The sequence below is a fragment of the Lolium perenne genome, chromosome 3 (assembly GCF_019359855.2).
Source record: "Lolium perenne isolate Kyuss_39 chromosome 3, Kyuss_2.0, whole genome shotgun sequence".
Lineage (NCBI taxonomy): Eukaryota > Viridiplantae > Streptophyta > Magnoliopsida > Poales > Poaceae > Lolium > Lolium perenne.
The window spans coordinates 122,636,723-122,708,811 of NC_067246.2; the positions used below are offsets into that span (position 1 = coordinate 122,636,723).

The window sequence follows — 72,089 nt, forward strand, 5'->3', positions numbered from 1 at the left end:
AGGAGTTAATGGCACATCATTAGGATCAAGAGGAATTTCTAAATGTGTTAAAATGCGCAATGCAATAGTTCCTCCAAAAATAGGCCCCCTGTTAGACAGGCGACGAGCAATAAGAGACCCAAGATGATAAGGTGTCTCTCCAGTAAGTGCAGCAATTAAGAAAGCAAGATGGTAGCTAGAAATATTGCTAGTGTTCTCCCTACCAAGAATGCTAGTAGTGATGTAATAGGCAAAATACTTAATGGCGGGGAGTTGGATATTCCTTATCTTGCCACGCTGAATGGTGCGACAATCATCATTGGTGATTCCTCGATAGAGCTCCAACAAGACCCTGGGATTGTCCTCAATCTTCCTTGCTGTACCTACAGGGGCAATACCCAATGCAACACAAAAGTCTTCCAATGTCATAGTAATAGCATTACCATAAATCTTGAATGCAACTGTCGGGCCATAGTGCTTGTTGTGGAACTTGAAGCTTTTGACGAAGATTTTGGTGAGCATGTAGTATTGCTCCCTTTCATCTCCCACGTAGGCGGCTAAGCCCGCCCTGTTGACGAGGGTAAAGAAATCATCCAACAACCCTGCATTACTCAAAAAAATCATAACATGGGAAAGATGAAGCGTTAGGAACTCCATTTTCTTCTTCGGGCTCGAAGCTTGGCGCGATGACATCCTCATTGTAGGATCGCCCAAATCGGGTGGCGGTCCTAGAGGGCCTTCCTGTACTGGTTGTCTCTCTCTCAAACACTTCTCCAAAGTTGAAATTATCCATCTTCCTTTTCTGAAATTTTTCAACAAACATTATAAAATTTGATTTGGTGACATATAATTGAGGGGAACTACTATAGGAACTTGCTAGAGTACTAATCATGCATCAAAACTAGTTTATACAACTTAGAACAAGCATGCAAGCTCACTAAACATGTTACCTACAACAGCAAAATATTCAAGATATACTCAACCAAACAAAATTCTACTTGGATAATCGGAGGAGTCACATACCGGAGAGTAAATGTGCCAAATTTCAGACAGAAATCTGGGCTGAGCAAAGAGATCGAAAAATCCTGAGCTCTTGAGCAAAAATGCGAGTGAGAGAAAGCTGGTGCTGATTTTTTCGGGAGAGAGAAGAGTGTGGGAGGAAAAGATGCTGAAGTGGGGCAAAGGGGGACCCACACAACAGGGTGGCACGCCCCCCTTGCTGGCCGCACCGGCCTGTGGGGTGCCACCCTGGGGTGCCCCACTGATCATCCCCAGGTGCTCCCGGGTGCATTTTCGAAAAATAGGACCAACGGTATAATTTTTGTGAATTTTTGAAAACTTTGAAAAATGCACATTTCTGGGCATTAAGTTTATTATCACTGGACAGGAAATTTTTTGAAATCTCTAATTAACTAAGGAACTTTGCAAATCAAAAGTGCTACAACAATTAAGACAAGTGGAGGAAGAAAGAGATGTTGTTTACCCCCTCTATGCATATAAAAAGTATTTGTTAACAAGGTTGATCAAGTCTTGCCACCAAATAAATTTTACATAGCATAAGAAGAAATCAACCTCAAATCAATCATGTTACCTTGAATTGTATTGATATGGATCCGATCATAAGACTTTGATAACCTTCTTTAGGCTCATATATAGGACAATCGATAGTTCCAACTTTGATAGTTCTCACATTAGAAATAGTATTAACTCCACATACTTTATCAATCCTCTTGGGGAAATAAACAGTATGCTCCTTATCATCAATATTGAAAGTAACTTTTCCTTTATTGCAATCAATAACAGCCCCTGCGGTGTTAAGAAAAGGTCTCCCAAGAATAATAGACATATTATCATCTTCAGGCATTTCCAACACAACAAAATCAGTTAATATCAAGCAGTTATTAGTAACTTGAACAGGAACATCCTCACATATACCAACAGGAATAGCAGTAGATTTATCAGCCATTTGCAAAGATATATCAGTAGGTATCAACTTATCTAAGTAAAGTCTCTTATAAAGAGAAAAAGGCATAACACTAACACCGGCTCCCAAGTCACATAGAGCAGTTTTAACATAATTATTCTTAATAGAACAAGGAATAGTAGGTATACCTGGGTCGCCCAACTTCTTTGGAACTTTGCCATTGAAAGAGTAATTAGCAAGCATAGTGGAAATCTCCTCATTGGGGATTTTCCTTTTGTTAGTAACAATATCTTTCATATACTTTGAATAAGGAGGCAATTTAATAGCATCAGTCAAAGGGATTTGCAAGAATAAAGGTTTCATCCAATCGCAAAATTTATTATAGTGTTCTTCTTCCTTTGATTTTAGTTTCTTAGCAGGAAAAGGCATTTGCTTTTGTACCCAAGGTTCCCTTTCATTACCATGTTTCTTAGCAATAAAATATTCTTTAGTATACTTTTTATTTTTAGCATGCTTTTCAGGTTCATCTTCAACTTCTTCTTTATCAGAAGCATCATTCTTATCATTATCATTACCATTATCATGTTCATTACCACTTTCAGTTTCAGCATCGGAAATAGAAATACTATTAGGATCATTAACAGGTTCAGAGGATTCTACAACCTTTTTATGTTTCTTCTTCTTTTTCTTAGAAGGAGCACTAGTTTCAATTCGTTGAGAATCTTGTTCAACTCTTTTGGGATGCCCTTCAGGATATAGAGGATCCTGGGTAGAGACACCACCTCTAGTTGTTACTTCATAAGCATGTTTCTCTTTAGTATTATTTTTTAATAAGTCATTTTGCACTTTAGTGAGTTGATCAATTTGAGTTTGAACCATTTGAAAATGTTTAACAAGCATCTTAACATCATTGGAGGTTCTCTCCACAATATCATGCAAATTGCTAATAGCTTGAGAATTTTCCATTAGATGATTCTCTACTCTCATATTAAAATTTTCTTGCTTAACAATATAATTATCAAACTCATCTAAGCATTGAGCAGGAGGTTTTGAATACGGAATATCTTCCCTAGTAAAGCGTTGAAGGGAGTTTACCTCAATCATGGATGAAGGGGGAATTATCTCGCATATATCTTCTATGGGAGGTAGATTCTTCACATCTTTGGATTTAATACCTTTCTCCTTGAGAGACTTCTTGGCTTCCCTCATATCTTCATCATTCAATTTAATTAAACCCCTCTTCTTCAATATTGGCGTTGGAGTTGGTTCAGGTGTATTCCAATCATCATGATTCCGGCCTATTTTAGCCAATAATTTTTCAGCTTAAATGCAGGAGTTCTTTTCCTGAAAACACAACCAGCACAACTATCCAAATATGCTCTAGACTCAATGGTTAGTCCACTATAAAATATATCAAGTAAATCATGCTTTTCCAAATCATGTCCAGGTCGAGCTCTGATAAGAGAGCAAAATCTTGCCCAAGCTTCTGGCAATTTCTCTCCATCTTCCTGGTCAAAGCTATAAATTTTCTCTAAAGCAGCATGTTGAGCACTAGCAGGAAAGTATTTCCGAAAGAAAACATCACGCAAATCAGTTGGACTTTTAATAGAACCAGAGGGCAAATTATTATACCAAGTTTTAGCATCATCCTTTAATGAGAAAGGAAAAAATTTAGCGACAAAGTAAGTACGCATCTTGACATCATCAGAAAACAAGCTACTCATAGAAGAAAGTTCAATCATGTGTTCTACAACACTTTCTTTTTCAGTACCACAAAAGGGTGCTTTCTCTACAATAGCTATATGAGATAGATCAAGAGAAAAATCATAATCTTTATCCTTAATGCATATAGGAGATGTGGCAAATTTAGGATCAGGAGATAGCTTATGTCTAACAGTATATTGTGCGAGAAACTTTTTATTTTTTCTTGCATCAGCAGTAGCATTGCATCTATTAATAAAGTCATCATTAAGCTCCACATAATCCTCATCAGGATCATCACTAGAATAATCAAGTTCAGGTGAATTAACAGGTGTAGTAGCATTTTCATTACGAGTTTCAGCATTTTCAATTTATCTAGACCTAGCAATTGTAGCATCTAGAAAGGATCCCAATGAACCACTATCATCAAGCACAGCAGAAACATTATCAATATTATGAGAATTTTCAGATTCAACAGATGTACCAGCAAGTGAAGCTTGCGGCGTGAAACAAGTTGACTTATCACAGATGGTGAATCAAGAGTAGCAGAGGTACTCAGAGTTGTACCTTTTCTTGTAGTGGATGGTAATATGGCGACTTTAGGATCGCGAGTTTTACCCATGATGGAGAATTTGCAGCGAACAATATCAATCCAAGTGAACTTCCAAATAAAGCTATGCTGCCCGGCAACGGCGCCAGAAAACAGTCTTGATAACCCACAAGTATAGGGGATCGCAGCAGTCTTCGCGGGTAGTAAAACCCAATTTATTGATTCGACACAAGGGGAGACAAAGAATACTTGAAAGCCTTAACAGTGGAGTTGTCAATTCAGATGCACCTGGAAACAGACTTGCTCGCAAGAGTTTATCAGTAGTAACAGTTTTATGGCAGTAGCAGTAGTGAAATAACAGCAGCAGAGTAACACAGACAGCAGTAGTTATTATAGTAAACAGCAGGATTAAAATACTGTAGGCACGGGGACGGATAACGGGCGTTGCATGGATGAGAGAAACTCATGTAACAATCATAGCAGGGCATTTGCAGATAATAATAAAACGGTGTCCAAGTACAAAGCAATCAATAGGCATGTGTTCCATATATAGTCGTACGTGCTCGCAATGAGAAACTTGCACAACATCTTTTGTCCTACCAGCCGGTGGCAGCCGGGCCTCAAGGGAATCTACTGGATATTAAGGTACTCCTTTTAATAGAGTACCAGAGCAAAGCATTAACACTCCGTGAACACATGTGATCCTCACATCACTACCATCCCCTCCGGTTGTCCCAATTTCTGTCACTTCGGGGCCATTGGTTCCGGACAGCGACATGTGTATACAACTTGCAGGTAAGATCATAAAACAATGAATATCATGATGAAACAATAACATGTTCAGAACTAAATCATGGCACTCGGGCCCTAGTGACAAGCATTAAGCATAACAAGTTGCAACAATATCATCAAAGTACCAATTACGGACACTAGGCACTATGCCCTAACAATCTTATGCTATTACATGACCAATCTCATCCAATCCCTACCATCCCCTTCGGCCTACAGCGGGGGAATTACTCACACATGGATGGGGGAAACATGGCTGGTCGATGGAGAGGCGTCGGTGGTGATGATAGCGGTGATCTCCTCCAATTCCCCGTCCCGGCGGAGTGCCAGAACGGAGACTTCTGGCTCCCGAGACGGAGTTTCGCAATGTGGCGGCGTTCTGGAGGGTTTCTGGCGACTTCCACTTCTTGGTCGCGATTTTTAGATCGAACCCTTTAAGTAGTCCAGAGGAGGGCGTCGGAGGCCGGCCGAGGGGGCCACACGCTAGGGCCGTGCGCCCCCCTCCTGGGCCGCGCCGCCCTAGGGTGTGGGGCCCTCGGGCCTCCACCTGCATTGCCCTTCTGGCTCCGTGAGTCTTCTGGAAAAATAGGACCTTTCGCGTAAATTCCGAGGATTTTCCTGAAAGTTGGATTTCTGCACAAAAACGAGACACCAGAACAGTTCTGCTGAAAACAGCGTTAGTCCGTGTTAGTTGCATCCAAAATACACAAATTAGAGGCAAAACAATAGCAAAAGTGTTCGGGAAAGTAGATACGTTTTGGACGTATCAGGGAGTCGAGGGACGAAGAAAGGATTGATTTCATTGTCAACACAACCCTAGTTTCTTAGCAGTCGAGTACTTTTCCGGCTGAACCCTCGAGATCTACTTGCCCTCTACTTCCAACTAAACCCTAGTCTACAATCCGTAGGCATTGACAAGTCGATACCTTGTCAGCGGATGCTCCAACCCTGGCTCCGGTGGCCATATCTCTACGGGCAATGACGACACAAAAGGTGGCTTCGGCGAAGGTCGGCGATATTAAGGGCATCTCCAGCAGCCCGACACAAATGACCGCAAAGGACACATTTGGTAGCCTGCCTCGCCCGAGCGCGAAATAGGCTCCAACCGCCCAATTATCTATGCGTGGGGAACCGCGGGAGACAGTGCAAAAAAAACCTCGCACGTTCATCACTCTCTCACTCCACTGTCGCCGCCTCTCTCTCCACTCACCTTCTGGATCTCTCTCTGGGAACGTCACATCGGAAAGACCGATGGCCTCATCGCCTCCTCCACCACCCCATCCCCCATCAGATCAAGCAAAGAAGCTCGCGTTGCGCCGTTCGGCCTTTCACCACGGCATCCCGAACATAGATGCGACCGATTTGAGGCAGACGGCACCCGCCATTGACCCCACGGTCGCACCGGCGATTAGGCGTCCATCGCCTATTTCGCACCGTCCCAGGCAACCGACAAGGGCCGCTGCGACCGCCGCCATGGGAACAACTAGATAGACATATCTATTTAATTAGCAGAAACTGTAATTTAAACACTGCATGATTATAATTGGCAAAGTTGAAGATGAAGTTTGGTAAACATTGTCACATAAACAAGAAAGAACACAAGGCACTACATGAGCATATGGTTCAGTTAATCAAATAGATGAACTATAGAGCACAAGAGATCAAGGCAGAGCACTAGGAGTCTATACGATGGAGCTACAAAGAGGATTGCCGAGAAAAATTATGTAGTAGAGGTAATCAGAGAAGAGTTCTAGACGGAGATGAGCGCTATACGAGCACAAGGACAAGCTAGAGGTATCATAGTAGTAGGAATGACTTGCCCTAGCAGAGCGCAGCTGAAATCAGCGACAGAGGTAGCACGACGGCTCCGTTCGTGGTGGGGCATCACAAGTCCACCGGTCACGACCAGCACCACATCGAGGGCTACCATGAGCAGCTACGCGACCACCACCACCAGGGAGAAGCCCAGACCACGGCAAGCAACACCGCCGCAAAACCTAGTTAGGGTAAGGGTTGGGATGAGCGCGAGTGATCGAGAGAAACAAATCTTGCGCAGATAAGAAGATGGCACGGAGCGAGACGCGTCGATTAAGACTGGCAGCAGCGGAGGAGATCGTCGGAGCTCGTCAAAATCAAGCGACAATGCAGCTGGCGACTCAGGAGTTGCATGAGCTGAGGGGCGAGGCGAGCGAGCAAGTAAGGGGCAGAGAGTGGCACACGACCGACCGACTGGATCGGTCTGGTTCAGCCAGACCTGGTCATTGGTCTGACCGGTGGGCCAGGATATTCAAAGGATGTTGCTAGGCCCCGATCCAGCATCCCACTTGGAGGCACGGGGGAAGAGGACGAAACCCCAACACCACAGCTAGCCCTTCCCTGTCCTCCCTCCCCACCAAAGTCTGAAAATCTTTTTTTGTAAAACGACTTTGCAAGCACATAGAACATTCAGATATACGCGCCACAATTTAGTAGTTGTTTTAAAATTTCAAAATGAGTTTAAAATACATTTCAAAAACCAGGATAATATGCTCTTGGGCGCAAAAACACCTTGCCCTAAGGGATTAATTAGTTATACATCGTGTTTAATTAATAGTTAATTTCTTGCCTCTCTACATGAAATCCCTAAATGTTCTCATTGATTTTGAGCATGTTTTTTTAGAAAACAAATAGAATTATTGTATGCACGAGATGAAACCAAGCGGCACTGCGAGCATATGAAAATAATCAGATCGTATATGCTCAAAAATAGAATCATTCTCAATTTAATGTTCTTGGATGGTTTGAGGGTCTATGACCAGGGCCGGCCCTTACATGTTTGGGGGCCCAGGTGCAAAACAATAAAATGCGCCTTTTATACACAAATAATTATAGAAAAAATCACTTGTTCATAATTCAATATGAAATTATAAAATCAACCTTACAATAGAAGTATTAGCTCCCCCATTATAATGATGCGCTGGAGGCAGAAATAATGATGCGCTGGGTGGTAGTACTGTATCTTACAGCTATTGTTAGCTGATTGTAACAATTTCATTAAGCAGTAAAATCTCGGCGTTTCTCCCGCAAAAAAAAGAACACAAAACATACATTAAGAACACAAAGTACGCATCTTCTTATTGCTGGCAATGCTCAATTTAATAAAAAAACTTTCGGTGAGCTTGTAATGGAAAGAAAAGCACCTGGAGGTAGTTGGATAGTCGGATAGAGCAGCAGAGCCAGAAGCTGAGCTGCTTGCTTCCTGTGTTTTATGACGCAAGATTGCCGATCTGCTCTGAGACAGCCCGGCTGGGCGCTGCCTGTTGGCTTCCGGCAGTCTGCAAATCCCCTTGTCCTTGCCATTGCATCGAGTTGAAAGGAAAATCAAAGCCTATGGAGAATTTGGGAAGAGCACCGGATGAACTCAAATCAGGGCCTCCTCCTCCATTAATTCGGGAAACGGACAGAAATCATAACGGGTGGACGGGGCGCCGTGTTTGGGAAGGAAACGAGGAGGCGCCAACCGAGAGGCGATCAGGGGAGAGTAGAAGACGAAGGAGGAGACATGGAGAAGAAATCGTAATTTTGGATCAGAGGACCGTATTGTGCGTAGCTAGCAATGGACTAATGGGCTACTTTCATTTGCCGCCTTGGTAAACAATACCTGGGTTGGGGCCCCTAGCACTGGGGGCCCAGTGCGGGTGCACCGGTTGCACTTGCTCAGCGCTGGGCCTGTCTATGACTCCGACGTGCCAAAGACGGTGCTGCGTTGCATCGTGTGCCATGGCTCCCTAAAGCCCCCTGTTTCCCAGGTAAACGGAACAAAAGAACCAACAAAACTTCCCATTTCATGCCGTACGCGATGTTATTTCAATATCAAACATAAACATAAGTATGCACATGTTGTCAACTTATTACTAAATCTTACTTGCAAGACACATTTGCAAACACTTCAATTTAATTATGCTCTAGAAGCTTCCATGACTATACATGTCTAATAATATGCGAGAATTACTCCTAATTAAGATATTTGTTCAAGCCTAGGTTTTAAAGATTTGTATCATGATATTTAATGGTATTAAAAAATATAAACACATAGGTACATAGACAAACTCGTACGCATTCACTGCATAGTTTATGCAACTGTAAATTAATTCAAAGAAAACTTTGTTGCAATATAAAAATTAAATTTAGCATAAGAAAACTTTGGAGTGATATGCATTACACATGAATTAAAAAAAGCAATAAAGCTATTTTTATAAACATTTATGTTGTTATTACATCCAACTAAATGAATTGTACTCACTAATGCTGTATTAAGAAACATAAGTTCAAACAAGTATAAAATTTTAGTATAAAAGTATTATTTACCCTGGGTCGAATTGGCTTCGTGTCGGGTTGTAGATATGCATGAGGACGACATGGCAGGTCGAGCAGCTTCTCCATGGTCAAGATCTTGATCCCAATCCCCTTGAAAAAATCAGTATCAACACCTGACGGCCCTTGTATGTAGCAGCGATCTCCTTGGCCTTGGTGGTCATCTCCGGTGATAGCAAGACCGCACAAAACTGTTCCATGTCAATCCCGATGGAGAGGATCTTGATTACCATCGTGCGACCGTTGTAGTTGTTGCCAATGAACTCGCGGCTAATGCAATAGTCGATGTCGTGTGTAATCCAAGGTGTGGAACCCCCACAAGGTCGACATTTAGGAGGGAGCGCAGGAGGTCCTCGCGGACGAGCTTGTCGCGAAAAAGATCTGAGGGAGGAAGGGGGAGTGAAGTACGAAGCCTATGTGAGCGTGTCGCACTTGTGGTGTAGGATGGCGGGCAACGCCGGGAGGTGATAACTGTGGATGAAGACGGGGTCCATGTCGGGATTGAGGACCTCGAATATGCGGTCGGCGAACTATGTGTTGGCTAAAAGCGCGGTACATCCCCTCGTCAAAGGGGAGGGCGCTGCCGCTCCTATCGAAGCACGTGAGAGGTAGGAGGTAGTTGAGGATTGGCCACATGTAATGCTTGCAGAAGTCGTCGTAAAAGTCGGCGTGCGGGTTGGGAGGAAGACCGGGTGACACGCGAGGTGGTCAGCGGGGAGGAAGACCGGGTGACAGGAAGAGGCTAGGTGTATTTGATATTTTCTTGATATTAATATATTCTATTTATCAAAAAATAAGGAAAAGACAACGACTCCTACATTTTTTTATGTAATTGCACCACTCATACAAGAACTTGTCCATTAATTGCATTTCCATACAAGAACTTGCTTAATGTGTTCCGCGGTGAGATACTTGCATTTCCGGAACAAAATCACATGAAAAACGCCGTGAGACTGACATTTGGCGTTGCTACGCTAGAAGAAGGCATGGGCCAAAGTTTTAACATTCTGCAAAAAACATGTTCGTTTCAACGTGCAAGGCGCTGAAGATTGGCGGTGGCTTCAGGGGTGACCTGGGGCAGGAACAACAACTTGGTGACGTCGGTGGTGGACGACGACGAGGGAGGGTGGAGAAGTAGTACCCGGCCATCACGTGCTCATCCAGTGGCGACCCAGTCAATATCTCAATGGGAACTCCAGCCTGATATCGAGGCAACTGCTGCTGCCGTGGAGCGGCCCGTCGGAGTTGATGCTGATGCCACTGCCTACCTGCCTCCTCCACTGATGTTAGTGCCTCTCACCCCACGCTCGGCCTTATGATAGAATATTAGGCAATTTTCAAATGAATTTAATTACCGAAAGTAATATTAGAGAAGCACTAGCATAGTTAACCATACACATCGTATTAAGTATATGCTTCAGATCTGAACATACAACAAGTAGCAGTGAAATGTAAGAGAGGAAAACCGGTAAGGTCGCACTAGCAACAACACCACCATGGCCATCGTTGATGTCGTCCATGGTGTAGTCGAATTTGTCGAGAAAGTAGTCGAACCGACGAAGAAGAACACAAGCAACAGCGAGTAGTCGCGCCGAGACGCTCCCCAAAAGCTTTATCGCCCACCTGATCCCATTGCAGGATCTCAATGGATGGGGTTTCGGAGGCCTGCTCTTCCAGAAGGCCATGCACGCGGTCGCCGGAATGGGAAAGACTCGAGCGTAGAACAACAAAAGGAACTTTTTTGTGAGAGAGAGACAAAGGAGAGGGAGCCCAACTCCAGATATATACGGCCTCCTGTTATAGCCTAGGAGGAGAGCCGGCCAACCGCGTTGCCACGTGTAGAAAGCCAGGGATACGCGACGCACTCGCATGGTCGACACGTATCCAACTCAATTGGTGCACCAAGCAAAAATTTAGGCTACCGCAAAAGGTGTTTCGAACTCGAACTCGAGCCACGAAATGCGACGCTTGTGCGATGCGTGGCGAGGCGGGCGGCGGCGGAGGAGGAGTGCGCGAGGGATCCTTCTCTTCTCACTCACTTAGTACAATAAACTACGAGATTCATGTATGCATTTTACATGCATCATCTGCGCGTTCGCCGACTGGCTTCGCTCCGTCAGCATCATGCGCGCCCGCAGCTCGGCGATGAGGGGGCGTGTCTCCAGTCCAGGCAGCGGCGGAACGGCGTAGCCAGCGTTGGACAGATGCCACCCGTGCGGCAGCTTGAACTACAGCGGCACCGGGATGTGCTACCAGTAGAGGACGTCGGCCTTGTCGTACGTCAGCTGCAGCGACCGGAGCGCGCCGCCGCCGCTGCTGCCGCCGGCCTCGACATTGTGCGCCATGGTTTTTGCGGTGGTGTGAGCGTCGCGCGGCGTCTGAGAGCTTGGTGGTGGCAGCTAGGGTTGGACGACGGGGGAGAAGAGCTGCGCGTCGGTGGGGTTTTAAAGGGCGGCGGGGGCCGTGCATTCAAGGCGCGTGGGGAAGGTGGGTGGACGTCGCGTGGCCAATCGCCTCCTTGTTGCCCCCTCGGTTCCCGAGAAGTGCAATTGACACCGATGACCGTCCAGTACGCGTCGTTTATAATGCGACCCATCGGCTCCTGCCAGTGCCAAGGCGGCCCTACCCACAAAAACCTTCGTGGCGCTTGGCGCCGACGCACCCGATTCGCGCCCTACGCGAAGGGACCGGCATGGTGTTGCCAGCGCTTTTACTGGACACGGAACCGTGCAGTCGCTTTTTAGGGTGCGCCGGTGTGAACCCAAAAACCGTGCCGGCCCCCAAATGGCTATCGAGGCCGTCGGTGAGATGCTCTAAGTACTCCCTACTTTTAAAATTGGGATGCCTATAATTTTGAGTCAAAAGCAAACTTTTAAAAATTTGAGCAACTATATACAAAAAATATCAGCATCTAAAATTTTAAATGTACATAATATGCAAATATATTTCATGCTGGTTCTAGAATATTAATTGAAAATTATAAATATTGACATTTTTTCTATATTTCTTTTTAGATATGAGAGCATCACCCCAGCCGTGTGCATCAATAGATGCACACATCTTTCTATACAATTGGTCAAATTATCCGAAATATTGTAGGCATCCTATTTAAGGATAGGTGCAGTAATCCACTCGAGGCGCAGAACATTGACAAATACAGTTTCAAAAAAATTTCACGCGAAAAACATCGATTAATTGGACTTTAGTTTATTTCCCCTAATTGAAAGGTGGGGTGTGGCACAATGGCGGCCGGGGCCTTGCTCCAACAACTGCAACGTGTTCGGCGACGTCCGCATCAATGGCAAAGCGCACACACAGTCCACCCTCGTCCCGGCAACGTCCCTCAATGTAGAGAGCCAAGAGTGGACGATCAAATTCAACATCGTCCGATGCACCCTAGAGGTGACCATCACGTAGCTCGACACTACACCTTCCCTGCCCGGCGCCGGCGTGCACGGTGACGCACCACGTACATGCCCGCCATCATGTTCGCGTTGCGGCCTGACCCACAAAAACTGGCATGAATTAAGGGACGCGATGGTGCCCTGTTCGTGGCGTCGCGGCAGTACTGTGGCGAGGTCCATCTCCTCGTCAGCGACATCCATCCGTGCGGCTGCAATATATTCAAGTACGAGGTACTTTTCGCGTATCGACAACATCTCCAACAGTCGCGCTAAAACGGCCGCGCGGTACAAAAGCTGCCAATTTGGCGTGCGTGGGCGCCCGCGCGAAACTCCAGCGGAGGCGGAAAAAAGGCGCGCGCGCTAAAAACTTTGCTGTGCCCGCGCGTTTGCGCTATTCCACGCGGGAAAGTTCCCGCGTTGGTTGTCGCGCGCGCTATAAAGTTGACACGCGCGAACGCGCCAACCGTCTGAAGCTTCCACGTGCCGCTCCACCTCTCTCTCTCCCCACCGCTCTCCCTCCCGCGCCGACGCTCCGTCTCCGGCAGGATGCCTCAGCGCCGCCGCTCCGCCTTCGGCTATTGTGGCATTCGGGCGCGGCCAAGCGGCCGCTTCGACGCGGAGATCTGCTCCAGCGACGAGCGGATCCGCCTCGGGACATTCGACACGGCGCAGGAGGCGGCGCGGGCGTACGACGTCGTCGCCTGGCGCCTCGGTCGCTCCCGCCGGACGATGAACTTCCACGACGTCTGGACGCGGGAGCAGGCGGAGCAGCTTGCGCCGCCGTCGCCGGTCATCACGCGCGAGTAGCAGCGCCGCCAACGGGAGCTCGAGCAGCGCCTCCTCATCGCCGAGCGTGACGAGGCCCTCCGCCTCGAGTGGGCGCGCCAATTTCCCGAAGGCGTCGCCGCCACGGAAGCCTTCTGCGCGCGGCGAAGGCGAAGAAAAAGGCGAGCCGGGCGGAGTCCACGGCGAGGAAGACGGCGAGGGTCGAGAAGGCGGCGAGGAAGGAGGAGGAGGAGAAGAAAAACGGCACAGGGCCATCCACCATCATTCTCTCCTCCTCCTCCTCCTCCTTCGAGTGGACTTCAACACCGGTGTCCGAGACGACTCCGAGCAGCCACTCCTCCGACTACGACTGGGATTCAGAGTAGGATAGAGTAGCTTTAAATAAAATGTATTTCGTATCGTCAAACTTCTAATATATTTCGTAGTTTCAATTAAATTTTCGTTGTTTATTTGATTTATTTGATTTATGTTGAAATGAAAAAGGTCAAAGTAGCCGTTCGCGCCGCGCCACACGATGCATAATGGCGCGCCCGATGGAGGAGCACCTTTTCCGCCCGAGCACGCGCCGCAAAATGCCGCTTCCGGCGTGGCAAATTTCACCTTAGCGCGCGGTATCTGTTTACAGCGCGGTGAACCTGTATAGCGCGCCGATTTTTGCAGCGTTTGTTGGCGATGCTCTCACCGTCGGCCTCCTCGTACCGGGAAGTTCAATACCACCTCTAACAGCAATTTGCGGGCTGGCGGTAAAATTGGGCTCTGGCGCCTCCAATAAAGCGTCTGCGTGGTTTCGATCCCAAAAAACAGCCAGCAACCATGTGTCGGCTCTTTCGCGCGGGTTCCGAACGGACGCGCCGGCGCCTCACACCACATAGGATTCTAACCGCGGGATAGCAATGTCAACGACTTAACGACAGGCACCATCATAAATGCGATGCCTCGTATTCTCTGCGGCCGGTTGACGATGAAGCCACCGGTTCGCCACGCGCAGACGCCGATGTAAAGGCGACTTCTCGGATACTCTGTGGCGAGTTGGCTCAGCCTGTTTAGTGTGCCCTCTGTCGCGCTAGCCTCTCCTCTTCACCACAAACGCTCTCCTCTCTAGTCTCCACACCGACGATCTCCTCTCCACAACAATGCCGCGGCGGCTGGCGACCACGCTGAGGGGGCAGTGCCACCGGGAAGCTCTAGCGTCGCCGGCGGCCATGCTCCACCGCCAGATGCGTGAAGCATGGGCAGAGAGGTGGGCACGGCTACATGCGACAACAAAGAGGAAGAACGACGACGAGGCAGGCCCGTAGCACGCCCCAACCGACGACTAATAGATTAGAGTTAAGTCTAGTTTGAAGTTCAAGTGGCATTCAATTTTATATAAATTTGAATGAAATTCCGTCGATTACTTGTTAAAAGTTATTTTTGGGGATTTTTTGGAGTTGCTGGTGTGTGCAACCGCTCCTCAAGTTGGGAAGCAGGTGCCGGCGACCCCCATAGCGTGATGTTAGCCTTATTTGGGGAGCATCAGTGGAGATGCTCTAAAGACCACCAAGTGTCAGTCCCACACAGTGTTTCCAAAACGAAGTTTATGGCCGTGGAAATACTTTTTTTTTTGAAACCTTCTACTGTGGGGAGCGCTCACAGCCTCACTTTATTAAACCCACCATAAACTTACAAACTTACAGAGTAGCAAAAATAATTACATACATGGTATTAACACTATATACAAAGGAGAACTATGGCAGAGAGTCAACGAAAACTCGTATGTACGCCCGGGCTTGAGTGCTCCACATATCCTTCTAAGATCAGGCCGCTGGTTTCTTTAACTAACGTCATAACTGGATGCGTATAAGTTTCTGTAATGGGGAGGCCAATACAGGAGCCTGGCAGCCAACCACCTCAACCGCTAGCATTCGACCCCGAGTGACCCCTGAAGCAACAGTCCTACACGCTGGATGGACGCGTTTTGGCAAGCGATGCTGTTCCACGAGGTCTGACACGGGTTGAGGCCCAGGTCCAGCAGTCACTGCCATAAGCTCCTCCTAAGCCGTGAACTCATCGGGATGCAAACATAGCGCTTTCAAAATATGAATCAAATGGACAGTGTGCATGTAAGAGCATCTCCACCGGTAGCCCCTAAATAGGCGTCGGCAGGGCGCCGGCACCTTCGTTTGGGGGTGTCGGCACTGCATCCTCTATTTGGGGAGCTGTTCCCACACCGGCGTTCCCAAACAGGTGGCCCCGATAGATTTTTAAATTTAAATTGACATTTAAACATCGAATTTAAATGAAATTCATACGAAATTTATACAAAAGTACGTCGAATTGATACAAAACGAAATTCGAACGACATTTAAAAACGTAAATTTAATCAATCTACTACGGGGCGCGTGACAGGCCTGCCTCGTCGCCGTTCTTCTCCTTTGCCGTCTGCATCCGTGCCCGCCTCTCGGCCCTTCCTTCAAGCATCTGGCGGTGGAGCATGGCGGCTGGCGTCGCAGGAGCTTGCCGGCGGCGCCGTCCCCGTGCTTCCCACCTTTGCTCGTTGTCGGCGCGCCTCGCTTGCTCGCGGGCGAACGCGTCGTAGTGGCGATGGGCGTTGAGGGAGGCGAGCTTCTGTCGCTCCGCCTCCATCAGTAGGCGTCCCACCTCCTCCGTGGCCGCTCGCTGGCGCGAGATCTCGAGGGCTTGCTCGAGATTAGCGTCGTTGATGAACTCCCGCTGCTCCTCCTTCAACCTCCGGAACCGCTCCGCGTTCAACGACGTCAGGATCGCCGCCTGCTCCGGGTCGGGGGGTGGCTGCGGCTGCTCACCCCACTCCGCCGCCTCCTCCGCCGCCTCAGCTTCCGCATCGGCGTAGAAGGCCTCGCGCCACACCGCGAACTTTGGGTCTACGTCGTCGTTGGAGCTGTTGTCCGCGTCGGGCTCCGGCTCCGGCTCCGACTGCGGTGGTGGTGGTGGTGGCAGCGCACGGCCGTTGAGGCCCAGCATTGAGTACATCGTCTTCAGACGGCGCGGCATTTTGAGGTGGAGAGAATGGCGTCGGCGGCGGTGGTGGAGATGAGCGGATAGCACCGCGGTGCTGGACAGTGTGCGTACTATATAGCTGCCACAACTACCCGCATTAACGGCGACGTACTCGACTGGACACCGCGTGGCCAGTCGCTGCCCTCGTGGCCGCTTCGGTTTGCGCGCGACAGACCATTAAACGCCGACGACCAACCTTGCCGCGTCGCGGCCGATGCGAACCGCCGCGTCCTGTCGCTGACAAGGCGCCCCCACCCGCGAAAACCATCGTTCCGCGAGGCGCCGGCGCGCCCGATTCGCGCCCTTGGTCAAGGGGTCGACACGGAGTTGCCGGTGATTCTATTGGGCTCCAAAATTGGCCGGCGTCGTATGGACGCGCCGGTGCAAGCCCATTTTCGCTCCCGGCCCCCCAAAAGCTATCGGAGCCGGTATCGGGGCCGCCGGTGGAGATGCTCTAACTCAAGCACTTGTGTAACTCTTCAAGTTGCAGGTATTGAACTGTGCACTAAATCCACCACCTATACCAGTCCCCCATATTAACATGTCATTTAAATAATCATAAGCCAGACACAATTACAGTTGGGAACCATCGCAAGGAGGCCTTTCTGTTTTACGAATGTTAAAAATACTCCCTCTGCTGTGATTGAGTCTACATTCTAAAAAAATAGTGTAGCATTTATGAATACTACTTATGCATGTGTAAACAACTAATCCAATCAATGTTGAACATATCAACATACAATAAAGAAAGTAAAACCACTTCGTTTTCAATATCGTTGTTAACTAAAAGCTAGAATATAGATTATTTCAGAATAAATTTTATGGATATAATGTATAGTATTTCAAAACGGGGAGTAACTCACAAGAAATTACGTACAAATAAAAAAATTATACGGAATGCAGCCCGTTCGTTTACATCTGCGCGATAGAAAAAGGGATCCACACCCCAGCCCAGCGGCTTGGATTAGTTGTCCATACAGATGCAAATGTGACCTAAATTTGCGTCGCGAATGCGTATGCAGATGCTGCGTGGTCAGCTTGCGCATCCATCTAGCTGGTTTCTAGGCCCGCAAGGCAGTGACATAGAGTAGCTATTTTTTTCATTAATATTATTTGGCTAAAATGAACATCTTTACAGAGATAGTTAGTAACCGAGTTAACCTAATATACGTGACGGCCAAATCTAATCGCAGTCGCGCAACCTATTACGGTCGGGGCTACTCGTAGTCGCGCGGATTACTGGCCACCGACATGACCCGACGACCCAGCGCCGTCGGAGCTCAGCCACACCTCGCGCACCCGGCGGTGAGCTGTGACACGGGCGACGTAAGCCTCCCAATAGTTTAGGGTCCTAGGCATGTTGGGACCCCTGTCCAGGGGTGCCTCCTACCGCCGGCGGCGCTCCTGTCGCTCGGCCAGTGCAGCGTCCCAGTGGGCTCTGTGTGCCCCTGCCTCGCTGGCCATCTCGACCGTCAGGTCAGCGTGGTACCAGGCCGTGTCCCTTGCCATGACCTTCGCCGCTTCGGGCACCACCGCGGCCGCCTCCTCCAGCTTCCTATTCTCCCGGTCGATCCGTGGCTGCACCGACCACCACGCCGCGTAGGACGCTCACGAACGACGCGATTAGCTCCCGCTGCTTGTCTGTAGCGCACGTGCCCTCCTCGTCGTTGTACGGGCCGAAGTCGATGTCGTCGTCATCCTGGACGTTGACGATGGTGGCGTCCGTGGGCTGGGCTAGCGCAAGGCCTCCTATGACTCCCGCAGCGCCACCCTCGCCACGGTGAGCATCGCATTGGCTGCCGTAAGGTTGGCCTGGATGTTGGTGGGGGTCGCCAACAGCGACTGGCGGTGGAGCAACTCAAGGAATACCCGCTCCTCCTCCTCGACGAGGGCCACGTGCGCCGCCTCCTCTGCCTCCCATGCCCTCCCCGTACGACTTGTAGAGCTTTTCCTGCTGGGCATACGCGATATTCTCCTCCTTCTGGTACACCTCCCTAGTGGCAAGGTCGGCAAGGTCAGGATCATTCGGAAACCGAGAGCGAGCCAAGTTGACAAGGTGGCCCCAGGTGCGGTCAAGGTCGGCCATGGATGATTGGTAGGGTTTAGTAGATTTGTCCTACTCATCCGGCGGCGCCGTCCATTTATAGACACGACAGGGTAGAAACGTCGAGCGCGCGGGCGTCTTTATCCGCGTGCGCGGAATGGCGGCCAAGCATATGCCAATCGATCGGCTGCACGAGGGCACGAGGGAACCGGTAATCGCCGGCGCCAGGGCTTGACGGGACGTTAGTCACAATTAAACAAGCATGAAAGTTGAAACATTACGTCAGACCATTGCCGCCACCCCAGACGCTCGGTCACTCTAGCCTTTTCAGCCGATTTGCGTGTCCACGACCTAACCCAAAACGAATACAGACGGTCATTTTTGATGACCAATATGTCTTCCGTGTTCACGATCCAACCCAAACAAATACAGCTGTCACTTTGGATGACCAAATACGTCAAACCGCTGACAATGCCTTTAAAAAAAATGGAGGGAGTATGCAGCTCCATGGACGGAACAGGAAGTACCAAACAGTTGATCATGTACGTGTTCCGAAAACCAGCAGCAACGTTGATGCTGTACCTATATTTATGATGGCCGCTGCTCAACGGCCCACCATTTAATTCGTACTCTCTCATCACGCAGAAACATACCACACATTGTACTCCGTATTAGTTTAGTTTAATACCCAGCCACAATTCATTAAATGAGGCTGCATGCAAGCTTGGCCATCCACTCCACATCGCGATTTACTGAGCACACAAGCCCGGGCGTCATTCGTCCGCTCTCAGAGAGTCAAGCCATAATGTCAGATTGTCAACCTCAACACCTTTCACCCTATGCATAAGCATGGTGACACCATGGAAAAAATCTGCCTTCCACACTCTAAAAGTTGGCCCGATGCTTTTGAAAACATATTAATTCCTTTGCTTCCAGATATTCCAACGTGCCAGAATCACCACTTCAATAAAACATGGTCCTCTAAAAGCTTTTTCTGGCAGCAATACATTGCACACGGTTTTTATATCCTAAAGGACAAGTTCTTGTATGAGTGGTGACATTATATGGCACATGTGTCTTCCCGGCCCTCCTCCTCCTCCCTAACCCTAGCCATCGCCCGCCCTCCTAATATTCCCTCCTCCTCTCACAGCTGTCGGGAGACATCGCCGGGAAAATCCCGAGAGTTGTCGATGGCGGCGGGGATTTTTCTCCGTGGGTGGCGATCTCCCTCTCCTTGTGGCGCCGGAAACGACATCGAGTGTCGGTGGTGTTGCGTCCTTCTAGCGATGATCCCGGCTCATCAATGATGGAGGTGGAGGTCCTCCGCCTGGTGGTGGTGCCTTAATGGTTGTTGCAGCCAGATCCAAATCCGCCAAGGGTCTAAGGCCTCTGTGGGGTTGTGGGTCTAGTACCGCGATTATGGGCATCGGGTTGCGACGATGGACTGGGACCATGGTGATGTCACCATCGTTTGCCTTGGCGGTGGTGGCACAGTCTCTCGGCCTCGTGGCATTGTCAGGTTCAGCCATGGCCATGCGTGTGGTCGTCGACATGGCCGGTGCGTCGACTTGCCCCGCTGGGAGGTGGCTGGTGGAGTAGGGCTCTCACGCCATGACGAAGGACTGATTGTTGCCTATGTTCATTGATTTGGCCGTAGTGTCGAGTTCCAGAAGGCTCCGCCGACGAACTCCAAGGGACTATGTCAGAGATTGCCGGATCAAATGGTAGCACAACCATGCTTTTCTGACCATTCGGTTTCAGATGGAGTGATGCGAAGCTCTGCAATATGTTGCCATAGTGGGACATGTCGTTAGTTCCATACTTCCACGGTGAAGTCAGTCATGGAGAATGGCATGAAAGCTGAATCTGAGGACTTGTAATGGTGGTTCGAGATTAGTGGTGATGAGGTTTTGACTTGGTGATTCATAACTTGGAGCAACGGTATCGGCAAGTGAGGCTGACAAAACAGGAAAATTTCAGAGTCTAAACTCAAGGTATGGCCTTAATGGTTGTGCCTATCAATGGCTTTGTTGAAGGAAATGTTTTGTGAGCGCAAACTTTCTCCTTTGTGAGCGCAAACTTTCTCCTTTGTTGAAGGACGATGACGACGTTTGTGCATTGTGGAGAAGATAAATTTCTGGTGTTGTCTTGGTGGTGTTTGGTCCGCTGCTAAAGGAACATATGTGTAGCTGGACTTTTCTTTTATGTAATCTTTCTTTACTTTTTTGGATGTGCGCTTCCATATTGCCATTAGGGCAATGAATTGTTGCAAGAGGGTGGGTGTAATTGGTATCTTCATGGTATAAATATATTCGCTTTGTTGAAAAATAATCTATATAGAAGATTATAGCTATAAGTGTGCATGATGCATTATTATCTCTTACAATTAATGAGAACTAATTAAATTTAGATAGAAAGTTATGTTGCTAAGAAAAGATATTTGACCACATGGCATATGTGGTTAAGCAATCTCATACAGAGAAAAGATATTTGATACAGTGGTGAAACTTGCCTTCTATTATTTTCTGAGCTCTTTTACGGTGATTGGCACGGAACTTTGGTTCCGTCTAATCAAATTTTGGTTCCGTCTAATGTAATTTTTTGTGACCGTTGATTAAATCTGTGATAATTTTTTTGTAAGTTCTATAATGATATGACATCGTAAAAGAGCTCCGGAACGGACGTTTTAATTAGTGTAAAAAAAATCAGAATCAGATCGCTCCGATAGAGGCTTCTGATACGTCTGGAAAGAAAACCAGAGCGCCCGTCGCCGCCACGCAGCCGCCGCCCCGCAGCCGACGCCCCACCGACGCCGCTGCCCCGCAGCCGCCGCCACGTAGCCGCCGCCCCGCAGCCCCCCCCCCGCAGCCCCCGCCCCGCAGCCGACGCCGCCGTCCAGCAGCCGCCGCCCCTCCCCCGTCGCGAGTCGCCGCCCCGTCGGCCCGTCGCGGGGACTCACGGCCCCGACCTCTCCGTCGCCGCCGCGAGTCGCCGCCCATTGGCCCGCCTGCCTTCAGGTATGAAGCACTAGTAGATAAAAGATTCATCTTCTCATTTAACCTTCCAGCCTAATCCCAATGTCGCAGCAATCTTCTGATGTACTTCCACTGAAACTCTGCTTCTTGTGTCGTTCATGCTAAATTGACAAGTTGACATGCTGGCTACTCCTGGACCCGTGAGAGAATGCATGTTCTTTGATGTAATTCTCCCAGAATTCAATCTTGAGGCAAGAGGGGATGATCCACTCAGTTGGTTTCACTTTATTGAAGACGACCTGAACTTTGATCTGCTGTTGTATCCTAAATTTGCATGTTGGTGATGTTACTGAATTTTGCTATGTTCTAACAAACATAGATCTGAACGGCGTGAAAGTGTGGAGCCTGGATGTTCTGATTGGCATTCAGAATTTACTGATGCAGGCGCCAGCAAGAGTCCTCCAGGCAGCAAGTCCACTGACAGGTACAATGCGTGTAGTAGTCGATCAAGAAGCAGCGAGGAGGATGTTTCATAGCACAGATCGAGGAAGAGAAGTCGCAGTAGTCGTGATTCGTGATCGAGGCAGCTGAATATCTGGGCATCTGGCCACCGGCAACTCTGGGTTTTGGACGATCGAATGCCGTATAGATGGCACTACCTCATGTAGTAGTCATTTGGCAGCCTTGTTTTCTACTGCATTTTCCCCTTTAGGCCTTGTTTGGCCGGCCGGATTTAAAGTGGATTTCCGTGTATTTTCCCAGTGTAAACTAATACTCCCCAAAACACTTCAGTAACCGTTTGGCAGCCTGGTTTTAGTTGGGCTGAAACCCAGCAAACCCCAGAAATCACGTCGGGTAGAGGTGAATTGGGGCGAATCGGAAACGCTTGGGTTACCTCGCGTTTTTTACTCGTCTCAAATCGGCACGGATCTGTGTACGTTTTCTCAGCCTTTTCTCTTCCTCTCTGTCTTGCGCGATTTATTCCTTCCTTCCAAACAGATAAATCAATGGAGAGTATTAAGGGAAAGGGGATTATGGTGTAACAAAGTGTTTTGGGTGACAGGAGTGTTTTCACCAAATCCACTTGAAAATATACTCTCAAATACTCACTGATACCCTCTTACCAAACGAGGCCTTAGCGAATCAGATGGAGCATAAACCTTCTCCTGTCTCAGTAACATGCTACGGCCCTGCGGGGGTACTAGTTTATATTTGCGAATCTGGGATTGTTTCTCCTCTTACTGACGTAGCTGGTGATCATGGACCTGTTGCTGAAACTGGGATCTAGGATGGTTGTTAAGCATATCAATTAGCAGATATTACTTACACTCTTAACACATAAGTATGGATCAAGGAGGAGTTGTTTTCTTCAATCGCATTTTTGGCTATGCCACTACTACCATTTACTTTTGCAAATGCTTATACTCTTATAAATGCATCAATAGGTGGTGGCACTTCTGATAAAATATTGTTAGACTACTCATAGTGCATCATCACTATAATGGTAAGCACACTATAATTCAACCCAAAAGGAGTTTCATCATTTTACATGAAAAGCACACATAATATTTGTTCATGGCAATGATCTATCTTCGTCCTTTCCACTCTGACCAACATCGAGGTAGGCACCAAAAGGGGCTTCATCATTCGACCCATCATCACCATCCTGGCGAAAAGCATAGTAAAGTATTAAAGTTAATATAAAAATAATGCATGCAAAAAATGATACAACACGAGATTGGCAATATACCCTACCTCGTCACTCTCATCGTAACCATCACCTCGAAAATGATGATTTGCCACAATGTACAAATCACACTTTTTTGTATCTTGATGGGCTCTCACCATTTCATCTACATCCTCTTGATTTAAGAGGAGGACCAATCCTTCCGGTGATACACACCCAGGCTTGATGTGGTACAATTCGGAATTTCTACCACAAGCATGTACACACATGTTTCTCGACTTTCAACCTTCAAATTGGAATAAGTAGATCTCATATTAGATTGAAGATGGACATGTAGCAAAACAATACAAGGAAAAACTAAGAAATATGCAGTGTGTACATTTGATATGTGCAATACTGCTCTCCAGTGCATCTACCAGTCATGAGAGTACGATGGATTACGATTGGGAAAGTCCGCAACAAATTTATTGGAAAGTACAAACGGAATTTAATAGTGGACACACAAAACTTACCGTGTGCCACCGCTCCGGCCTCGGCACATCACGTCAGTTAGGCACAATGTCTCTTTTCCTCTTCTCGCTCTCTTCTTACCCCTGTTCTTCTGCCTTCCTTCCCTTGGTCATACATCGACATCTAGGCGCTCGCGAAGCTCAAGACCATTCCATTCAGATCCATTCGCATAACAGATTTCACAGAGGAATGTCCAACAATCTGAACCTTAAAAGGATCTCCATTCCCTGCCAAAGCTCAAGGCATTAGAGAGGACATACTTAAACCGTGGAAGAGAGCTTGAGTGAAACTAAAAGATTTTTTCACAATTTTAGGAGTCATAAAATTAGTAGAGTGATGTTTGTAATCAACCTCATAAGAAGATCATCTCATAATTGGCACAACTTCTGCCGTATCATGCTGATCAGGGAGGAATTTCACATAGCTTAAACTGTTGAATATGAATGCATTTTGATGGTGATATGATCCTAGAAACATAGCAGCAAAGAATACTGAAAAAACGTATGCAGTACCGCGTGCTAGCCATGAAAAGCTTCAGCGAGAGAGGACATACTTACAGGATATGGTAGCCGAAACCCAAAAATCGTCGCTACCGCTCCTCCCCTCGCTGGTCATGTCCAACGCCGAAGCCGTCGCTCCTCCCCACGCTGGCCTCGACCAACGCCGAGCGGGCAGGCTAACGCAGAAGCACCAGCAACCCCGATGTGCGAGGACGAGGAGGGCATGGCTGACGCCTTGGCAAGATACGAGGAGTAGGCCTCCTCCCTGCCAACCTGCCCAGGCCTCGGGGGTACGGCAACTTCCGGTACCCCGCGCCGCCGCTCCTCCCATAGCCGGGAGCCTCCGCCGTCCCCTCCACCCCGCGCTGCCCTCCGTCGCGGAGATCGACGGGAGAGACCTCCGTGGACGCCGGGCGCCTCCGCCGTCCCCTCCACCCCGCGCTGCCCTCCGTCGCGGAGATCGAAGGGACAGACCTCCGTGGACGCCGGGCGCCTCCACCGTCCCCTCCACACCCCGCGCTGCCCTCCGTCGCGGAGGTCGACAGGAGACCTCCGTGCGCGTCGCCTCAGCCGCTTCAGTCTGTCGCTGTCCCCTCCCCTCCGTCGCCCTACCCTCCGACGCGCCCCCCTCCCCTGCCTCGCGGAGCTCGCCCGAAGGGCCATGGCCACTCCTCCGTCGCTGGGCAGAGCTCCGACGCGGCCCCCTCCCTCCATCACAGAGCTCGCCTCGCGGAGCTCGCCAGAAGGGCCATGGCCACTCCTCCGTCGCTGGGCAGAGCTTCGACGCGGCCCCCTCTCCTCCATCACGGAGCTCGCCGCCGTCGCCGGAAGGTATCTGGCTCTCCTCCGTCGCTCTTATCCAGAGAGTGTGAGAGAGATGAATACAGCCAGAGATGGGAGACGAGCGGATGAGAGAGTGAGAGACATAAATCAGTTTTAATTTTATTTGGTGAGAATAGTACGAGCTTCAAGATATGTGCATATATGATCAATTGTTGTTGCTTTAAGATATGTGTATTATCATCGGATGATTTGGCCGCTGAAAAGGACGGTTGTTTTTTATAATATTCGCAAAATATATATCAGGTTCCGGTCCCACCGAATTTGGTTCCGGTCCCGCAATTTTGGTTCCGTCAGTTTGGTTCCGTCTAATTATCACCGTTAGATGGGGGTAGATGGACGGTTATTAAAAATACCAATCACCCTAAAACTTGTATTATTTTCTATGGGATCATTCTTTAGCTAAGGGCAAGCACAGCGCAGGCGCTTAGATGCCGACGCCAGGATCGAATTCCCGGTCGTCCAGCAGTTATTGCGATAAATCATGGCGTCTGGTCCTTCGTCGATGCAAACTTAGGCATCGATGCTTGGCCTTTTTTCCTTCCCAACCAATGGTAGCTGGAGACAGAAGCAATACAGTTTTAGCGTTCCTAAGAGCAATTCCAATAGTATAGCCAGCTGCTAGCTATAAGCCAAATACCATGTCATCTATAGCCAATTTAGAGCCAATATATACAATAGTGAGCTATAAAAATGTAGTACTTAATCAATGTGTGGCCCACCTTTCACTCTCACAAAGTGCCTAGGAACACGTGCTAGAGCTGGCTCTTGCATAAGAGCCCACTCTCCTTCTCTCTCCCCCTCTCTCCTCCAACTAAGCAATAATATACTATTTTAATCCTTATAGCCAGCTGACTAGGACTTGTTATACTTGCTCTAATAAGCGCCGAGCGTTGGAAGATAGGGCGCTGGCCTGCTAATTTGATTTTATAATATTTCTTTTTATCACTTAAGCGCCTATGCAAGGGTCTAGGATTGTACATGCCCTAAGGAAGACAATTTACCAAAAATCTTACATGACAACTCTAAAAGAAGACTCGCTTTACCCATCGTACATTCCCTAAGTGTTCACGCAATAGAACATGATTGCTACACCGTATGGTAACGTAACACTATGGTAAGGGATGGGTTATCTGATCTCTAATGCTTGCCCTAACTCAATCAACTATAAAATCATTGCTAGAAACGGTAAGCATATGGACGTTCGAAGCCGCCAGGAGGTGATGCGCCGTAGTTCCATCGTATACGATTAGTCGATAACGAGCATTAATTACAAGAAAATTCTATCCGGGACACCGGGTCCGTCTAGTCCTTGGCTAATACTCCCTCCATTCCTTTCTATAATGCCTATAGATTTTTGGTATTTGTTTCACAATATAAGGTTGTAGTTTGGCTCTTTTTCAATTACCCCCTCTACATGCGTGAAAAAAATCCATACAAAAAGGAAACAATTAATTGACATTCCTAATGCATGACCCCAACGATTTCTTAGATTTAGGAAGCAATCTTTTATTTCCTTAATATAACCTGGCTGCACATATATGGAGAGTCAACCAGAGAGATTTGTGGGATTTGTTATGTCAATTTAGGAAGTTACCGATTTCCCTCATTTTACTCTGATCTCAAATCGTTAATCTAGAGGGTCTTGTGTAAAGAACACGCATGTGCTAATTTCCGTGCAGAAAAACTATAGGCACTATAGAATGGAACGGAGGGAGTACGTAGTAGTATATACATACATGTACGGTGGTTGTAATCATCGCCGTGAAGGGAACCATCGATTCCAACCGCGCTCATCGATCTTCATCCGTATCCTTGGCAACTGCCGAGCCATGGTTGCCAAAACCGACGCCTCGTCTGCGCGCCTCATCCGCTCCTCCCCGACGCATTGTATCTACGAGGTGCGCGTCGCCGGCCACACCACGGTCACCACCACCGTGACCGCGCACCCGGGCGTCACGCGCCGATGGGTGTACAAAACACTGTGGATCAAAGCCCACCGCCTCCGCTGGGGGGGGCGGGCTCACCGTCGGCATGGGTGTGCAGTGGACCCCTCCCTTCCGCCGTCTGGGCGCCGAGCCACGGCCGGGCACGCTGCAGCCCTGTTGTATGAGGCGGTGCCTCGTGTTCCAGATTGCGCAGGCCGGCGGTGACGTGCCTTCCATTCTCCGGCGCTTCCTTGACGACGCGCGCGTGGCCTTCGTCGCGTACAACATCGGTTCCGACTGCCGCAAGCTGAGAGACTACCACGGCCTGGAGGTGGCGTGCCCGCAAGAGCTGCGCGCCGTGACTGGCATGGGCAATGCCTCCATGGAGTGGGACGGCCGCAGGTTGTCGAAGAATCAGGTGATATACGCCTCCATCGACGCCTGCATCTCGCATTGCATCGGGGTTCGCCTCGACGTCAAGCCGGACACCGACGAGTACACGGACTCTGATTATGGATCGGACGCGTGGAAGCCAGACTCTAGCATGCAACGAGTTGAAGTGATCTCACCTGGCCGAAAATCCAATTTGCAGTGCAGCCCCGTCGTTGCTGTAATAGTTCCTCTTATGTTCGTTGTGATTTTGTTAACATGTCCGGTTGCTAGCATTGCAGTCTAAATACTACTCCCTCCGTTCCTTTCTATAGTGGCTATAGATTTTTTTCATTTGTTTCAGAATATAAGGTTATAGCATAGCTTTTTTTCAGTTACCCCCTCCCCATTCAGCTCCCAAATCGTTCAGCCCCCAAATTTGTTATGGTAAGTTAGGAAGATATGAATTTCCCAATTTTTACGTTGATCTCAAATCGTTCAGCTAGGGATCTTGTGTAAAAAATACACTTGCGCTAATTTCCGTGCCAAAAAACTATAGGTACTATAGAATGGAACAGAGGGAGTATTTTTTTTATATTTGCTCCTCCTGGATGCTTTCTATTTTGTTCAGTCATCCTTGTTTTACTTGATGTGTTAGATTATTATTTCGCATCGACTTCAGTATCCTTATTGCAGTGCCATCTGTCTTGATGGATTAATTTGAATCCATCTAGTCCAACATTTGATTTATTTATTTTTTAACATTTGCGGTCATAATTGTTTTTTCTCCCGGATTTTTCAATGTTACGTGTGTGCTTCCATATTGTAACAAACTAGTATGCCTTATGTCGTGAAATCATAAGCCAAATGTTGTAAGGTTTTCTACGCATTTGCAACAAGTTTATGTGTTTTCTGAGCGTTTGCTACACATAGTTTTCTTGTTGTAAATGCTTGCGAGTTTTGTTGAAATTGCTGGTGATTCTTGTTTTTTCTTTGTGTAAAGTCCACCAATCTATTGATAATCCTCAACATCAGAATAAGAAAACCCAAAAGTAATAAAAATTACAAAAAAATCTTTGGGCCACCTATGAGGACTACAAGCACTCGGCGAAAGGCGCTCCGTCGTTCTTCCCGCCTACAAGGAAAAAAATGTTGCTTAACAACTTTTATTACTACAAACAAATGATTTTTTGTTGTAATCTTTTGTGGTTTTTTGAAATTATTGATCGTTTTTGTCGCAAACAAAATATATGGCAAAAAAGTTGTTGTTTAAGCACCTTTTTGTAGTGTGACTATTTTTGAAATGTTGAGACTATTTTGTTGCAATAGTAAACCCCTTTTGTAGGCCATGTGGGGGATTTTGTTGCAAAACTCAGGATAGCTAAGATTTGTCCTACGAGTAAAACACCATAATGGCATATTTAGTGTAAATATTGAAAAGGTCGGAGACAAAGAGCTATGCCTCTCGGGTCTTTTTAAGTGGATACACTTAGCACTGCATAAAAACTAAGCTAAAATACAAAATGTTATGTTGCATAACATGAGATGTATGGTTGAAAACAGAACGGAAACCGATGAAAACTATTATCATTTTCGTTTTCGCATGCCTTGCCGGAATCGGATACGAAATCAAAAACCCTTGAAATGAATACAAAAGTGGAAATCACCGAAGATGAATACGAAGCGAAATGGATAAGATGTGAAAAAGAACATTTACTGGAACACATAGTTGTGTTATATTCTCTTTGTTTCTAGATATAAGGTGTATAACTTTTTGAGAAAAAAAATCAGAATATAACCTCTATTGCGTCGCACAACTTGTGTAGATAAAAAAATAGATTTGACTGTGTTTTTCTATCTTTTTAAAACTCCTCTATTTTCTCATATCAATTATATTGTCGAGAGTAATCCCCACCCAAATCTAGTGCAAATTTTGCCCCATATGCATTTCTTTATATTGCAGAGGAGACCGATATTCGGCCCCAGTTCGAGGGACCGAGGCCTAGCACCTGCCCTCTGCGAAGGCAAATGCAACAACGGAGATACTCGAAAACTTTGTTGACAGCAGCATCCTATCTTCGCGACGAAGGTACAGTACCAGGGCTAGTTCCCATGAGAGGCGAGTTGTTTCTTTTTTACCGAATGGTGAGAGGCGAGTTCATTGTAGTAGTAGCAGACGTGGCAATCCGATGCAATTCAGAAGCCAAACCAGTTCAAAGGACCTTGGCAATCATCGACGGCTCGACGGGTTCGCTGAACCTGCCACGTCGCCCATAGACCATAGGCCACAGGATAAGGGACATGCGCGCCAAACTAGCCGTGCTCATCGCCGGCGCCTCTTCCCCGCCACCGCCGCCGCCGCGTCCCTTCTCCTCCTCGCGCCGCCACAAGCAGCCCCACCCGGCTGCCTTTGCCCAAACCCGTCAACGCACTCCAGAACGGCGGGGGCGGCGGCAAGTCGCTGCCCCTGGGGCGCGCCTGGCCGGCCGTCTCAGCCGCCCTCTTCGGCACGGGGTTCCTCCTCGGGCCGCTCCTCGACGGCATCCATTCACGCGTCGGCCTCCAGGTCTACGCCAACGGCGCCCTCGACTGGGGACCCCTCCACAGCCACATCCTGGTACGGTTCAACGGCGGCGCGTCCAGCCATCCCATCACATCCCTCTCGATACGATTCTTCGGGGATGATTTGATCAGTTCTTGCTTGTTCGTGCCGGCGCAGGTGCCGCCGCTGCTCGGATTGTTCTACTGCACAGTCGGCATGCTCCAGCTCTTCCTCGACGAGAAGGTTTTGCCAGCCAAATCCAAGGCCACCGGGAGCCCGCGCGACACGGCGACGTCGCTAATGTAATGTTCCTGCCTCAGGCCTCAGCAGCGCATCCATTGCCTTCCTCTTGTTTTGAGCTGGTGTGATAATCTGCAGAGTCCTCGCCCTGTTCATCGACCTGAGCGCGGAGATGTACCGAGCAGGGGTGCCCAGCAACGTGGAGGCGTACGTGCTGTTCGCCGTCGCGGAGTTCGTCTGGCTCTTCCTCGAGAGCTCCTGGCTCGGCTTCGCCATCGCATGCCTAGTCGGCGTCGCATGCCCTCTCGGCGAGGTCCCGCTCATCAAGTAACAGCGCCATCACTCAGATGATTACCTTCCAGCTGCACCTCAACTTTCTTCTTACAAACATCACTGCTGCTGGTTGCAGATTGTTCGAGTGCTGGAGCTATCCCAATGCCGACGTCCTACTGTTTGGCACGGTATGTCGTCTGCTCATCTCGGCTTACATCAGCTGAAATCAGTCAGTTCAGCTCATTCTGGCCGACCGATTAAGTAACCAATGCCGATCGAGGGAGCCTGACGGACACACGTTTGGTTTTCGTGCAGGGGTTGATGAGCTGGACGACGACATGCTATTTCGTGTACACTCCATTCCTAGTGAATCTGGCGAGATTGCTCAAGTCACGGCTAGCAGAAAATGACGCCGGTGTGAAGGAAGAATGAAGCAGCTCTCGCCACTAAGTTTCGGCATTTTGGAAGATGATGCTCAAAGAGACCCCCACCTATGGAGCCAGCATGCTACATTTATCGACTCACGGTTGACAGGACAAAAATGAGCTAAAACACGGTTGAGAAACCTATTTGGTCGGTTCGGTTGTCTTATGACAAGAATGAGCCGAGGTGATAAGCTAAGAAGGACAAACGGAATTGTGTATCGGCTCCTTTTGCTACGATATATGCTAACTTATTTAGTCAAAAGAAGAGACACACTTACAAGTCGTAAATAAAGGTTATAAGAGCATCTCCAGCCGCGTCCCCCAAAACCCTTTTTTATCCGGCGCGCCCCCATTCGGTGTCCGGCGCCCCGAGCCCGTCCCCGTCCCACAGGGACGCACCGGGCACGCCGGACACAACGAAATGAGAGGCGGGGAGTGGCGGGGCCGACCCGTCAGCGGCACAGAAGGCTAAAACCCCGTCGCCTACCTTTGGTCAAGCGACGTTAATGGCGTCCCTGTTTTCCCAGACGACGCAGGGACGCGGCTCGTCGTGCATGGCCGCGTGGCAGTTCCCGGGAAGCGGAACCGTTGCATTGACAACCGCGTCGACGACGCGGCAACCGTCGGAATGGAGTCGGGACTCCTCGGAAGAGCAACCGCTGCACTTTTCGACTTCTGCGCCGCCGTCCCGCGCTCAATATAAAGACCCGTACGTCGGCGCTTTTGGATCTTCACCGGCCGCATTCGACACCTCCAACGACGATGAGCTACATCTCCGAGCTCCCATCCGACACCTCCAGCGAGGGAAAGCCTGCTGGATGGCGCCATTGGTGGGACAAAGCTCCGACGCCCAGCAGCGGCGACGATTCCCTCCCGCCACTTGACAACGCGGAGGAATGGCTGGGCGTGGAGGACGCGGAGGAACAAGGGTCAGAGGAGGCGGCGGTGACCCGTGCGAAGGCGGAGGCGAACGCGAAGGCCAATACCGCCAAGGCCAAGGCGCAGCCGGCGAGCACCGGCGACAACGAGGAGGACTCCGACGCGTCGGCCGACACCGCCTCTTCGGAAGAGGTCTCTTCGGAAGAGGTGACGAGCAGGAAGCGCCACCGTGATGACAACGACGAGGCAGGGCCATCATCGAAGAAGAAGTAGTAGTTTAAAATAATTTATATGTAATTTAATTATTTTTTCAAAGTTTTATATGTATTTTGTTTATGTTGAACCGATTTAAATATTAGTAAAGAGTTTTATTCTATCTATTTAAATTTTGGGGGCAGCGTTTGGGGGACGCGACTGGGAAGCGACGTCCCCCAAACGCGGCACCAACGAAATACGTCCTCCAAAGGCTCAATCCGGCGCGCTTTGGGGGACGGTTTGGGGGACACGGCTGGAGATGCTCTAAAACACGGCAAACATCAACGCACGAGAACCATCAAATGATGCCAGCGTGGCTCTACACCAAAAGGGTACCCGCATGGCATATGAACCTTGATTAGAAAAACAAACGATGATACAGTAAACTGCAATGCCAAGAGATCTGTTAATGCCAGCTTAGCAGGAATATACCAGTGCGGAAGAACGTTAAGAACATGAATAAATTGCCATCATGCTATACTGTTCAAAATGGCCATAACATCGACCAGTTTCTCCATAGCTAATAGAAAAGCTAACTGATATGGTATCTTAAATCCATTTTGACAGTTCCTCATTTCATTGTGATGGTGCTGGAGACTGCAACTGGAACATATGTTGCTTACAGGATTCTTACCTTCTGAAACTACACAACAGATAATAGGCGCTAAGACAGAAGCACACCATTGACTCAGTCCTCACAAAAGCGCCCTGAAAATTCAGGAACCCCTCTTTAGGTACTCAAAAATGGAGGGAGCAGTTGCCCAACGTTTCCTAATAAGATGGTGGACATCTACTGTATTTAACGTAATCGCAACCTTTTAACTATATTTCCAAACTTACCTGGAACACCGTCCGCCTTACCTTTGTGCCAGTCTCTCCAGCCATGCGAATGCTATGTCTAAATGCATTTAAATTGCACAGCTAAAAATTAAAAAAAAAGAGTGTTAACTCACCGCCATTCAACAGCTAATATCGCCCATAGGTCCTCCCTAAATCGTCATGTCTGTCATGCTGAAACTCGCCATAAGCAGCATGACGCCTTGGAGCAGAATAATTATCACTAGCATATGGATACGTGTTCTTTGAATCGATTGGCGGACCAGTAGGAGCATAATGTGTAGCTCTCTGATCAAAATCTGGATAGCCATTTTGGGTGTATGAGGTCTGCTGAGCCTGCTGCTGCCTTTTATAACTTTGTTCAAGAAATTCATCCCACTTCCGTGCTTGCATACTCCTTGTGGCCGACACTCTCTTCATGTGGTTCTCTCTCATTTCTCTATGTGACTGTCATAGAAATAAGAATGCCATAAGGATATATCACAGGCAAAACCACATTAACATATAATGGAAAACATTACGAGACAACTATGCACCAAGGTGTGAAACTTGAATAATTCGTAGACATAGTTATTGATTATTCTGGTCCCACCCGTTAGAATAAACCAAAGTTCTAGTGCATGGCCTGAAGTCTATTGCAAATAAAGGATCCAACTATCAGATTGCTTTGCACAGCAAACTATTGAGAAGTAGACGGAGATAGGAAAGTTAGTATGTTACAACTTACAAAGCAACAAAAAAAATAGATTATTAGTCGTTGCAAGTTTCCTAAGTTGTCTTGCTCTTCAGTAAGAAAATAACTATTTATGCAAGAAACAAGGCAGACAAATGATATCATGATAGAAACAAATCCCAAAAAAACTAGTGGTGGTCATTGACCACAATAAGTGCAGTCCTTCCAAATGCAACAGGAATAAACATATCAGGCAACTCAATGGCTTAATTTTAACTCTAAATTTCGACTGAACAAATTAGTCATCTAATTCAAAATCGGTAGCTAAAATAAAAAAGGTATGCATAGCTAGTATGAATCAGGTAGAAGTTGGGAAGCTTGAATAATTCCAACTAAAAGGCTGGATGCAGAAACGCAAGGCATTATGATGACAGAACCAATATTTCTGAGTCATTTGGTTGGTACTTAATCTATGCTTACATGAAGTTACTAGAGACCCAATTTTCATGAAAAAAAATATGTAAAACAACACCCTGAAATAGGAAAACATCCAGATGATTGTCTCTATAGGCATAGTTGGAGTAAGGTGGTTTATTGTGCTACATACTTATGTCCAAATACTTCTAATTCTATGTGATGGTTATACAAAATTATGTGAAACTTATTAGCTTCATTAAAAGGGCCTAGAGCAAATACTGTTACTTCAATAAATAAGAGCTAATGATCAGATACTACGAGAGAGAAGAAGTTAAATTATTTCGTAACCAACAAGAAATTTACCTCACGATGCTTGTAGTTTTCTTCATCCTCCTCTTGGTCACGGGCTCTAGCTAATTCCATAGCTTCTCTTTTAAACTCGATTTCAAGCTCTTCCAGAGTTTGTGGATACGAAGGCAGGTCAAACTTAAGGTCTAGGCGGGAATCTGTTCCATGTCTCTCAGTGCTGCTGTTATTGGGAATATGTGATGTGGCATATTGGTTATTCCCACCATGCGATCTAAGGGGCTCATCAAGATAGGAGGGTTGGCATGGAGATTTTGATTGGACTGGACGGTCCTTTGCTCCATAGTTGGCATAAGCTTCAGCAAAAGGAAGAACATGCAAGATTTGGATTTTAGTTCGAGATGACGAAGATAGCTTGACACCTAAGTTTACTATACAGTGAAGGACAAATAACAGCAGATACAATACACATATAGGAGGCCATCCAACTCATAGAAGTCTGAAAAATCTTTCACCGTGGAACTTGTTGCATTCAAGATAATTTGTCTGATCATAACCAGACAGACATCACTTCGAGCACTTAAAGCTTGAAACTTACCTCTGGTGCAAAAGGATTAGACAAGTTATATTGTAGGGCGATGGCTAACAACAAAAAGGGACCAAAGGCATTTCTTTTGCTCAAGTTGACTAAAATGTCTGGCTCATAATATTTGCCCGTACAAACAAATTGTAAGATCAGTGTGCTTTAACGCCCTACCTTGTGGAGACCCTTTTGGATACTTCGGAATATCATCATGTAAGCGACCATCCAGAGGCCTTTCATTATAGTGTCCTTTACTTTGAGAGCGTGGCACATTTCTTGGGCTATGAGACCATTGAGACTCAGAGGTCCTGGGGCGAAAATCGGCAGAATTCCGTACAGGAGATCTAGAACGGTCCCGTTTTGGGCTGCTTGAACTATGTTTGCCTTTACTTTCCTGAATGAGTTTATGCACAGCATCTACACCTTTGGCTAGCACTAACCTATCTTTCCCACTGACAAACAGGAACTTCTCATCCATTCTGATCTTACAACCCACATCTTTCTCAATCTGACTTATTGTCCTCTCGGTGAAAAGATCCCTGACTTGTTTGTCTCTTGCTGGAACTCTTTCAAAGAAATCTGCATTTCTCCTATTTGCTCCAAGTGTGGATGGACAGCCCTATTAAGAAAGATAAAATGGAGAGAATGTCTCAAAACATCCAGTTTGTGGACACACCAATAGTTCTGCAGAGCATAAATGTGTGCAAACAATGTACATACAACAAGGTAAATATAAACATGGGGATAAAATTAGATGGATGGTACCACTGATTTGTATTACGCATTCTATTAACCCATATAATCGAGACTACATGATAAGATTAGCTGGGATGTACCAGTAATTTATGGTATACACTGTTGTTAAGATAGGACAAAACTGAGATAAATATGCACAGGACGAGAGAGGTTGGACTGCAACAACTTGAAGTAAAGTATAGTGTGATGAAGGGAATCAAATGAGGGAAGACTTAAGTGAACTGAGACTTTTTGTTAATCCCATTGCTTGCTGTTGAACTGTAATGGAGTTACAGGGCATCCTAGGATGTGATTATGAGGATGTTAGCTTCTGTACAACTCAAGATCTAATTATCTCCGAATACTAATAGAGTCCATAACTCTTCTGGACTCTATTCCTAACTGACTCTTGAACTGGCCCTTCTAGTCTTCCTTGGTTTCCATGCCTAAACGGCTGTTAGCACCAGTATACACAGTATGCATGCTACTAATCCATGTTTGAATTTGTACTCTTGTATCCATCCGGATCACATTAGCTGGGTTACACCAGAAGTTTAATTTCCAGACTTGCCAGAAGTACAAGACCATTAATAGGAAATTAAGTTTAATGCTGTCAGATAAGACAACTTAGTGAAGACGCAGATGCCAAAAAAAGTATGTCCTGGAAGTATGTTCTGCTGCAATTTAAAAGTTCATGTTGTAATGATGGTTCCATGAAAAAAAGGTTGAATCATCTTTTTCTAAGATTAGGTGCTACGAGTCACATACAAAGGATAAAATTTAGCACTAAGAAAGACTGCGTGACAGTTCTTTGCAGGTGATACCATATCAGGAAAGACTCTTGTTGTTTCAGTTCTCTATGGCCAGTAAAGAGTACTACAAAGACACGTGCGCTGCAAGGAGAAAGAAGTACCTGAGTGAAATGGCCTGATTCTCCACATATTTTACAGATCATTTCCTCCTCCTTCCTCTTCTTCCAGTTCCTTTCTGTAGCCTTAGCTTTAGCCTCCCAAACCCTAGCCTCTCTGCTGGTGAAGTCAGTAGGGACAGCATTGGGATCCCGGGGCTCATCTTCATCGTCTGACTTCTCAACAGCCAGCGGCCTCTTCTCATCATTTACCTTGGGTATCGCGCTGTTTGCAGCTGGTGCAACCGGGCCGCTGTAGGCTTTCCCATAAACTTCATTGAAAAGTTCGTCGTCTATCTCAGGACTTGGTTCCCTCGCCATTCGCTACGAACAGAATGTTCCACTCAGCCTGCAATAACTGCCACCAAGATAGGAAAAAAAGACATTATTCAGCGAAGACAACCTAAAGTATTTGCAAAGGCACTGATCTTTGCACATCAAAGGCTCCGCAAGTTCAGTAAGGCATCTTCGCGGTAGCTGATAAACAAGAACATGTTATTCTGGTTCCAACAATTCGTAGAGAGGATTGGTTGGCCCTACTTATACAGTATCAAATTACTAAAAACAAAATTAGTAAGGGGTAGCACAAGCAGGGGTGGATCTAGATGGGGTGCCGGGCGGGCACCGGCTAGGGCACACCGAAAAATTGTGGATGTCGGGTGGGGTTGACTAATCACTCGACGAAAACAAGCTCGTACCTCAAGACCCAATGGACAATGATTGTGGACGGCGTGGAGACAGCAGGAACACGATGTTGCGGTGAAGGAGAAAGGGGGACGGCGATGGCGGCGACGCGCGTTGAGAGAGAGAGAGAGAGAGAGAGAGAGAGAGAGGGAGATGAGGAGGGGCGCGTTGGGCGGGATTGAGCCGTCGGCGGTAGCTGGTACGGCGCGGCGGCAGCTGTAGGGCAGGCGGCGGCCGCTGGATTTAGAGCCGCATTGGGTTGGGTTGGGTCAGTAGGTGTAGGTCAGGAGGAGGAAGAGGAGGAATACGGAAGAGATGTTTGAGCGTGGATGGGTTGGGTTGCGCCCTACCCTTTTTGCTTGGTAAAAAAATTAGGGTTCTTTTGATTCACAGGATCTTTACTATTAAATGAGAGTTGGTCGTTTGACACTCAACGTATTTTGGTGGTCGTCATTGAAAAAATCCTGGCCATCCAATCTAATTTCGTTATCTTTGCTACGTCCGATCTAATTCTAGAGCAATCTTTACTATTAAATGAGAGTTGGTCGTTTGACACTCAACGTATTTTGGTGGTCGTCATTGAAAAAATCCTGGCCATCCAATCTAATTTCGTTATCTCTGCTACGTCCGATCTAATTCTAGAGCAAGTCAGCGTTTACGTGCCATCATGGTATCATCAATCACGTCCAGGAAATTATGGAATTATAGTATGAGAAGATACCTTTCCAACTTTTGAGCTGCTCCTGTTCCAAGTGCTCACATCGCGGTACAAAAAAATTAGGAACGATACCTTTCCTATTCCAAAAAGGAAATCTCACAATTATCGTCATAATCTCCTGCCCGATCGGATCTCGTCGTTCCCTCTTCGGAGACTCTCGACCTCGCCACTACCGCCGCCACTTCGCCCCGCCCACGCTGGCGTGTGAGAGGATCCCGCCGGCACCTCCATACGGCGTTGCACGCAGTACCGCTGCGCCTCCAACTTGTGGATGGGAAGGGTCGGAGGTGAGGTAGGAAAGGTAGGGAACTCACCCCGCGCCCGTGGAGTTGAGAGCGAGCTGTCCCCACACACGGTAGCTCTAGGTCGTGCGCATCACCGTCGAGCACTAGCAGGGGAGAAAGGAAGGGGAGTTGAGAGCGAGATCGATTGTAGGGGATTGGGGGCAACCAATTAACAAGGAAAGATCCTCTGTCCCGAAGTTCTGTGTGTGCAACGCGGTTCGTCAATCTGGCATCATTGATTGACAAAGATGATGTCTACTATTCTAACCTGATTGTACAGAGTCTGACACATCTTCATCCTCTCTGGTCCACTTAGGTTGATTGTTTGGACTTTTTGTTGTTGTCAAGAATTGGTTCCGAAATAATTAGAGTTTGAAAATCCTAATTATTTGTATTTGCAAGTTGTTTTGCAACGATCTTAGTTCTTATCTATGTCGACCACTGCATGTAGCAACAGGCTTCGTAAGGGATACACAATAAAGAGATTTGTGATCCAAGATGTCGGTTGGTGTCCATGTTCACCATCCTGACGGTGTTCCGATGCCTGCACTGAAACTCGCGTGCATGTTAAAGTTGTCGTCTATATCTCTTTCTTTCTCGAGTTGGTTGTTCAGGTGCAAAACATCAAGCATTTTGTATTAATGCGATTCAAATGTTTGTATCAGGTTTTTTGACTACGTGCACCTTCAGAACTACTCGCCGTCGAGCTCGTGGCTCTCAATGCCGACGTTCCAGCAAGCCACCAACATCTACTTCCAAAGGTATAGGTCATCGGACGCTTCCTCTAACTTCATCAGCGCTGCATTTAGGTTATTAAATAATCTTTTTCTTAAACTGCAAATGAGTTGTAAAAAAATGCACGCCCATTCTAAAAATGTTATTTTTCTTGAATTGCCAATGTCAGTTAGACATGTTCTGCATTCACGTCATTCTTACGTCAGCCTGATATGGATACTTCAGATACGTATTGTTAGTCGCGTACATGTCGAAGTTGTTTGTATATCTCTTTCGCATGTTGGTTGTTCAGATACAAAACGTCAAGAGTTTTGCATTAATGCGTTTCACATGTTTGTTTCACGTTCTTAACTACGTGCACCTGCATACCTACTAACTGACCAACTCGTGGCTCTCAACACCGATACGATATTCCAGTGAGCCACCAATAGCTACTTCCAAAGGTACATGTCATCGGGCGCTTCTTCAAAGTTCATCAGCATTTCCTCCCTCGACCACGGTATGTTAAGTCTTCAATGCAGCTATGCCTCCATTTGCATTGTATGCTTTTATTTTTTTATTCAAATATTATACTTAAAATTGTATCTACGTTATTAAACAATTATTTTGTTTAAACTGTAAATGGGCTGTAAAAAATGCCAGCTCATTGTAAAAAAATTGTTCTCCTTGAATTGCCAATGCCATTTACACGTGTTCTACATTCACATCATTCTTAGTGTTTGTCCAAGATGGATACGTCAGATGTGTATTGTTAGTTGTTGTAGGTCTGAGCATGAAGTTGAACGTGCTCATATTGTATGTCCTGATGTCCGTGCTCAAGAGATGGAACTGCAGGACTGCTGCAACTTGCACCACCAAGCCCGCTGGCAACACCAGCAAGCATGACCGCGGCAAACTTTCTGTATACAATGAGTTTCATGATTTCTTACTCTCCTCCAAAAAGTGGAAAATGGCAAATAGAAACGGTAAACAGCTGGTGTCTTGCGGATAGAGATGGGTCAGCTGCGTATTTGAGGTGATGGGCTAGCTGCTCATGAAGGCACAACGACAACATCAACACAAGGTTTCATCTAGCCATGTGCCACTCTTGCATTTATCATATTTCCCCATCTGCAATCTTATATCTCAATGGTTATAATATTCTTCGTTTGGAGGAATTGTCTATGTAGCTAACAAAGCATTTAACGAATCATGTAATCAGATGCTTGGAGATCACGAGGCAGTTAAGCATGGAGGTTGAGTTGTGGAAATCAAAAGCTAATAATGCAAAGATAGTATCATATCGCTTCGTTTCTTGCTTTTGTCACATCAATATTTAAGCACTTTTGTGTTGCTGATCTATTTTGTGTTAAGTTTGAATTAAGCTTTTCACATTATTTTGTCTTTTTAAATTGCTTTCAGATTTTTTTTCTTACAAGCAATCATCTGTACCATATGGTTAGAAGGCATCAACCTAAGTAAAATTGGAAACATCACTTGTTCCATTTTCTCTTGCTATATATAGATGTCTTGGTTTTGCAACGAATATGTGATCTAATCGTGCAACTTCTTTTTCTGAAATTCAATATGTGTGCTCAAACTGCAGATCAAGGAGACTAAGCAAACCATCAACGCATGGCGCCTGCGTCAAGGGTGTCTCCTCCGCTGCCAGGCTCTCCTTTGGCAACGCCTCCTCCATGTACGTCAAGTCCGCTGCAGTAGGTGCTCCTCTTCAACTCCATCAACCAGCTGCATCTATTTCTGCTGCTAGCTACAGATTGTTCTAAGTGTTTCTCACTCAATATCATTTATAATTGTATTATTTAGCAGTAATGTATGTAAATGATGTATAGCGTATTACTTGCCTTCGCAGGTTCAGCCACGACAAGCTATTGGTGGGTTCTTCAATGGCTATAGTTGTACATGTTTTAGTTTATGAATCCTTTGAAAACTGCTACTTGCGATGATAGACGAAGATGAGGAGGAGGGTGACTTGTTGCTGCTCTATCCCACGCCAAGGAGGCAAGGACCATGAGCGGGGATTAAAGAAGAGGATGTACGAAATAAGAAAAAATAATAAGAATAGCATATGAAAATAGGGTGGCTTTGATTGGGTAAAAAGTTGGTATATTTTTTTTTTACAAGTGAGCTAGGTTTCTGAAACATATATTGTGGCAAGTGCAAACCATTGTTTTACTTTGTATGTTTTTGGTATGTTTGAAGAGTGAGACTGAAACATACAAACACGATAATTTCTTGCTATTGTTGTACTCGATTTATGTTTCGGTACTTACAAGTGAGAGTATTTCAAATTTACTTTTTCTACTCCCCCAATTAGGGTTGAAAATGGAATGGAAACTTTCCGTTCATTTTCGAAGAAAAAGGAAATGGAGAGAACAAACAGAAAAGGAAGCAACATTTTGCGGAAAAGAAACGGAAACGGAGAAACCATAAATGGAAACGAAAACGAGGGAGCCCTTCCAACGGAAACAAAAACGGTAGAGGAAATTCCAAAAAAAAAAATACAGAATGTTTCCGGATGTATAACCCGAAGAGACCCGTGCTTTTTGTAGGTCTACATTTACACATAAAACCAGTCCTAGCCATGAGGTACTAGGTCCACTAAATACTAATTGTAATCATCCCAGTATAATTGGGTGTGCAAGCAGTTCTGTGCGGCCGTGTGCGGCCAGACCGCTGCGTGAAGTCCTCTCCTTGGCCAGATCAAGGTATTACATCGTCCTTGTGTTGTGAAAAACATCCGTTTTTCGTATTGTACCCGTCCCGTATTCGCTCCACATTCGTCTCCGGTGATTTCCGTTTCCATATTCGTTTCTAGGGTTTCCGATTTTGTTTTCGATTCCGACAAGATAGGTGGAAATGAAAACGATAAATGATGTTTCCGTCTGTTTCCGTTCCGTTTCAACCCTACCCCAATTCGCTCATGCATGTTAGTTTGTGTCATTGTGCAAGAAAAAGCCTTTACATGGTGCTCCGAGCCAGATAGTCACACGACTCTGCTTTAACTGGCTAATCTAGCGAACGACACAACCAAGAAACGGCCTAACAACCTAAGGCAATATTCTTTACATTGGTGAGCAGGCCATCTCCTGGTTCGAGTTAAGTGGAATTTTTTAATATTATATATTTTGTAAGTGTATGGTTATTCTTTCTATAAACATGACTTAGAATCATATATTTTAACTCAATTACATTTTGTTTAAAATACAATTTAACTATATTAAAATATTATAGTGCTATATTTTTAAATTATTTGGATCCGTAGCAACGCATGGGTATTCAACTAGTAGGAATAGAAAAATCATTGGATTGGAACGATCTGCCATCTTGAATCCATGAGAAGGTAAAGTTTATTTGATGTAGAAAAAAAATGCCATGAGGTATGACCTAATGATTTTTTTCTATAGAATTGATTCTTATGGGATTATGTGTTCGTATGAATTAAATAACTTGTGTAGGAAATTTTCCTATAGAATCTAAATCATACACAAATCTTATACAAATCCTATGAATCAAACGAGCACTTAGATTGTGTTGGAGAGCACTATCATGTTTTTAGTGATTAAATTGTTCTAAAAAAATAGTGTAATCAGTGTAGTGTTTAGCATGAATAAACAGATAAACGGGCGTGTAAGATAATAAATAAGCTAGGCTAAATTTAGATCTTCTTGCTTCACACTTTCTTAGCTAATTTGGGGCCATTTTAAATAGGATAAGGGGTAAATCTAAAAATGGAGAACAAATAAGCAATTGGTCTTTACCGTCAAGTTTCTTTGAAGAAATGTGGTAGGTGACGTCCATGTAATAGTTTTGCTCACATAAAATTGTTACATGTGTTCTATGTTAAAAATAAAAGTAGGTTCGAATGTTTAAGTAATGTTTGTCCCTAATTCTCGAGGCATTTTATTTTCTCAAAATGTGGTAAATACGCCTGCCATAGTTATATGCTCATGCCCGTGAATTCACCTTATTGTCATTGTTTTTGTTATCTTTTACTAGGCTGCCCTTCAAAACTAAGAGTCAACCCTAATACTTTTACTAGAGTCGGGCCACATAATAGAGTTGTTGTTATTGGAGAGAGAGAGAGAGAGAGAGAGGAGTTTGGGTGTGGATTGAGAGTTGTGTTGGTTGCACCCTAGTTTTTGCTCAATTAGATTGCGGTGGACTATCATCTTTTCCCATGTTTAAATTATTCTAATAAAATTGTACTCAATATAGCAGAAACTTAAAAATATATAAAAATATGTGTAAGATAAGGTAGGATAAATTTTGATATCCTTGGTCTACACTTTTTTCGCTAAGTTGGCCCACCATCACGGAAAGGATAGGAGGTAAATCTAAAAATAGTTAATAGATTAATACTATTATTCCGTGTTGAAGTTCTCGTTTAAAGGAATGTGGGGAACCCCTACAACGAGTTTGTTCATGTACAAGCGTTATGGTCCTTCTAGGTTGTTAGTGATTGGTACCAATTTTCCACCTCACATAGATTAAGACTATTATCCGGTGTTGAAGTTCGCGTTTAAATGAATGTGGCGAACCCCTACAACAAGTTTGTTCATGTACAAGCGTTACAGTCCTTCTATCTTGTTAGTGTAATTGGTACCAATTTTCCACCTCGCATAGAAGCAATGTTCATCTATGACCCTTTTGGCATTTTTCTTCTAAAATGTGATAAACCCATAGAGTTTAGCTAGATGGTCAACCGTGAGTTCACCGGATTATCATTGATGCTATTGTTTTTATGTTTTTTTAGGATCACCTTAAAATAGAAGAGTCTCCACCAATATTTTTGCTAGTACCTCCGCCCCGATTTATTAGTCTTGGGTGCATCCCCTAGTCTTCGATTTGATAAACATTTATAATTACATGTTGTAAAAAACATCATTAGGAACTTTAGATGCTACATTTTATAATGGTATAAATTTATATTGTATAGGTCAAATTAACAGCATAGGGATACGCACATGACTATTAAACTGGGGCGAAGGGAGTAGATCCACACAACATAACCGTTAATAAAAATTATTGTCATTAGATCCAAACTCGTTGTTCTTATATTAGAATATTGCTATAACGTTTTTTGTTGCGATAGGAAAGAAATGTTGTTCAGAAAAGGCAACTGGTTTTTTTTCAAGTGCATATCAAAGGCAGTAAATTGAAATTTTGCAAGAACGTTTTCGTAGTGGCAGATATACAAGAACATGCTTTTGTGGTTCCAAATATGTAGAGGGGATTTGTTGAACCTATTTTCACCACCATGTCATTGGAAGTATTGCAAAACGTCTAAAAGAGGGCAATCATAGTGCAAAAGTTTGATCCTAGTCAACTGACAAAGCAAAGAGAAACATGCGAATGAAAACTCAATCACAATAGAAAAAAGGTATAGATAATCATACAAAAAAACCTATGGATCGGACATACACCACTTCTTTCGTTCCAAAGGTGTATAAGTTTTGTCAAAACTCCAAGTTTTATGACCAAATATATAGAAGAACAGAAAATTAATAAATGACAATGTTGAATAAATATGGTAAGCACATTTTATCGTTGATCTATTGATGTTGATTTCGTATTGAAGAGATATAGATATTTTTCCTTTATAAACATAGAAAGGAAAATCTATGAGGAGGCGTCGTATAATATTACCACTCGTGCGGTAGTGTGTTTTTATTCCTTTTCCCTTATAGTATTGATGACATGCATGCATGTAGCAATCTCACACCTAATGCTGACATCATAGAATTAATTACTAAATTTGAAAATTCAAAATGAATTATGTCATATACAGTTAATTTGAATAGTGATCCATTTTCACCGCCAAGTTCATTTTAGCGAGGGCTTTGAAACTAGATCCCATGTTGCTACGTTTTAAGATTATTTTGTCGTCCTATTAGTTGCTAGATTACATTCTCATAGTTGCCAGATTAGCATCGAGTAACTACCATGCATAGTTATAGATGTTTTATTACATAATTCTTATACATCAAAATGATCTACATAATTTTGAGAGTGGCCCTTGAAACTAGTTCAATCAACTACGAGATGACATCGTTCAACAAAAAACAATATCATGCATATTACATTGATGTAGAATGATGTACATCAACCTAACAAATAAGTTATTTCAATCTTACAACTAATTAGCGAATAACCAAACAAGTATGTGACAACAATCTCGCAACTGGTGGCAACTATATCGCGCACGGCAATATAGCGACAAGAAGTTTATTTTCCAATCTGCAACTAAGTAATGATAATCTGGCAAGTACCTAATACTAATATGGCAGTTGCGGATGAGAAAAAAAAATTGTTAGAATATACCGATATGGGATTTACTTTCGAAGATTTTGCCGCCAGTAAGCTAAAGCTAACGGTGAAATGGATTGTCAACCAGATCAACTGTTTGGGAGATAAAACTTTTTAAAAAACAGGAAATCAAAAGAATCTTTATGGCGTGAGCTTGCACATGCACAAAAACTGGAGACTTGGGTCACATTGTGTCCTTTAATTAATCGTGTGGACAACTAATTAATCACATGCATATGTGTATTTGAGTGAGTAAATAATTATATATTTTAAATACTAATTAATTGTATGCATGCTAACCACCACACGGATCAGCTTTTGTGCGGCGCCGCCGGATAGCACAGCCCAACATAGAATTTTGATTTCTGACAAAATTTATACGGCTTCTAGTTTGGAAAGTCGGAACTAATGATAATTTATCAATGAAAACTGCAAATTACACCAATCACTCTGCTAGTTTCATGAAAAGAAAATTTCAATAAATCATTGTCGTTGCCTACTCGACAATATCCCGGAGCAGGGATCCCCATGGAGGATGGAAGAAGAGGGGGCCATAGGGCGGAGAGTCATCGGGATAGGAGTATGCGAGTTGCCCAGCTTTGGAACATGCTGCACGGAGGCAGGACCTACTGCTACTTATCTGGAATTATGTGGGCGTTTTTGCGTTGTTACAATAAGTTGTGGTTGTGCCTCTAGGGATCCCAGGATCTGGCTTATATAGACGCCCGGATCATAGGGTTTCTACGGAGAGTCCTACCCGGATACAAGTTACCTATCTACAAAATATTATATTGCCGTACACGTCAAGTATCCACCTATTCCTATCTAGTCGTCCAAGATCCGGCTCCTTCGGAGAACCTTCTAGATCCGACTCCTTGTATAGTCCTCCATGGATCTGACTCCTTGTTTCTGGGCTGGACTACTTCCATCTTCAATCAACAGCAACTGAGCCGCCCGGTGTGCCATATGCCACCACCCAGGCTTGCCAGATCGTTGGCACTACTGTTGGATACCTGTTAATCATACCCACGACAATAGCCCCCAGAGTTCTTCATGATCCGCCTCTTTATCTCCGGCTCCTTTTAAGTGGTCAAATGAGTCGGAAACTGATAGAATCTTGAAGGATGACACATTCTCCAGCCAAATAATCTTGATCGACTGAAGAATGAATCATTTCGTAGCATTTTTCGCCTTCCCTTGAACCCATAAATTTCACGCGCTTTTCTAGGCCAAATTTCACCAAAGATCCTCACTAATCAGGGTGGAAAATCCGGCACGAGATTGCCCTCCTGATCAACGGTAACCCAAACAGTAACATTATCTTCACCGCATTTTTACCGCAAATGACCTAGGGCACGTGTCGACCATACTATGGGTTGCCTTTCCGGCTACCTTCCATCGTCCCATCGCACGAATCTCAGAACATTTACCTATAAATAGGCCCATGGCGGTGAAATTTCCAATCTTACCCTCATTTCCATCCACTTCGTCTTCAACCTCGAGCTGCCAGACGAACTCCCGAGCCCTAGTTCATCAGTGCCACCCGGCGGAGCTTCGCCGCGCCATTGCCTGCAAGGGCCCTCCATGGTTCACCGCCACATCATCACTCGGAGGAGCTCGTCGACCCATCGCCGTCCGTGCCCACAAGTCCGGTTACGCCGCCGCTGCTCGCGTCCCCTTCCTCGATTTTGCGCGCTGCCAAGCTCCCACGACAAGAAACCGCGTCTCCGCACCGGGTATGTCCCTCCGGTGAACTCACAGTCATAGCTCAACCAACCCTATTTGATCATGCTTTGATAGAAACTTTAGGCAAAATTAAACTTAGATTATTTTTGATTTTCTAGATCTTGTAGAACACATGCCCCTTGTTGTTTGCGGTTCTTGGTAGTTCCAACACTTAGCATTTAACCAACTTAGGACTTTGCATGTATTCCATGTATGTAGACATGTCGGATCACATCGGTTCTAGTTCCTTTGTGCTAGAGAGTGATGAGCCAGAAATATCACAAAACCCTCCGCTCGTTATTCTGACTATTTTGCTTGTGGGCTGGCCGGGTCCGATCCCCCGGTTCAAGATCAACCAGCTATAATTGAACCAATTGCGATACTATCTCCTCCGACAACTTACGCTCCCCATGCTCCCAATTTTCTAGCATTCACGAGGAATATCTGGCTGAGCAAGAGGGGCTGAAGAGAATGTTGAAGAAATTCCACGAGGAAGAGCAGAAGAAGTCCTCAAAGGTAATCAGTAGAGATGGTCTCCGGGGGACCTGGTTTCCCTGCCACCCAGATCCAAACCAGCTCCAGATCCTGCTCGAATTCTTCGAAGTTGAATCCTTTCCGACTCCTAAGCCAGGTTACATAGTCATATGTCGCGCTTGGATTGAGCGTGACCTTTCTCTTCCTCCCTCCAAGTTCTTCTCGGAGGTGTTGCACAAATATGGACTCCAACTGCACAACATTTGCCCCAACAGCTTCACTGTGCTCTCCAACTTCCAGACCCTCTGCGGAAGATACCTCGGAGTGGAACCAGACATCAAGTGGTTCCAATGGTTCTATCGGATCCGACCAGAGTATGACTCGGAGAAGAACATCTGCAACTGTCGCACTGTCACCTTCATCCTCAGAGCCCGGAGGAATTTCCACGCGCTTGCCTCTGACGAGTCTGTCTGCTACTGGAACCGTGAGTGGTTTTATCACAAGAACCTTTCTTCCAAGGACCAAGCAAACAAACCTTCGGATTTCAAGGATGAAGCAGCAAAGGAAACTCCATTCTAGAAGGAGTGCCATATCCTGGAAGATCACCAGAGCCTGCTGCGCATGGCGGAGAGCATCGGCAAGCTTATCGAGCGCGGTTTGAAGGGCGGCGATATTACCCCCAGCTGCCAGCTGGTTTACCCAGAGAATTCAGCCTCTCCAACTCCGACCCAAGCTCATCTGCCACTTCACCAACATGATGGACAAGTTGTGCATCACCACCCAGACCCTCTCTATCGACTCCGTGATGATTCGTGCTAGCACCCTTTACAAGGTGACAAAGGATAACTCCGACTTCAAAATTGCCCTCGACATCTACACGAATGACAACGAGTGTCCCCGGGTGAGTCCAATATCCTACTCATGTTTCTTACCAACATTATGTTCTTTGCAATGCATCAGTACTTCAATATTTTCCTTTACTTCACAGCTCGTCGCTCTCCCTCCGGCAGAACTTGGTGATGCATGTAAAATGCATACATTAACTTTGCACATTATTGCAACATATTACCACATATTTGCATCTTATATAATGTTATTCTCATGTTTTAGGAGATTTTTTAAACAATCTTCCATCCTCCGATTCCAATTCTGTTTGGCAGGAAATGCCACTTTTTAGTGTTTTTGACATTACAAGAGCTACGCGACTCCAAAAAGGGCAAGGTTAGGAGCCACGCTTTGGAATTTTCGGGACGAATGAGATGGGATGAATTGGGACACCAGGAGGTCAATAGGCCGGGAAAGGGGCCAGGTGGCGCACCCTCCCCCTTTGGGTGCACCACCGACACTCTTTCCCATCTCGAGCGTCTGTTTCACCGCATCTTTTCGCGAACTGATACGTCCATTTTGCATCACTATTTTATATCATAATTTACTGCTATTCATTGATATATTTCATATTTAGAGTTGATACTTATGTTATTTCACCTATTTTGCATGTTTCATGATTATTGGAGAATCGCTCACCGGAGTCAGGATTCTGCTGGAAAAAGCACCCTCAGAGTGCAATATTTCGGAAGATCAACAATTGACGGAAATTACACCAAAGATCTTATTTTTCCCAAAGATGAAGCCAACCAAAAGGAGGGACCGAGGAGGGCCGCCATGGCCCCCCCCATAGGCCGGCGCGGGCCCTGGCCTGGCCGCGCCGCCTTGTGGGGAGGGGGCCCACAGCCCCCTTCGGCCGCCTCTCCTTCGCGTACTTCTTCGCCCTGAAAACCTAAGCTCCAGAGGATAGTCGAGAAGAGTCACAGCCGCCTCTGCGGGGCGAAAACACCAGAGAGAAAAGAGCTCTCCGGCGGGCTGAAATCTGCCGGGGAAATTCCCTCCTGGAGGGGGAAATCGACGCCATCGTCACCGTCATCGAGCTGGACATCATTGGGATCATCATCACCATCATCTCCATCATCATCACCGCCATCTCCACCGCTGCACCTCGTCACCGCTGTAACATCTAGGGTTGAATCTTGATTGTTTGATAGGGGAAACTCTCCCGGTATTGATTACTACTTGTTATTGATGCTATTGAGTGAAACCATTGAACCAAGGTTTATGTTCAGATTGTTATTCATCATCATATCACCTCTGATTATGTTCCATATGATGTCTCGTGAGTAGTTCGTTTAGTTCTTGAGGACATGGGTGAAGTCTAAATGTTGGTAGTGAATTATGTTGGGTAATATTCAATGGTTTGATATTTAAGTTGTGGTGTTATTCTTCTAGTGGTGTCATGTGAACGTCGACTACATGATACTTCACCTTTATGGGCCTAGGGGAATACATCTTGTATTCGTTTGCTAATTTTGGGGTTGCCGGAGTGACAGTAACCTGAACTCCCGTTGGTATATCGATGCAGGAGGGATAGAAGGATCTCAGAGTTTAAGGCTGTGGTTAGATTTATCTTAATTACTTTCTTGTAGTTGCGGATGCTTGCAAGGGGTATAATCACAAGTATGTATTAGTCCTAGGAAGGGCGGTGCATTAGCCTAGGTTCACCCACACAACACTTATCAAAACAATGAAGATTAATCAGCTATATGAAGCGAAAGCACTAGACTAAATTCCCGTGTGTCCTCAAGAACGTTTGGTCATTATAAGTAAACAAACCGGCTTGTCCTTTGTGCTAAAAAGGATTGGGCGACTCGCTGCAATTATTTCTCTCGCATTTTACTTACTCGTACTTTATTTATCTGCTATATCAAAACCCCCTGAATGCTTGTATGTGAGCATTTACAGTGAATCCTTCATCGAAACTGCTTGTCAACACCTTCTGCTCCTCGTTGGGTTCGACAATCTTATTTATCGAAAGCACTACGATACACCCCCTATACTTGTGGGTCATCAAGACTATTTTCTGGCGCCATTGTCGGGGAGTGAAGCGCTATTGGTAAGTGGAATTGGTAAGTGAAACTTTTACTGTACGTGCTGATTTTATTTCTGCCTGCTGCTATAATTCATTATGGAGAGATCTTCTCTTGAATTTCTATTTGGAAAATCTACTACTACTGCAAAGGTAGTGGACGAGGCGCCAGGTGAGAAAGAGGTTCCATACAAAATACCTATGAAAATTATTGAACGTGTTGTGGATAACCGCTATGAAGGGGGTGGAACTGTCCATCCTGGAGATCATTTACTGTTCTTACATGAATTATGCGGTTTATTCAAGTGTGCAGGTATTGCTATGGATGAAGTTAGGAAGAAACTATTCTCTATATCGCTGTCTGGAAAAGCGGCGCATTGGTATAAATTACTGAAGAATGGGATTCTCTTGATTGGAAGGATATTGTGCCTCTATTTTATTCTAAATTCTATCCTCCAAGTGAAATTCACAAAGACCGGAACCGCATATATAATTTCTGGCCTCATGATGGAGAGAGTATTGCCCAAGCATGGGGGAGATTGAAGTCTTTAATGCTCAAATGCCCCATTCATGAGCTTCCTGGTAATATCATCAATGATAATTTCTATGCAAGACTTTCTTTTCAAGATAAAACCTTGCTGGATACTTCTTGTTCTGGATCATTTACACGCAACAAAGAAGAGTTTAAAAGGGACCTTCTTGATCGGATTCAGGAGAATACTGAAGGATGGGAGAACGACAAAGATAGAGAGTCAGGTATAAATTATGATTATGAATGCATTGAAACTTTTATGGATACTGATAAATTTCGTAATATGAGTGCTACTTATGGTCTTGATTCTCAAGTTGTTGCAAATTTTTATAAAGCTTTTGCCTCTCATTTTGAATTGCCTAGGAAGAATTTTGATAAGTATCATGAACCGTATAAAGATAAAACTGATTCATCTATAAATAAATGTGTTGTAATTGAAACTGTTGATCATATTCTTCCTGAAGCTTATATTGAAAAAACCCCTTTCCCTGCTAAAATGAAGGAGTATTCTGTTATAACTAGTGCGGTTAATAAAAGTGCAAAGAAACCTATAGAACCTGAAGAGCAAATAAAGGTTGAACCTGCTATTGCAGTAGTTAAAGATCTTGTGACTGAAAATGTAGAAGATGGTCATATTATTTTCTGTGAAGATGCTTCTAATATTGTTTCGCATCCTAATAAGTCTAGGAAAGCCAGTGTTCCTATGCTCTCTGTTAGAATTGGTGATCATTGTTATTATGGTTTATGCGATATTGGCGCAAGTATTAGTGCCATTCCTTATGAGCTTTACACGGAGATCATGCATGAAATTGGTTCTTGTGAACTTGAAGATATTGATGTGGTTATTCGGCTAGCCAATAGAGAAACTATCTCTCCTATTGGTATTGTTCGAGATGTGGAAGTTCTATGTGGTAAGATTAAATATCCTGCTGACTTTTTGGTACTTGGTTCTGCTGCTAGTAAGTCTTGTCCTATCATTTTTGGTAGACCTTTTCTAAATACTTGTGGAGCTGTTATAGATTGCAAGAAAGAGAAAATTGTGACTAAATTTGCTGGTGAATCTTATGAGTTTAATTTCTCTAAATTTGCCAAAACTTCTTATAAAGCTGATTTGCCTAATAATGATTTTAGAGTTGAACAGTGTGCATCTATTACTCTTGTTCTTAATAATCCTTTGCAGCAACATTTGGAGGATAGTGAGAGTGAAGTCTTTAGGGAAGAAAGGAATGAGCTTGATGAAATTTTCCTTCGTCAACCTATTCTTAAGCATGATTTACCGGTTGAAGATCTAGGTACAACACCACCACCAAAGGAAGATCCTGTTTTTGATTTAAAACCATTGCCTGATAATCTTAAATATGCTCATATTGATGATAAGAAAACATATCCTGTTATTATTAGTTCTAAGCTTTCAGAGTTTGAGGAAGAAAGGTTATTGGAAATATTGAAGAAACACCAAGGAGCTATTGGCTACACTCTTGATGACTTGAAGGGGATTTCTCCCTCTATTTGCCAACATGCCATCAACATGGAAGATGATGCAAAGCCTGTTGTTGAACATCAGCGTCGTCTAATTCCTAAGATGAAGGATGTGGTAAGGAATGAGTTTTGCAGAGATGTGAAGAAACTAACCTTGTTCTTAATTGGGAGAAATGCCACTTTATGGTTAATGATGGAATTGTATTGGGACATTAAATTTCTGAGAGAGGTATTGAAGTTGATAGAGCTAAAGTTGAAGCGATTGAGAAGATGCCCTATCCTAGGGATGTGAAAGGTATTCGTAGTGTTCTTGGTCATGCAGAGTTTTATAGGAGATTTATTAAAGATTTCTCTAAGATTTCAAAGCCTCTTACTAATCTTCTTCAAAAAGATGTACCTTTTGTTTTTGATGATGATTGTAAGGAAGCTTTTGAAACTCTAAAGAAATCCTTAACAAATGCTCTTGTAGTTGAACCTCCTGATTGGAATTTACCTTTTGAAATTATGTGTGATGCTAGTGATTTTGCTGTAGGTGCTGTCCTTGGACAGCGATAAGATAAAAAATTGAATGTTATTCATTATGCTAGTAAAACTCTTGATGCTGCTCAAAGAAATTATGCTACAACTGAAAAAGAATTGTTAGTTGTGGTTTTTGCTTGTGACAATTTTAGACCTTATATTGTTGATTCAAACGTTACAATTCATACCGATCATGCTGCAATTAGATACCTTATGGAAAAGAAAGATGCTAAGCCAAGGCTTTATTAGATGGGTGCTTCTTTTGCAAGAATTTGATTTGCATATTATAGATAGGAAAGGTGCTGATAATCCTGTTGCTGATAATTTGTCTAGATTGGAAAATATTGCTTATGATCCTGTTCCTGTTAATGATAGTTTTCCAAATGAACAATTGGCTGTAATAAAGGTGACCTCGCGAGATAGTCCTTGGTATGCTGATTATGCTAACTTTATTGTTTCCAAGTACTTGCCTCCAACCTTTTCAGCTCAGCAAAGGAGGAAATTCTTTTATGACTTGAGGCATTATTTTTGGGATGATCCACACTTATATAAAGAAGGAGTGGATGGTATTATGCGAATATGTGTTCCCGAATATGAACAACAAGGGATATTGAGTAAGTGTCATGGTAGTGTTTATGGAGGACATCACGCCGGAGATAGAACCGCGCAAAAGGTTCTACAATCGGGTTTCTATTGGCCAACTCTCTTTAAAGATGCAAGAAAGTTTATTTTATCTTGTGATGAATGTCAAAGGGTTGGTAATATCTCCAGACGCAATGAAATACCTATGAATTATACTCTTGTTATTGAACCATTCGATTGTTGGGGATTTGACTTCATGGGTCCTTTCTCTTCTTCAGAAGGTAACACTCATATACTTGTCGCTGTTGATTATGTTACTAAATGGGTGGAAGCCATACCCACAAAAAGTGCTGATGGTGAGACCTCTTTAAGAATGCTTTTAGATATTATTTTTCCTAGATTTGGAGTTCCTAGATATCTTATGACTGGTGGAGGTTCACATTTTATTCATGGTGGTTTTAGAAAAACTCTTGCCAAATATGGTATTAATCATAGGATTGTTTCCGCTTATCATCCTCAAACTAGTGGGCAAGTAGAATTAAAAAATAGAGAGATTAAATCTATCTTGCAAAAGACTGTTAATAAATCTAGAAAGAATTGGGCTAGTAAATTGAAGGAAGCACTATGGGCTTATAGAACTGCTTATAAAAATCCTATGGGTATGTCACCTTATAAAATGGTTTATGGGAAAGCTTGTCATTTACCTTTAGAACTAGAGCACAAGGCTTATTGGGCTGTAAGAGAACTAAATAAAGATCCTAAACTTGCCGGTAAGAAGAGATTGCTACAATTGAGTTCTCTAGATGAATGGAGAAGTGAAGCTTATGAAAATGCTAAACTCTTTAAAGAGAAAGTTAAGAAATGGCATGATAGAAGAATTATCAAAAGAGAATTTAATGTTGGGGATAAAGTCCTATTGTATCGGTCTCGTCTCAGATTTTTTGCAAGGAAATTACTCTCAAAATGGGAAGGACCATATGTCATTGTGGAGGTGTGATACGTCCAAAACGTATCTACTTTCCCGAACACTTTTGCTATTGTTTTGCCTCTAATTTGTGTATTTTGGATACAACTAACACGGACTAACTCTGTTTTCAGCAGAATTGCTCTGGTGTCTCGTTTTTGTGCAGAAATCCAACTTTCAGGAAAATCCCCGGAATTTATGTCGAAGGTCTTATTTTTCCAGAAGAATTACGGAGCCAGAAGGGCAAGCCAGGTGGAGGCCCGAGGTCCCCACGCACTAGGCCGGCGCGGCCCAGGAGGGGGGCGCGCCGCCCTACTGTGTGGCCTCCTCGGCTGGCCTCTGACGCCCTCCTCTGGACTACTTAAGGGTTTCGATCTAAAAACGCGAGGAGAGAAGTCGGAGTCGCCAGAAACCATCCAGTACGCCGCCACCGTCGCGAAACTCCGTTTTGGGACCAGAAACTCCGTTCTGGCACTCCGCCGGGACGGGGAATTGGAGGAGATCATCGCCATCATCACCACCGACGCCTCTCCATCGACCAGCAATGTTTCCCCCATCCATGTGTGAGTAATTCCCCCGCTGTAGGCTGAAGGGGATGGTAGAGATTGGATGAGATTGGTCATGTAATAGCATAAGATTGTTAGGGCATAGTGCCTAGTGTCCGTAATTGGTACTTTGATGATATTGTTGCAACTTGTTATGCTTAATGCTTGTCACTAGGGCCCGAGTGCCATGATCTCAGATCTGAACATGTTATTGTTTCATGATGATATGCATTGTTTTATGATCTTACCTGCAAGTTGTATACACATGTCGCTGTCCGGAACCCGAGGCCCCAAAGTGACAGAAATTGGGACAACCGGAGGGGAAGACAGTGATGTGAGGATCACATGTGTTCACGGAGTGTTAATGTTTTGCTCTGGTGCTCTATTAAAAGGAGTACCTTAATTTCCAGTAGATTCCCTAGAGGCCCGGCTGCCACCGGCTGGTAGGACAAAAGATGTTGTGCAAGTTTCTCATTGCGAGCACGTACGACTATATACGGAACACATGCCTATGGATTGTTTAGTACTTGGACACCGTTTTATTATTATCTGCAAATGCCCTGCTTTGATTGTTACATGAGTTTCTCTCATCCATGCAATGCCCGTCATCCATCCCCGTGCCTACAGTATTTTAATCCTGTTGTTTACTATAATCACTACTGCTATCTTTGTTACACTGCTGCTGTTATTTCACTACTGCTACTGCTATAAAACTGTTACTACTGATAAACTCTTGCGAGCAAGTCTATTTCCAGGTGCAGCTGAATTGACAACTCCGTTGTTAAGGCTTTCAAGTATTCTTTGGCTCCCCTTGTGTCGAATCAATAAATTGGGTTTTACTTCCCGCGAAGACTGTTGCGATCCCCCATACTTGTGGGTCATCAAGACTATTTTCTGGCGCCGTTGCCGGGGAGCATAGCTTTATTTGGAAGTTCACTTGGATTGATATTGTTCGCTGCAAATTCTCCATCATGGGTAAATCTCGCGATTCTAAAGTCGCCATATTACCATCCACTACAAGAAAAGGTACAACTCTGAGCACCTCTGCTGCTCTTGATTCACCATCTGTGATAAGTCAACTTGTTTCACCACCGCAAGCTTCACTTGCTGGTACTTCTGCTGAATCTGAAAACTCTTATAATATTGATAATGTTTCTGCTGTGCTTGATGATAGTGGTTCATTGGGATCTTTTCTAGATGCTACAATTGCTAGGTCTAGACAAATTGAAAATACTGAAACTCCTAATGAAAATGCTGCTACACCTGTTAATTCACCTGAGTCTGTTGATTATTCTAGTGATGATCCTGATGAGGATTATGTGGAACTTGATGATGATATTATTGATAAATGCAATGCTATTACTGATGCAAGAAAAATTAAAAAGTTTCTCGCACAACATACTGTTAGATATAAGCTGTCTACTGATCCTAAATTTGCCACATCTCCTATAAACATTAAGGATAAAGATTATGATTTTTCTCTTGATCTATCTCATATAGTTATTGTTGAGAAAACACCCTTTTGTGGTACTGAAAAAGAAAGTGTTTTAGAACATATGAATGAACTTTCTTCTATGAGTAGCTTGTTTTCTGATGATGTCAAGATGTGTACTTATTTTGTTGCTAAATTTTTTCCTTTCTCATTAAAGGATGATGCTAAAACTTGGTATAATAGTTTGCCTCCTGGTTCTATTAATAGTCCAGGTGATTTGCTTGATGTTTTCTTTTGGAAATACTTTCCTGCTAGTGCTCAACATGCTGCTTTACAGAAAATTTATAGCTTTGACCAGGAAGATTGAGAGAAATTGCCTGAATCTTGGGCAAGATTTTGCTCTCTTATCATAGCTCGACCTGGACATGATTTGGAAAAGCATGATTTACTTGATATATTTTATAGTGGACTAACCATTGAGTCTAGAGCATATTTGGATAGTTGTGCTGGTTGTGTTTTCAGGAAAAGAACTCCAGATGAAGCTGGAGAATTATTGGCTAAAATAGGCCGAAATCATGATGATTGGGCTACACCTGAACCAACTCCGACGCCGATATTGAAGAAGAGGGGTTTGATTAAATTAAATGATGAAGATATGAGGGAAGCCAAGAAATCTCTTAAAGAGAAAGGTATTAAATCCGAAGATGTGAAGAATTTACCTCCCATAGAAGATTTATGCAAGATAATTCCCCCTTCATCCATGATTGAGGTAAACTCTCTTCAACGCTTTACTAGGGAAGATATTCCGTATTCAAAACCTCCTGCTCAATGCTTAGATGAGTTTGATAATTATATTGTTAAGCAAGAAAATTTTAATATGAGAGTAGAGAATCATCTAATGGAAAATTTTCAAGCTATTAGCAATTTGCATGATATTGTGGAGAGAACCTCCAAAGATGTTAAGATGCTTGCTAAACATTTTCAAATGGTTCAAACTCAAATTGATCAACTCACTAAAGTGCAAAATGACTTGTTAAAAATAGTTCTAAAGAAAAACATGCTTATGAAGTAACAACTAGAGGCGGTGTTTCTACGCAGGATCCTCTATATCCTGAGGGGCATCCCAAAAGAGTTGAACAAGATTCTCAACGAACTGAACCTAGTGCTCCTTCTAAGAAAAAGAAGAAGAAACATAAAAATGTTGTAGAATTCTCTGAACCTGTTAATGATCCTAATAGTATTTCTATTTCTGATGCTGAAACTGAAAGTGGTAATGAACATGGTAACGATAATGATAAGAATGATGCTTCTGATAAAGAAGAAGTTGAAGATGAACCTGAAAAGCATGCTAAAAATAAAAAGTATACTAAAGAAGATTTTACTGCTAAGAAACATGGTAATGAAAGAGAACCTTGGGTACAAAAGCAAATGCTTTCTCCTGCTAAGAAACTAAAATCAAAGGAAGAAGAACACTATAATAAATTTTGCGATTGGATGAAACCTTTATTCTTGCAAATCCCTTTTACTGATGCTATTAAATTGCCTCCTTATTCAAAGTAAAAGATATTGTCTATAACAAAAGGAAAATTCCCAATGAGGAGATTTCCACTATGCTTGCTAATTACTCTTTCAATGGCAAAGTTCCAAAGAAGTTGGGCGACCCAGGTATACCAACCATTCCTTGTTCTATTAAGATTAATTATGTTAGAACTGCTCTATGTGATTTGGGAGCGGGTGTTTGTGTTATGCCTTTTTCTCTTTACAAGAGACTTTATTTAGATAAGTTGATACCAACTGATATATCTTTGCAAATGGCTGATAAATCTACTGCTATTCCTGTTGGTATATGTGAGGATGTTCCTGTTCAAGTTACTAATAACTGCTTGATATTAACTGATTTTGTTGTGTTGGAAATGCCTGAAGATGATAATATGTCTATTATTCTTGGGAGACCTTTTCTTAACACCGCAGGGGCTGTTATTGATTGCAATAAAGGAAAAGTTACTTTCAATGTTGATGACAAGGAGCATACCGTTTATTTTCCCAAGAGGATTGATAAAGTATGTGGAGTTAATACAATTTCTAATGTGAGAACTATCAAAGTTGGAGCTATTGATTGTCCTATATATGAGCCTAAAGAAGGATATCAAAATCTTATGATTGGATCCATATCAATACAATTCAAGGTAACATGATTGATTTGAGGTTTATTTCTTCTTATGCTATGTAAAATTTATTTGGTGGCAAGACTTGATCAACCTTGTTAACAAATACTTTTTATATGCATAGAGGAGGTAAACAACATTTCTTTCTTCCTCCACTTGTTCTACTTGCTGTAGCACTTTTGTTTTGCAAAGTTCTTTAGTCAATTGGGGATTTCAAAATCTTTTTCTGCCCAGTAATAATAAATTTAACACCCAGAAATGTGCATTTTTCAAAGTTTTCAAAAAATCACAAAAATTATACCGTTGGTCCTATTTTTCGAAGACGCACCTGGGAGCACCTGGGGATGACCAGTGGGGCACCCCAGGGTGGCACCCCACAGGCCGGCGCGGCCAACAAGGGGGGCGCGCCACCCTGGCGTGTGGGCCCCTCCTTGCTACACTTATTCTTCTCTTCTTCCCACTCTCTTCTCTCTCCCGAAAAAGCTCGCACCAGTTTTCTCTCACTCGTGTTTCTGCTCAAGAGCTCAAGATTTCTTGATCTCTTTGCTCAGCCCAGATTTCTGTCTGAAATTTGGCACATTTGCTCTCCGGTATGTGACTCCTCCGATTATCCAAGTAGAATTTTGTTTGGTTGAGTATATCCTGAATATTTTGCTACTGTAGGTAACATGTTTAGTGAGCTTGCATGCTTTATCTAAGTTGTAGAAACTAGTTTTGATGCATGATTAGTACTCTAGCAAGTTCCTATGGTAGTTTCCCTCAATTATATGTAACCAAATCAAATTTTATAATGTTTGTTGAAAAATTTCAGAAAAGGAAGATGGATAATTATAACTTTGGAGAAGTGTTTGAGAGAGATACGAAAAGCACGGGAAGGCCCTCTAGGACCGCCACCCGATTCAGGCAATCCTATAATGAGGACGTCATCGCGCCAAGCTTCGAACCCGAAGAAGACAATGGAGTCCCTAACGCTTCATCTTTCCCATGTTATAACTTTTTGAGTAATGCAGGGTTGCTGAATGAATTCTTGACCCTCGTCGGTAAGGCGGGCTTAACCGCCTATATGGGAGATGAGAGGGAGCAATACCACATGCTCACTAAAATCTTTGTTGAGAGCTTCAAGTTCAACAACAAGCACTATCACCCGACAGTTACATTCAAGATCTATGGTAATCCTGTTACTATGAAGTTGGAAGATTTTTGTATTGCATTGGATATTGCCCCTGTAGGTACAGCGAAGAGAATCGAGGACAATCCCAGGGCTTTGCTTGAGCTCTATCGAGAGATCACCAATGATGATTGCCGCACCATTCAACGTGGCAAGATAAGAAACATCCAACTCCCCGCCATTAAGTATTTTGCTTATTACCTTGCTACTAGCATTCTTGGTAGGAAGAACACTAGCAATATTTCTAGCGATCACCTTACTTTCTTAATTGCTGCACTCACTGAAGATACACCTTATCATCTTGGTGCTCTTGTTGCTCGCCGCTTGTCTAGCAGGGGGCCTATTTTTGGAGGAATTATTGCATCGCGCATTTTAGCATATCTAGATCTTCCTCTTGACCCTACTGATGCGAAATTAACTCCTATAAGGCTTGATATTGCTGCTATGAAGAGTCATCAATTTGTTACAGCTGACTCTAGTTTAGATAATATGGTCTATAGAATGTTGTTTGCTGACGGGGATGAGAGGGAAGTCCCTTTGCCACAGCCAGATTTGTTCAGTGTTGACAGGAAACCATGGTTGCGCTCTAAGGAGGAGGTGGATGAGCAACTGAAGATACAGAGCTTCCACCAGCAGCATGACTCCGAGGACGCCGAGCCCTCCTACGACTATACCGTCACGTATCCGGGTGCTTCTTCCAGCACATACCCGGAATATGATCCATCATCGTCGTACTACGGAGGTGCTACTTCATGGGCACCATGGGATTGAACTCCACTTAGGCCAAAAGCCTAAGCTTGGGGGGAGGTATACCGGCATCACTCATTCTTTGCATATTATGATTACTGGATACTTGTATATACTTGTTTAGTTTCTTTAAGTGGTTTTCTAGTAAGAAGGAGATGATATTTAGGGAAGTGCTGCCTGAAAACAGATTCTGGACTGTTACCAAAAAAAATCTCAAAAACAGCCAGAACGTTATTTTGCGAAGCCAATTTTTGTGCATGTTCCCCAGGTTGTTATCTAACTTTCATTAGTTTAACACTTTTTGAGATGGGTAGCGGAAGAATTTCTTAAAAATCGATTACTATACTGCTGTCAAGTTTGACGAATTCCTGCTGCTTTGTGTTTATGTGACTCTTCTAGTTTTCATTTTCTTGTTTTTGCTTTGTTTCTTTCCTAAAACACAAAAAGACCAAAAATATTTCTGTTGTTTCTCTTCACCATTTGCTTATTTTGGTTTCTTTCTTTTATTTTGCTTTATTTGCTATCGTTGGTTTGCTATAAGAAAATCCAAAAAGATTTTGCTTTGTTTGCTTGTTTCCTTTTGTTCTTGTTTCCAATTTGAAAACACCAAAAATATTTGCTGTTCTTCTTTGGTTTTGTAAAGTTCATTTTGGAGTTCAATGGTCTTCGGTGGCTGGAGCGTGGTTTTCATTTCATATTATTCAAGCTACACAAGTGAAAGGCAATAATGACGATCTACGACAATTCGACTGTGGTGAGAGGCTGGTATGAACTCTATTTGTTTTCATTTTTGTACATATACTCATCCATGTGAGCATGCTTAGTTGGTTCATGTGAGGTATATGTCATTTAAGGAAGTCTAGTAGTTCATGATCTCTCATGTTTAGCTCCAATTTATTAATATGAGTAGCATGTCATGGATGTTTGCTTGCATTGTTTTATTCATAAATAGGTATGACATTGTGGTATCCTCCTCTGAATAATTCATTCGAATCGACTTGGCACATGCTCACGCATGAATATGACTGAACAAAAGTCAATTAAGCCTTGATGATTTACTTTGCCTCAGAGTTCTTGTATCACTTTTATGCCTTCGTTAATTTATTTTGCCGCAAGCATGATTATGACAGTGACTGCTCTCTTGATTGTCGCTCCCCAGTCTATTGCTAGCCTTCACTTGTACTGAGCGGGAATGCTGCTCGTGCTTCCAAATCCCTGAAAGCCAAGTTAATCCAAAGTGTCCACCATAAATACCTATGCATGGCATTTCAAACCATTCCAAGTAAATTCTCATGCGCTACCTTTAAACCTTCAAAATGCTTCTCAATTTGTGTTAATGTTTTATAGCTCACGAGGAAGTATGTGGTGTTTATCTTTCAACCTTGTCATTTACTTTTGACGGACTTTCATAATAAGAGCTGGCAACGGGGTGCCTAGCCCCAATTAATAACTTCATTAATAATTCTCTTCACGTGTTTTGCTCTGATTCATCAGTAAGCAACTTAATTTTGCAAATAGACACTCCTCCATGGTATGAGATTGATGGAAGGCACCGAGGATTCGGTTAGCCATGGCTTGTGTAAGCAAAGGTTGGGGGGAGTGTCACTCATAATAAAAACTAAAGTACATGTGTAAACAAAAGAGAAGAGGGATGATCTACCTTGCTGGTAGAAATAACGTCCTTCATGGGAGCCGCTCTTGAAAGTCTGGTTGGCGAGGTAGTTGGTGTACCCATTACCATTCGTTGACAACAAACACCTCTCAAAATAATTTTACTCATGTTTTAAAAATGAAAAGCTCTAGCGCATGTTAATCCCTGCTTCCCTCTGCGAAGGGCCAATCTTTTACTTTCGTGTTGTGTCACCATCCTTTCTTTGAGCACTTTCTTGAGAGCACAACTGTCATTCTTAGTATAATATGCTTGTCCCAAAATGTGATTGACTGTGGTATAACTTTGATGCTTTTATCTTTGATAATCTCTATTTCTAGTCTTTCTATGAACCTCAGAGGTGCCTGAGCATTTATGTTTTGCTGATCAAATACGGGCAAGCGAGATACCACTTTATCATACCCTTTTATGAACATTGCAATCCTGCTTATAGACATGATTCATGATGCTTATTATTGATTTGTTGGTACCTTTCCATGATTGACATAGCTATTGGATGATCTTATTTGCATGTATCCTATCATCAATTGCCTAAGTACTTGACCATATCATGAGAATATTTACATCATATGAACAAATGTGTTCGTGAAAGTCCTTTTATCGCACTCAGTTGTTAACTGAATTGCTTGAGGACAAGCAATAAGCTAAGCTTGGGGGGGGGAGTTGATACGTCCAAAACGTATCTACTTTCCCGAACACTTTTGCTATTGTTTTGCCTCTAATTTGTGTATTTTGGATACAACTAACACGGACTAACGCTGTTTTCAGCAGAATTGCTCTGGTGTCTCGTTTTTGTGTAGAAATCCAACTTTCAGGAAAATCCCCGGAATTTATGTCGAAGGTCTTATTTTTCCAGAAGAATTACGAAGCCAGAAGGGCAAGCTAGGTGGAGGCCCGAGGCCCCCACACACTAGGCCGGCGCGGCCCAGGAGGGGGGCACGCCGCCCTACTGTGTGGCCTCCTCGGCTGGCCTCTGACGCCCTCCTCTGGACTACTTAAGGGTTTCGATCTAAAAACGCGAGGAGAGAAGTCGAAGTCGCCAGAAACCATCCAGTACGCCGCCACCGTCGCGAAACTCCGTCTCGGGACCAGAAACTCTGTTCTGGCACTCCGCCGAGACGGGGAATTGGAGGAGATCATCGCCATCATCACCACCGATGCCTCTCCATCGACCAGCAATGTTTCCCCCATCCATGTGTGAGTAATTCCCCCGCTGTAGGCTGAAGGGGATGGTAGGGATTGGATGAGATTGGTCATGTAATAGCATAAGATTGTTAGGGCATAGTGCCTAGTGTCCGTAATTGGTACTTTGATGATATTGTTGCAACTTGTTATGCTTAATGCTTGTCACTAGGGCCCGAGTGCCATGATCTCAGATCTGAACATGTTATTGTTTCATGATGATATGCATTGTTTTATGATCTTACCTGCAAGTTGTATACACATGTCGCTGTCCGGAACCCGGGGCCCCAAAGTGATAGAAATTGGGACAACCGGAGGGGAAGGCAGTGATGTGAGGATCACATGTGTTCACGGAGTGTTAATGCTTTGCTCTGGTGCTCTATTAAAAGGAGTACCTTAATTTCCAGTAGATTCCCTAGAGGCCCGGCTGCCACCGGCTGGTAGGACAAAAGATTTTGTGCAAGTTTCTCATTGCGAGCACGTACGACTATATACGGAACACATGCCTATGTATTGTTTAGTACTTGGACACCGTTTTATTATTATCTGCAAATGCCCTGCTTTGATTGTTACATGAGTTTCTCTCATCCATGCAACGCCCGTCATCCATCCCTGTGCCTACAGTATTTTAATCCTGCTGTTTACTATAATCACTATTGCTGTCTTTGTTACACTACTGCTGTTATTTCACTACTGCTACTGCTATAAAACTGTTACTACTGATAAACTCTTGTGAGCAAGTCTGTTTCCAGGTGCAGCTGAATTGACAACTCCGCTGTTAAGGCTTTCAAGTATTCTTTGGCTCCCCTTGTGCCGAATCAATAAATTGGGTTTTACTTCCCGCGAAGACTGTTGCGATCCCCTATACTTGTGGGTCATCAAGGTGTATCGTTCAGGAGCAATTAAAATTAGTTCTCTGCAAGGCGATGCCACACAAGTGGTGAATGGACAAAGACTCAAGCATTATATTTCTGGAGATTCTTATAATGAAGATGTTGATGTTATTCGAGTGGTGAGTCCGGAACCTTTCATCAAAGGCCAAATTGACAGTTCTGCAGAGTTTGACTTTGAATAAGTAACAGTACTGGTAATAAAAAGTCCGCGTTTAACTTTTCGAACAATATTTTTGCTATTTTTGGAAAATATGAAAAATTACGAGATCAAAATGGAGTGGAGGAGACGCACGAGGGCGTGCCCCCATAGGCCGGCGCGGGCCCCAACCTGGCCGTGCCACCCTGTGAGGATAGCTCCTCGTTGTCCCTCTCCAACTCTGGTTCGGCCTGGTACTTTCTTTCCGTCGTGAAATTTTTTACTATATAATCTCCCGGACCCCTGGAGGTCCGTATATCGTTTTCTCGTCGTGTTTTGTTTCGAGCTGTTTTCTGCCAGGATCTGTTTTTGATCTAGAAGCACCATGGTCTCCAACAACAAGGGCAAGGGGCTTTCAGAGGAAGATATTCAAGATCCCGAGTGGAAGGAGATGGATGAGAGCGTCAAGGAAGAAGTGAAGAAGATGTCATCCAAAAGAGAGAAACAAGCTGTTGAGAGTAAGCAAATCTTGGTGGGATCGGTTAACACTCGACATTCTTTTTCTCATAACTTGCAGGGACCCTTACCACCTGCTCCTAGCCTCAACTCTTTCCCTGCCTTGGAGGAAGCTTTACGGGTTACCGATGAGTTTTGTGATCAATACCGTGCTCTGAGAAGGGAAGTGGAGATACTTCAAGAGGAGAATAACCGACTTCGCAGAATGCTAGAATGGTTCCTCACTCCTATCAAGAATTCACCACCACCACCGCCGAAGGAGTAATTCATCATTGGTATTGGCACCCCCTTGGTTTGTTACAAGCTTGGGGGGAGTGCCGCGGTATCACATCATCACTATCTTTTACCTTTTTACTATTAAGTAGTGTCATATCATGAGTAGGGAAGTTATCATATAAGATGGGTTGCAGTATGGAAGTATCTCGCCTTTAGTTGGTTATCTATGTATCCCTTGGTGTGAGTTATCGTTATGGAATATTAATGAGAAGTCTTATCATTTACATATTGCACATCTTATTTTAGTTTGCAATCTCTACTATATGATTGATCTTGTTGTTAGTATTCTTATCACTTTTGGAGCATTGAGTAAATCTATTTGGTTTTGGCAAACTTAGCATTGGTCAATAGCAACAACACTTTGAGGTTTAAGTAGAAAAGAGAAATACATGTAGATATGTTGTTTCATTATCTTTCTTTCTTGTTAGCTCTTAGCTTATTATTCTGAAGTTAAAATTGTTTGTGCTTACAAGGAAGATGCATGATTGTTTCTATCACATGTGTATATGTTTGTTTCCCTCAACTCTTATGCTTGCTAATCAACCTTGCTAGCCAAAGACTTGTAATGAGAGGGAATGCTTCTCGTGCATCCAAACCTTAACCCAAACCTATGCCATCAGTGTCCACCATAACTACCTACTATGTGGTATTTCCTGCCATTCCAAGTAAATACTTCATGTGCTACCTTTAAACAATTCAAAATTTATCATCCCTTATTTGTGTCAATATTTTTTATAGCTCATGAGGAAGTACGTGGTGTTTTATCTTTCAATCTTGTTAGGCAGACTTTCACCAATGGACTAGTGGCACATCCGCTTATCAAATAATTTTGCAAAAAGAGCTGGCAGCGGGGTTCCTAGCCCCCAATTATTTAACTTTCATTAATAATTCTCTTCACATGTTTTGCTCTGATTCATCAGTAAGCAACTTAATTTTGCAAATAGACACTCCTCCATGGTATGAGATTGTTGGAAGGCACCCGACGATTCGGTTAGCCATGGCTTGAGAAAGCAAAAGGTTGGGAGGAGTGTCACCCATAAATAAATAAAAACTAAAGTACATGTGTAAACAAAAGAGAAGAGGGATGATCTACCTTGATGGTAGAGATAACGTCCTTCATGGGAGCCTCTCTTTGGAAGTTTGTTTGGCAAGGGGGTTATAGTGCCCACTACCATTCGTTGACAACAACAAACACCTCTCTAAACTTTACTTTTATGCTCTCTATATGATTTCAAAACTGAAAAAGCTGTAGCACATGATTTAATCCCTGCTTCCCTCTGTGAAGGGCCTATGTTTTACTTTATGTTGAGTTAGTAAACCTATTTCCCTCTATCTTAAGCAAGCAATTGAGTTGTTGTGATCAAACCATTTATATTGTGATCTACTTAATCATGCCTTTACTCTACCTTGTTTAGTACAAGTTTTATCTGGATGAATATAGCTTTCAAAGTTATCAATGATTATGAGGAGATTATTATGATTGAGTATGCAAGTTGTGCCATATAAGCTTTAACATAAGAGCGCTGCTCGACAGATAAGTACATTTTGTTAATTGTTCTCTGACCAAGAACAAAGTTTGCCATCACCAATTATGATTTCTTATGCACCTTTATTTGTGATTACCTTCTACTTATTTCAAGTTGAATTATATGAGGAAGTTGTTCACTAGAATGTCTTGTGTGAATTAATATGATGCTTCTTGTCCGTATTTGGTTTATCGACTCTTCACTCCATAAACATGTGGTCTTGTTTACTGAGTTCAGTTTCGCTTGGGGACAAGCGAAGTCTAAGCTTGGGGGAGTTGATACGTCCATTTTTCATCACTATTTTATATCATAATTTACTGTTATTCATTGATACATTTCATATTTAGAGTTGATACTTATGTTATTTCACCTATTTTGCATGTTTCATGATTATTGGAGAATCGCTCACCGGAGTCAGGATTCTGCTGGAAAAAGCACCCTCAGAGTGCAATATTTCGGAAGATCAACAATTGACGGGAATTACACCGAAGATCTTATTTTCCCGAAGATGAAGCCAGCCAAAAGGAGGGACCGAGGAGGGCCGCCATGGGCCCCCCATAGGCCGGCGCGGGCCTTGGCCTGGCCGCGCCGCCTTGTGGGGAGGGGGCCCACAGCCCCCTTCGACCGCCTCTCCTTCGTGTACTTCTTCGCCCCGAAAACCTAAGCTCCAGAGGATAGTCGAGAAGAGTCACAGCCGCCTCTGCGGGGCGGAAAACACCAGAGAGAACAGAGCTCTCCGGCAGGCTGAAATCTGCCGAGGAAATTCCCTCCCGGAGGGGGTAATCGACGCCATCATCACCGTCATCGAGCTGGACGTCATTGGGATCATCATCACCATCATCTCCATCATCATCACCGCCATCTCCACCGCTGCACCTCGTCACCGCTGTAACATCTAGGGTTGAATCTTGATTGTTTGATAGGGGAAACTCTCCCGGTATTGATTACTACTTGTTATTGATGCTATTGAGTGAAACCATTGAACCAAGGTTTATGTTCAGATTGTTATTCATCATCATATCACCTCTGATTATGTTTCATATGATGTCTCGTGAGTAGTTCGTTTAGTTCTTGAGGACATGGGTGAAGTCTAAATGTTAGTAGTGAATTATGTTGGGTAATATTCAATGGTTTGATATTTAAGTTATGGTGTTATTCTTCTAGTGGTGTCATGTGAACGTCGACTACATGATACTTCACCTTTATGGGCCTAGGGGAATACATCTTGTATTCGTTTGCTAATTGTGGGGTTGCCGGAGTGACAGCAACCTGAACCCCCGTTGGTATATCGATGCAGGAGGGATAGCAGGATCTAAGAGTTTAAGGCTGTGGTTAGATTTATCTTAATTACTTTCTTGTAGTTGCGGATGCTTGCAAGGGGTATAATCACAAGTATGTATTAGTCCTAGGAAGGGCGGTGCATTAGCATAGGTTCACCCAGACAACACTTATCAAAACAATGAAGATTAATCAGCTATATGAAGCGAAAGCACTAGACTAAATTCCCGTGTGTCCTCAAGAACGTTTGGTCATTATAAGTAAACAAACCGGCTTGTCCTTTGTGCTAAAAAGGATTGGGCCACTCGCTGCAATTATTTATCTCGCATTTTACTTACTCGCACTTTATTTATCTGCTATATCAAAACCCCCTGAATACTTGTCTGTGAGCATTTACAGTGAATCCTTCATCGAAACTGCTTGTCAACACCTTCTACTCCTCGTTGGGTTCGACACTCTTAATTATCGAAAGTACTACGATACACCCCCTATACTTGTGGGTCATCACGAACCGACTTCTTTTTCCCTAAAAACTACTATATATATATATATATATATATATATGACCCGGGGGGTTTCATCAAGGCTACGACAGCGGAGATCAAAAACACATAAACAGAGAGTCACCAGGCTGCCGCCTGCGGAGATCAGAGGGGGAAACGCAGCCGGAATCTCCTCCGGTGGACTCCACCCCCCCTCCGATGAAGGCATCAACACTATCTTAATCATCTTCATCAACAGATACAACAACTCTTCATCACCCCCCTCTGTAATCTCTTGGCAAACATGATGTCTGATGCAGTATATATATTGTTTTCCCATGATCTATTTTGTCTCTATGTTGATGTTTGAGTAGTGAATTGTTCAAGGAAATTTTTATATAGTTTGTTGTTGGTTGCATACAAGTATTTGTTATCTTCTATGATGATCTTTTGTACTGATATATGAGTGCACACATATGTCGGGGGATGCATAAGGTTGTCACCATTTCATGTTGATAGGGAGAGGGATAGCGGGAGTTGACACAAGCCTTGTCCTAATTCCTAAATATTCATGCAGTATTAATCATGAGTAATCAAACGGGCGGTCCAATTATGGGGACCTTTAAACTTAGAGCGGTGGTTGGACTTCATGTCTTAATAATTCCTTTGTTTGCTTGTACCTATGGCCATAGGATCAATCACTAGGGGTGTATTTGCGCATATGCATGGCTACACCTATTTATGGCTCCTCTCTAGAAGAAACACTAAAAGGACTATAATGAGCTTCACTAATTGTGACAACCACACAAATGAAATATGAATTTTCCTGAACACTTGCTCTCTTGAGCTACTCCACTTCACTTCCCTTCATCTCATTGCATTTTACTTTATTTCACTTTACTTGTCTTGCATTTTACCTTTTGCATTTTAATTTCAGCACTTATAGTTTCGTAGTAAAAACATCTTCACACACACACCATATATCTCCTAGCTTTGCATAGAAGACCATATAAGTGGGTTATAGAGCTTTAGAGAATAGATAGTTTACCTTCAGCTCCTCGTGGGTTTGGCACTCAAATACTTATCGAATTGTACCGCGGTGATCCCCTACACTTGGGGGTTATCAAGATACTTTTTTGGCGCTGTTGCCAGGGAGCGTAGCGCTAGGATTCTATTCTTGCTTGCATTGCTAGTTTACTTTTAGTACCCTTATTTTATAAAATGGAAAATACCAAAAATACTACTATTATGAGCACAAGTATGAATATCAATGACACTTTATTTATCTACTTGAATGCTACTAAGATTGCTAAGGAACATAAAGAATCAGAAGAAGGGGAAGGATTAAAAAGTTTCTCCAGACTTCTGAATTCTATTGCTAAGAATTTGCTTGACTACCATTGTTATAGAAACTGTTGCTCTAGAAAAATTCTAGACACTTTGAATTTCAATGTAGATCCCATGAATAATATGTTATTGCATCCTATCACAGTGGTGATTATGCTCATTTAGGGATGAAACAAGTCGAGCAATTTGTTGTTTCTATTGTAGCCTCTGAATTATACACCTTCGTTTGCCAACGTGAAACTTTCCCTATAGCTTCTAAATTTAAAAGTGTGATCATTTGGATCCTTTATCATTGTACGAAATACCACAAGGATAATATCTATGTTGTTGATTATAATAAAAGGGTCGAAGCTGCCCAAGAGAGCACTAATATTTTGCAGGGAGAAGGTGACGAAAGCATAAGCTTGGGGATGTCCATGCAGCCCCAAGAGGAAGACAAAGAAGAACAAAAGAAGGAAGAATAGGATGATAAAGCATAAGCTTGGGATGCCCATGCAACCCCAAGAAGAGCATGAAGAACAACAAGAGGAGGAAGAATGGAGTAGCTACCCATCTCTAACTCCCAACAATGGTAACACACAAAACACCCCTTCTTATAATATTGATGATGATCCTCCATGTGATATAAGTTTGTCTAATTTATGGGAGGATCATGATGATTTAAAAGAATAGATGATACCATAAGACCATTAAACGATTTGTCTTTATGCGGTGATTCTATTCACAACTATGTTATTGAGTTTACTCTTGATGCTTGCAAATATTATGAAAGAGGAAGAAATAAGAGACCTCTTTATGTATTCATGTTATTTGAAATGCAAGCTACTGGTCATTATATGCATTGGCTACCTTTTTTTGATGATATTTATTCATATATAAAATTCCAATGCATAGGAACAGGGTGAGAGTTAAAAGTTAATGGTTTCAAATCTTGTGGTGTGCTTCATATGCTTTCAAACTTTTAATTTGAGCACAACTTTATGTATTTGTTAAATAGCTTTACTTCTTATTACATATTAGTGAGTTTATAACTTTTAATAAAAGAAAAAATAAGTATGAAAGAGTATGATAAGGATGAGCAATGAAGAAATTGGGGTCGACCTTGAGCATGTGTTGTTCATGCCAATGGAACCATTGCAAAGTCTATATCATTAAATAATTTTGTACAGTAAAACAAAATGAAAAGAGTGTTTCCTTTCTTTATATATGTCGGATTCTTGAATAAAATGGTTTCCCAATGATTCACATAGTTTCCATCTTGGTAGAATTATCATATCATTTGTTTGGAGAACTAAAAAAATTAGTAGGCATTGGAGTATCATGGAGATAAAATATTTCTTTGTTTGAGATGAGTAACATGATATGATGAGGAAGAAGTTGAGAACCAGAAGTATCAAGATCATAATCTTGGGGTTGCCCACGCATCCTCCTCTTCTTTCAAGTATCTCAAGTAATTCATTTCAAACTAATGTTCTAGTTTTATCTTTATGGTCCCGTTGAATGTTTGCGGGGACAGTGGTGGACCTAGGATTTTAGCGAAGGGTATGCCATACAAAAATTCTGACATGCATACTGATAACTAGTTTATATAAAAAAGGACTAAGAATTATAAAATATGATAAACTAATTAGATAAAAATAGATTTTCATTCTATAAATTGTTGGACACACGCACCGTCGACCACCATCGACAACCTTGAATTTGCGGGGTAATCATTCCGGGAACTCTATAAAATACAATCAATTATATTAAAATAAACATAAAATTGTGTAGAAAGATGTTACAAAAAATACAATAGAACATTTTAAATTAATCATGCACTTGACTACTAAGACTAAATTATTAGCCCCATATACTCAAAAATAGCTACATGGTAAAACACAGATCCATGGTGCATGGGCATAGCCATATCTTGAAGGCTTACACGCGGTACTAGCTAATAAAGCCTATATCTTGATAGACATACGAGTGGTTAGTTGCCAAAGCCAATGCAGTAATTAAACGGACCTACTAAATCTTATCAATCCATGTCCCTGAACCTCTCACGAAACATGCATGGAAATCCATATCCCTGACGAACAGCTGCATGTGTTAGCTTAAATCGCTTAACCGGCCAGCTGACTAAAACGGGGATGCACTTGCACGGCCGGCCGTAGGATGTCGTGGCATATACGATATATCCTGTACGTCCGCCACTGTGCGGGGATCATGTTTCTATTTATCTTTGTTTGTTTTTTTTTTGTTTTTCCTATGCATGCTTGATGTAGTATGTTAATTTTATTTTTGTTTACTCTCTGATTTCTAAATACCAAGTTTTTACCCATTTGGATGTTAAAAGCTGCAAAACAAAAGTGAGAGTTGATGTTTTCTGCGCTG

The 72,089-nt window shown here is 43.9% G+C and overlaps 2 protein-coding genes and 2 long non-coding RNA genes across 5 annotated transcripts; 2 read left to right on the forward strand and 2 right to left on the reverse strand.

Moving 5' to 3' along the window:
* The first annotated feature begins 21,283 nt into the window (after positions 1-21,283).
* Positions 21,284-22,360, forward strand: LOC127339596 (uncharacterized). Its single transcript, XR_011755345.1, has 2 exons — positions 21,284-21,565; positions 21,698-22,360. It is a non-coding gene; the product is annotated as an uncharacterized lncRNA (long non-coding RNA).
* Positions 22,361-22,957: 597 nt separating this feature from the next.
* LOC139838479 (uncharacterized) lies at positions 22,958-25,145 on the reverse strand. Of its 2 annotated transcripts, none has more exons than XR_011755344.1 (4): positions 24,274-25,145; positions 23,723-23,947; positions 23,279-23,496; positions 22,958-23,189 (listed from the first exon to the last, which is right to left on the reverse strand). It is a non-coding gene; the product is annotated as an uncharacterized lncRNA (long non-coding RNA). The 2 variants fall into 2 exon arrangements; XR_011755343.1 differs by having other exon boundaries at positions 24,278-25,143.
* A 4,402-nt stretch (positions 25,146-29,547) lies between these two features.
* LOC127342267 (uncharacterized) lies at positions 29,548-31,142 on the forward strand. The gene is given in 6 exon segments (XM_051368203.2): positions 29,548-29,750; positions 29,752-29,974; positions 30,077-30,201; positions 30,278-30,466; positions 30,549-30,600; positions 30,728-31,142. Coding segments are annotated over 6 exon segments (798 nt in total). The 5' UTR covers positions 29,548-29,658; the 3' UTR covers positions 30,845-31,142.
* A 1,258-nt stretch (positions 31,143-32,400) lies between these two features.
* On the reverse strand, positions 32,401-37,442 carry LOC127342268 (uncharacterized). Its single transcript, XM_051368204.2, has 6 exons — positions 37,128-37,442; positions 36,436-36,787; positions 34,962-35,406; positions 34,262-34,560; positions 32,925-33,255; positions 32,401-32,679 (listed from the first exon to the last, which is right to left on the reverse strand). The coding sequence occupies exons 2-5, from the start codon at positions 36,748-36,750 to the stop codon at positions 32,938-32,940; spliced, it is 1,377 nt and encodes a 458-aa protein (XP_051224164.1). The 5' UTR covers positions 36,751-36,787; positions 37,128-37,442; the 3' UTR covers positions 32,401-32,679; positions 32,925-32,937.
* Positions 37,443-72,089: the final 34,647 nt, after the last annotated feature.

What these genes read in the sequence shown, in the direction of transcription:
- LOC127342268 (XM_051368204.2), bottom strand. Translation starts at nt 36,750, where the DNA reads ATGGCGAGGGAACCAAGTCCTGAGATAGACGACGAACTTTTCAATGAA. An exon ending in AATCAGGCCATTTCACTCAG is followed by an intron (nt 35,407 to 36,435) that starts GTACTTCTTTCT and finishes CTTTCTTAATAG; the next exon opens with GGCTGTCCATCCACACTTGG. An exon ending in AAAACTACAAGCATCGTGAG is followed by an intron (nt 33,256 to 34,261) that starts GTAAATTTCTTG and finishes TTTCTATGACAG; the next exon opens with TCACATAGAGAAATGAGAGA.